Genomic DNA, 72,089 nt, shown 5'->3' with positions numbered 1-72,089 from the left:
GATCCAAGTTCAATCAAGTTTAAAGGGCCAGTCTTATGACAAAGGTATGCAACAGTGTGTACTTTGTAATGGCAGCTCTGGTCTGTCCTGAAAGTTAACAAAAAATGCACTTTGGATTGTAGTCATTGAGCCAAAATAGCTCTCTTAAACTCACTACGCTCAACTCATCTTAAGCTGTCAGATAGTACCTTTTTAACCTCTTAAGCCCCAACGCCCCCTGATACGGGGGCAAAAGCCAGGAGATCGGGTAGGCTTGGGGCTTAAGAGGTTAAAAAATAAATAAATTGAAAATATCTGACTTTTCATAAGGTAAAGTTTTGCATTTGGATTTATATTATTATTATTATTTAATAATTGAACTGTGTCCAGGTTGGAAATAACTGCCCACTAGCAGCAAGATACCAAATCCCTTCAAGCATCTGCAAATCCAAAATGCTAACATAAAGCTAGATGCAAAAACATCCAGGACCCAGAGTGGAGTCCAGATGGAGGGCAAGCTGACCCTGACCAAATAGTCAAAGCTCAATTTTCAACAGTCACCAAAAAGACAGATAAAAAGGTCTGTTGCATCATATGGAGAAGAGGAAATGAAGCCCATTTTAAAAGCAGAATTACTAATGTTACCAGCTGTGAAGTTTTTGTTAGATTTGTGGTAATGGTGAAATAATTTTTGCTTTTGTCTGCCTTATGAGGGTAGAGTTTTGATTTATGGGCATATATACGTTTTAATTTTTATATTGTTAACTACAAGTACGTGACAAGACATCACAGGTGTCCTTTATAATCTAAACAATGAGAAATGTATACATCACAGCACATCTCTACAAGGAGCACAAAAAGTAAAGTAATTTATTACTTTTTAAATAGATAATACAGTTGTTTTTAATGGGAATAATGTATTTATATATATTTTTTACTTGTTACAGTTTATGATTAAATTATGGTCTGACTATAATAATATCATTATTATCTATTTACCACAAATATAACAAAATGTGATGGTCTGGACTATAAAAAGATAAGAATTGACATCATGGTAAAACACAGTTGAAGAAGTGTTCAACTGGCAGTGCGCCCCAGGGTAGCTGTGGCTACAATGTAGCTTGTCATCACCAGTGTGTGAATGTGTGTGTGAATGGGTGAATGACTGAATGTAGTGTGAAGCGCTTTGGGGTCCTTAAGGACTAAGTAAAGCGCTATACAAATACAGGCCATTTACCATTTACCATTATTGGAGGGATTAGAGTTTTTAAATATTTTTGTAATTTAATAAATATCTTAAAATGTTCTTACAGCCTCGCTGCACGGCACCTCATTAGTGCATTTTAAATTTTAACAATAAAATTTGGAGACTTGGTGTTTGTTCTGGTTGAGATTCACTTGTTGGGTGAAGGGTTGTGACTGACTGAAATGGAGGAAGGAGGGAGATTTTGCCCTCAAACGTATGCACTCAACCATAAATGTTCTCAACACCACCCCCCTCTAACTCTCTTTCTTTTTTTTTTCCAAATGCAAGTCACCGTGAAAAATGTGCTGGTCCAATATTTGCACAGAAGTGGTGCTGGGACAGCCAGATAAACTATCAGTATTTGAGTTTGGCTTCCCATGCTCCAAATAGCCATCCTCCGCCTGTTTAGCTTATTGATTGGCTTGGCAAGAAACTAGGTCCCCTCAGTGGTGACCAAGGTCATACAACACATGGACTCTGTGCCACCCCCCCTTCCCAACACCATCACCACTACCACCACCCCTTCTATACCCACTATAATCTCTTCCTCCACTTCATTTCTCTGTCACACACATATTGTGAGCAGATGTATGTGCAAATGCATTTGGATGTATTCACTCGTGCATTCTGTTTATCAGGCATAAACTTTCTCAAAGGGAAAGGCATTGATAATATAATAAAGTCTTAAGTTTGGGAGCTATTGATATCTCTAGAATTGCCGCTGATCACGAAAGCAGTGATGGCTCACTGATACTCTCGGATGGTTCTGTCCACATCAAATTGAAAAATGTATCTAAATAATTCTTTTTAAATTCTTAGGTTTCACACGTATCGAACTACTGTGCATGGATTTAGGTAATTTGCACCAGTACTGTACAGTTTTTTCTTTGCATGTGTGTGGTTGTGTGTGTGATTGTGTGTGTATGTAATGTGACTCAGGGCATGGACCAGAGGCGGCGTCCTCCACTCTTCTGTGGGAATCAATGAGATTGAATTCTGAAGGTTTTCTCAGGGGCATCGGCCCCACTTGTCAATACTGCTTTGTGTCACAAGTGCATTTTGTACACGCAGACACACATGCAGACACACATGCAGACACACAAACACTTCCAGTTCCTGTTCCCAAGCCAGACCTCTCCCTTCTCAACACATCCCTTCTGGTGCTCTTCCAGTCCTCAATTAAACTTGCCCCATTTTCCCCTTTTTTCACATCCTGTCTTTTTATCAGCATCACCCCCTGCGCTCAGGAATGGAATGGAATAAGGCCCCATCTTATCTTAATGACCTTGTAGTACCATATTACCCTATTAGAGCACTTCGCTCCCACTCTGCAGGCCTACTTGTTGTTCCTAGAGTATTTAAAAGTAGAATGGGAGGGAGAGCCTTCAGTTTTCAGGCCCCTCTTCTGTGGAACCAGCTTCCAGTTTGGATTCGGGAGACAGACACTATCTCTACTTTTAAGATTAGGCTTAAAACTTTCCTTTTTGCTAAAGCATATAGTTAGGGCTGGACCAGGTGACCCTGAATCCTCCCTTAGTTATGCTGCAATAGATGTAGGCTGCCAGGTGATTCCCATGATGCATTGAGTTTTTCCTTTCCAGTCACCTTTCTCACTCACTGTGTGTTAATAGACCTCTCTGTATTGAATCATATCTGTTATTAATCTCTGTCTCTCTTCCACAGCATGTCTTTTATCCTGTCTTCCTTCTCTCACCCCAACCGGTCGCAGCAGATGGCCGCCCCTCCCTGAGCCTGGTTCTGCCGGAGGTTTCTTCCTGTTAAAAGGGAGTTTTTCCTTCCCACTGTCGCCAAAGTGCTTGCTCATAGGGGGTCATATGATTGTTGGGCTTTTCTCTGTATCTATGAAGCGCCTTGAGGCGACATTTGTTGTGATTTGGCGCTATATAAATAAAATTGAATTGAATTGAATTGAATTGAATGAAAACTAGATTCCTTTAAAAAAAAAAAAAAAAACTCAGCCCACACTTTTTTCCTCCATTCGTCCTCATTTTCTTTCTCTTTCTACCTTGATTTGTCATTCTGCAGGAGTTCTACAGGAGTGTATCAGCACTGATTAGTTAATGTTTTGCTGTGACTCAGTCACATTAGAGTAATTTCCTTGCAACTAAGAAAAATTCATTGGTTGCTTGGTGATTTGCATTTAATTGTTTTGTTTTCTTGCATTTGTAGACTGATTGTAAGTATTTGAAATCACCAACTGGTCACACAGAGGTTAAAGAGTATAACAAATTCAACATCTGGGTGACCACTTTCATTTGTAAGGCCAACAAGGCAATCACACCGATCACTTGGTGGGAGGCAACCTGCCTCCATACAATCACATTGCACTTCTAACTGACTCCGCTCACTCTCAGTCAAATTGGTGAAGGTTTGCAAATACTTGTTATCTAATTTACAAATGCCGACCGATTGCCAGCTTGTTGCAGTTTTTTGGAGTCAGTCTGTGTCAATGACTGCAGCTCATCTGCCTCTTTGCAAAAGGGGAGTCAACTCAACTGGGTGCCAGCTTACTGTATTCTGGTTAGAGTCCTAAATAAAAGCATTTTGACTGAGCACCTATGTAATTTTGCAGTTAAATCACTGTCCTGCAGCAACTACATCGCTATTTGTGAAGCAATTTCTAAACCTCTGTTTTGAATCTATGAGATTCTGGCTAGATTGAATAGAAGTAGGGCATGTGGATTTCTGTTTAATGTGAACTTCTTTGTAGACAAATTTTTCACAGTTCGTTGCTGTAATATCACAAACGGATTACATGCATCTTTATCAATACAGTTCAATTTAATTCAGTTTCATTTATATCACAACCCAATCCAGTAATACAGAGAAAACCCCAACAGTCAGATGGCCCCCAATGAGCAAGTACACTGGCAACAGTGGGGAGGAAAAACTCCCTTTTAACAGGAAGCAACCTTCAGTAGGAGTGCCCATCTGCCACAACTGGTGGGAGGTAATGCAGTCTAATTAAAGCTTGCTTGTCTAAAAGTGATAATAATGATGCCATTTGAAAGAAGCTGTTTGTAACCTCGTGACCACTGCAAAGAACTGTCATCAGTTTAAAGAACTTTAATATGAAGTTTCAACTTGAGCTCAAGTTTTTGGTCTGAGACAACAGCCTGGAACTTGAACTTGAAGGCCTGCACATTTATGATTTTCCTCCATGATTTTTACAAAACGTATTTATTTAAATCCTATGACAGCTTATAGCTATATAAGAGACACGTTTGAGTACCAGGCATGCTTCATTTTGGCTTGTGGCGTGTTCAGTTCTATTTCAGCACACTTCAAGGAGTCAGTTATTTAATTTCCACAGTAAATAAATGTTATTTTAGGCTTAGTTTTTGGCAGCTCAAATAAGGAGCCCATTAAATATCACAGTGAAGCAGGGATGCATTTTGCTCGTCTAGCTAGCTGTCCTCTACTAGCAAAACTGATCATTCCCCGACTCTACCATCTCATCTAAATGTTACAACTGGTTTAAAAGAACATCCAAAATGTCAAAAGTGTGGTTTCAGAATTCAATCTATGAGATTTTCCATCTTCTACATATTGTCAGAGAATGAACACAAGGGTTTTATTCAGCAGCTAGCTGCTAAACAGCCAGAGTCCCTCAGGGCTAGTAGAGCAACAACAGAGCTAAAAGAGAGTGAATATTTTTATATGCACCAGTTGCCAGGAATGTGACTCCAAATGAATCACATAATCTTGATCAGCAACTGCTGTGTCAGTATGATGCAACTCCGACCACATTAGAATAAAGCCTGATATGCTATTATTATCCTAACAACTTGTTTTGCTGCCCACAAGTGGCAAGAAAAGCAAAAATTAGCAATCAATTAGCTATAGGGGATCTATTTTATTTTATTATATTTTATTTTTTGGCTAAGCAAGCTGGAAACACTGGGCATTTATAAAGTGTCTTTTATAAGTGTCCTCCAGATGGATATCAGTCTGTTACAAAAGAGCATTTCTAGAACTGATAGTGATTCAGAGTCTTGCTTGTAAAACAGAATAGCAGCTATTTGTGACTTAAACTTTAACTGCTTCAGGCTATTCTATTCTATTCTATTCTATTCACAGACAAAGCAACCTGTGGTTGGTGGATGATGATCAGGAGCAGCTGAGTGATTTATGACTGCTGCTGTGATGTTTTACCATGTTCTGCTGTGACAGATATGTGTGATATTCCCTGAGTCCTTGCTCAGAAAGCCACTGGTCTCCTCGGGGAATTGGCTAATCCCCCCATTTCTAATTTGAAAAAGCCCTTGGATACCTGCCGTCTGGAGGCTAAAAGTCACGACCACACAAAATACACAGATAATACACACATAATCACTTACTGTTGCACTTAAATATAGCTCTTGGGAGTTTGAATGTCACTCCGGGAGGAGTGAAGGCCCCTGGGCCACAGCTGTGTGTGTCTGAGTCCGATCTGGTATCCTGCCACACAAAGACAGGCCTCGGAGCCCGAGGCTTGCCTGGAGGCTGCAGCCAGGCCTTGAAGGACGTGAGATACAGAAAGAAGAGAAGCTGCCTCTGACTTTAAGCCAACAGATTTTGTTACAAAATAGACGTGTCTCTTGTCCCTTACTCCCAAAAATCACACAGAGATAGGCTTGGACGCACACACACATACAGGGCGTTAGCCCCCGTTGCTAAACAGCTGTCTGAGATGTGGTGGTGTGGCACGCTGATGTTTTATCATTGTCATCTCCCCATCACCTGCATTCCTTCTCCTCCTTCTCCTCCTGCGCCTCTTCCCCATCCATCAGCATTTTTAGACACAGGGCTCTGACAAGGGCACATCCATTCCCTGGCCATACATCACCTTTTAGGGGGATTATGTGGGGGGTATTGAGACGGGGGGAAGCAGTGATGTCCCAAACTCCTTCACAAATTGGGATAGTGCCAGATTTCTGTTTGTCTCTTTCCCATTTCTTTTGCATCAGAATACTGATTTTCTTTCTTCAGAGACAACTTAAACTTTTCATCTCTCTTTGAGGGCTTCCGGTGTTTCCAGTGAATATCCAGACCAAGACTTCTTGTTCTGTCCGCTGGTCATAGTGTATGAGAAATAGAGATATATTTTAAAACAGTTACAAAAGAAGCTTTCCATGTGAGCTATTATACCTAATTTTATAGTCCAGCAGAAGAAGCGTTTTTGAAGTCAGCTGGCAGTCGGGAGATGGTCTGTCAGCCTGCAGAGAGCTCTGTTGCCAGATGAAGGCAGTGTACAAAGTATGTGGTTACACGGGTCTGTGGGCCACTCTTGCTTGTGAAGTTGTCAATTAATCAGCCTGCCGTGGAGAAAAGCAAAGTTATAACATTGAAAGAGCTGAAGTGAAAAGTGTCCAGAGCAGACACTGTCCATGCTTTTCATCCCATATTGTTCTTTTACATTTGGAGGTGTTTTAGTGGTTCTCCCATTCCCACTGAGCTCCCCTGTTGCTCCCTTCTCTATTCTGACTAACTTATCAACCAATCAGCAGGAATTTCTATGAGACTTTAAAAAAAATAAAAAAAATAAGAGTAGAAATCAAGTGAAATACTAGTGTAGTGGTGAGAAAAGGTCTTGGGCCTGATCCTACGCAGAAACTATGGGATCCACTTCCACAGTCATTTTGCATTCAATTTGCTTTGTGAGTACAAATTTACTTTTTAAGTCATGTCTTATTATCATTGTGCCTATATCTGCCGCTGCATCACTCTATTGATGATGGTGACTGGAACCTCTGGCACACCCATCAGTAAATCCTTCAAACTCAAGAGGTGATGCAAGGCTGCGAAACCAGGTGAAACTGTTTGTGAACGGCAGCCACCACTGTCCCAACTTTCTGGGGTTTTAATGGCCGTCTAAATTATTACCAAGTATATATGTTATCCAGCCTAATGAGACAGTATTTCACAAAGCCACGTGGATGAATTTGTGCCACCTGCTGATAAAATTCACTGAAATCTGGTGCTTGCCTCCTGTTTAGGACATTTCTTTAACTTCTCTTATTGCATGCCGCTCATCATCTACTGATATGATTATGGATTTATGTACAGAAAAAGTGTAAAATATTTTCGGGTTTTCCTTTTGTATTCTTCTCCTCTGATACACAGTTTTAACTCGGATGACCCCGCCTTGCTCCTTCAGTGTTCTCCTCTAAACCGTCCTTTCTATCCCTGCCTCCCACCTGTTTCTTCACTTTTCACACCTGGACTCTATTCTTGGCTTTTTGTTTACTGCTTCTGTTTTTTCCAAAGTCCTGTCCTCCCTCCCTCTTCCTCTGTTCCCCCTCTCCCTCTGCACCATCTATCACTCACTCCCTCCTTCTCACCTCTCCCTCTCTCTGCTACCTTCTCTCCGTCTGTCCTTGCTCTGTTTCTCCTCTGGCTCACCTCTCATTAAGCCCCTTTTGCCTATTGCCACCATGCCCAATGTCCACCCACACGTCTAACACCTCGCTTTCTTTTTTTTTTTTTTGTGTGTCTCTTATCTCTAACCTTCTTCCTCTTTTTTGTATTTTAGTTATGCTCCATGAAATTCATACCTGGACTCAAGGACCTGGACAAGATTTAACTGATGTTTTGTTCTCTCCTCATGCTGCACATCGTCACTGTAGTATAAAATATTGTGACAAGAAAGTAGCAAGAAAAACTGAATCCTTCTTTCCTGGCATTTTATCCTTTGAGCTTTTGCATATAGCTCGGACAAAACAGAGTAAGCATTGCACAACTGTGTGTGTGCATGTGCACAGGGCTTCTCTCATGGTTTACAGACATTATGGGGACGAATGTAACATTACCTGACAGTATCACAAGTGGTCAGTTACTCTTCATTTTATCTTTGAATAACATTTCAAAGTTAATCATAATTTTTGACCCTGATTTGATTATCTCATTGTTTTAGGTTTACAATTAACCCTTCTCCTGTGATGCCACCTGTCTCACAGCGACACTCTTATGGCTTTAATTACTGCTGGATGAACGTAAATCAATCGTCTGTTATGATATACACTCCAAGCAGCAGCTATAAATGCTCTAATGGGAATCCACTTGTACAAGGTCTGCACAAACTGGGGCGAAGGCGGAGGGTAGCCACAACCACCACCCAGAATTGCTGAAGTGTTAGGAGGCTTTAAATACTCATAGAACTGGAGTAATTATTTTTATAGTGCCTTGTAACAGCTGATCTAGAGGAGCAGGTTTACCTAGAAGGTACCTCTGTCATATGTGACCCAGCACTAGAAAGGTCGGCTAGAGACACAAGCTGAGAGTGACACAAAAACAGCAAAGCAATGATGCGATCAAGAAGATCCAAACTTTAAAATATCTTCTTCTGTGTTTGTTGCCTTAACTTTACTGTCTGCCATTATCTCTCAAACTATGTGTGAGAAATGCATTTTATTGAAGTGTTTCACGTGAATAAGCTGCAAATGAGCAATGCATTATTTTCCCATAGCTATATATGAATTTTGCTCAAATTTGTTTTTCATATTGAAAATTTAAGCATAATCATTTGTCTTATTCAAAGTTTTCATTAAATACTACACAGTTTAATACTGTGTGAAGTCTGCACTGTGCTGGATTGATGCAGGACAGCCTCTGGGGTTTGTGGTTACTTTTAGGTTGCATAAAGGATAGCAAACAATTTAAACTAAAGATGATTTCTCTGCTTAAATCCACAAAGACAACAAATCTTTACATGTCTTAGGGACACACCAGGCATTACAGTTCTCTCAAATCCACATTTAACCCGAGGTAATCCTTAGAAAAATGTATTTTACTACAATCAAAGCACTGTAATTCTTTTTAAATGTAGGTTATCCACCAGTCATTCAGGACTACACAGAAAACACCTCATATGAAATGAAGAAAGTGGTAGTTCTTGACAATTTAGAAATTATCTTCTAAACTTTAAAAACAAAAAAAGTAATCTTTTCTTTTTCTTTCTTTCTAAAAAAAAGATTTGATGGTTACAGAAACGCTTAATGAATGAGCCCTCATTATGCATGTATGTATATATGTTATACTGCATATGCAAATGTCAACAGGGGAGTTGGTGACCAAAATAGAAAAGTAACAGTAAGTAACAGTCTCAGCCGATGAAACACAAAGCTAGGGTCACTACAGCTGAGACTGTGGATGAAGTGTTGCCAGTCCAAAAAGTATTGGTGCCAATCAGAACCCAGTATTCTGTGTCATAATCAGCTTTTTGAGTCCAACATATCAAACATCAGTATCTGAGTCAACATAGCCTCCCTCTCCCTCCCATGTATGCATGTGTTTAGATCACACAGCAGCCTTACCTTGACCGTACGGCTCCTCCATTGATTACTGCCTATACTTCTTCACTCAAAAACACAATGTATCAAAAAGACCAAACTGTCCGTGAAGGGCTAAAATAATTGTTTATAATAGACCCTCCACTTGCAATCACAAGAGTGCTATGATGTGTTTTAGGGTGGAGATAAGAGCTCCCGCTTTGTGCTCAGGTAATTTTCTTTCCAGGCGTAAGTGGTCAAGGTCTGGCGTTTTTAAACGAATGCGAGTGATGTGGTGTGGGGGAGCCGCATTGTTTCAGGAGATGCGCCAATGTCCATTTGGAGAGCAGCAACACTCGTCTCCCCACTTGAGGAACAATGGAATACACTTCAGAGATGCTGCATATGAAGTATGTTTATGAGTGCGCTCAGACAATGGGGGACAGTGTTACACAACACAAGAAATGGGTTTGGCTCTGAGAGAAATGAGATGGACCCAGTAGACATCCTTGACATTCACCAATAATTAAAACTCGCTGACATGGTGAGAAAAAGGCTGATTCACTGGCAGTGTTTACAGTAGCATATGACTGCACGGAGAGCTTTGGTCACATTGAGTGCAGGAGAAAGTGGGCTGGAGTCATTTGGGGTGGGGAATTGTTGAGGTATAGTGAGAGAGAACACATTGTATTGGTGTTTTGTTTGACATAATAGCCTGCTAACAACTACTGTAAACCAGGAGCTCTGCCAAGGCTCACAGGTGTCATCGGGGATCTGGCTTCGTGCCACGGAGAGAGAAGATCCAAAGGCCCCGAGGCACACATAAAGGTGTCATCCTGCTGCAAGATGTACCAATACATCAAGGAAAGAAGTCAGGAGGGGATGGAGAAAAGGAGTAGGCACATCTGAAAAAGAAAGAGAGAGTAGATAGCCAATCCCCAAATACAGATTGAAAGTTATCTGCACCTCTCTGTACTGTATATAACGTTTAGAGAGGTGAAGGGAACGCGGCAAGAAATTTTTCATGCTAATTTGTTGGGTGATATAATGACATGTTAATGATCCCAGCATCTGGCCATTCCATCAGAGGTGTATATTTATAAGAAGAAAAGCATTAAAAATATACAGCATGCTGAACAAATGCCTTTGGTTAGGTCAGAGTGTCTTCTAATGACCTCATTTACTGACAACAAACCCTGCAACCAAGCAGGCAAACACACAGCAAAGCAATACCTCTCCCCTTTGTCGCTGTGTGACAGTGGATGGTGAAAAAGAGGGATGGGAAGGGAGGAAAATGAAGACAAAGCAATAAGGAAATTCTAAGAGAAATCAAAGAAAAGCAGTAATGGAGGTAAAAGTTGAGAAAATCTTGGCAAAGAGACAAAAAGGAAAAAAGAAAAAGGTAGATTAAAGAAGAGAAAGGAGCCTAAAGGAGCAATGCAATCAAACAACACAAACACAGTCTCCGTGTGACTGCTCAACCTTGCCAAAGAAAATAGGTTACCTCTGTTTCTCTGGGTGCCCAGGGGAGCCACTAACTGGCAAGAGTTGTGCCCCTGTGTCATCCTGTAAACATTTAGCCGGAAAAAGTAACATAAGCAGAATATGAACTAAGTTCATTTATAAACCGTCTGAAAATTAGACAAGAAGCAGCAACAAAACAGCTGGAGCAAACCAGAAAATATCATGCCATCAAAGGCTGTGGAGGTGGATCTTGTGCAGGTATTCTCTCGTGACAGGCATTACACTAACTTGTCACTTTTGACCTGTGAATCTATCTAATATGACCCTGCGCACCTACTGAAAGGTCATATAAAGAAAATAAGCTAGTGGCAATAAAGACCACTGTGGATTTTCAGCTGGCTGTCTATCTTTTACGTTGTTATGGCAGGTGAAGGTGGACAGCTATCCAAAGCTTCTCCAGTGTTAACGTTTTTCTTTTTTTAATCAGCTACAACCTACCTTTAAAAGACCATTTGTGCTAGAGACAGACAAAATTAAAAGATTCTTGAAAGATGACACATATTTTGTCATTTTACAGCCAAAATTACAAAATAAGTTCAGGTGGCCTGTATGATAATTGGTTGAAACCGTGCTAACCAGTGTTAAGTGGAAAGAGAATCCAGGTTAGATATTGCCTTTTTTCAATGGTATGTTACATGAATAATTAACACAATACAGATATCAACAGAAATAATTAAAAGTTACAATATTAATTGAGCATTTGTTACCTCGGCAGCCTTCAAGACATTCCATGCTTACAGAATGTGCATATACTGGCTAATGCAATATATACATTATCACCTACATGAGTAAAACTTACTGGATTTGTGGGGAATATGGGCATAGATGGGAATCTTCGAAAGCAAACAAACAACAACAACAACAAAAGATTATTTTTTTGGTCAAAAGGCAAAGATTAAATCAGGCATCAACATTAACATGAAGCTCCACACAGCTCAGGCATGGAGCAGATTCAGCTGCACAGGTCCACGTCTTTTCTTGACAGTGAGCACAAGTGCATCCATCCGTCCATCCCTCTTTCCTTCCATTCATCTGAGCATCACTAAAGCTCATCTTAATCTCCCTCTTCCACAATCACGGAACAAAGAGCAGAGTGCTGGCAGATCCTTGTTTTTCTAACTAATGTCGATTACATATTTGATAAACATGCATTTGCATTAGCATTAGCTGAGGTCAGGATTAGCAGCGTTCATCCTCAAACTGTTCTGTCTCTATGCTTCGCCTGTTTGTTGATCTTTTTTTTTTCCTGCACCCACCCCCCCCCCCCCCCCCCGCCTCATTGTTTGTGGCCATCTGAAATCCTAAAGGACACGACTCCACACACAAGCGACGGCACAAATATTTGAAAGGGTGATTAAAAATCGTTTGGGAAAACAGATTATTGACTGTTTCTTTAAAAAAAAGTCAATGTGTAAACACAAATAGGCTGCTTTAAGGAGCCAATAGGAGTCATAGATTTCACCTCAGCTTAGAAGTCTTCTGAATAAAAAGCGATTTTTGGTTGTGTTCAAAGTCTTTGATTTGTTGGATCCGTTGGCTTCGTCGACAATCATCCCTCCATGTGTAACATTTTGCGGCAAAATATTTCAACAAGTGCGGAGCCCCCCAAAAAAGTAGCTTTGCAAGTTTTTCAGAAATGTCCTTCTTCTGTTTACCCCCCTCATCTCTGTACAAAAGCAATAAAAAGAAAGGATAAGCTCCAGACAGCTGGGGCTCACGAAAAGTTTCAAGTGCCTCTGTTGACCGCACACAAAGACACTGATCTGCTTAGCAAGCTTGAAACTGTCTCCCTTCCTCTGCCGCTTCTCTATTTCTTATGTCAGGCTCTCCGTAAAACCCTTCTCATTCCCCCCATACACACACACGGACACACACACACACACTGAGATGCCTAAAACACTGTGGGCCAGATCACTAGTCCTGAATGAGGATCTTAAAGACCTCTCCCAACCACCTATTAAACAGCTTAGAGGCATATAATTGTCAACCAGACGTTTCTCTCCAGAATGGGTTTTTAAAAGCCACATTGTTCGTCTCCGCCACCAAAGGTTGAGTAATCCTGAGGCTTAAGCAGCCGAGAAACGGTCCGTCTCATTCTGTTTTTCTCCAGCTAATAAGATCCTTCCCGTTATGAATGCTCCTGCTTTAATTGTTTGACATTAATGCTAAGCAAGCTTTTGTCTCTCTTTGTAACTTCTCTGCCCGACTTACATATATTTGCCTTGCATTTGCTCTCTGTTCTGCTTGATATTTTTCGTGGCATTTAAAGATTTGTTCAACATTTCTTTGGAAAGCGGAAGGAATTAATAATGGGAACTAATTACAGAATATTTAGGAAAGAATATTAAGATGGAAAACGAATACAGTGGCAATGAAATGCAGAGCTACATGAGTCTAATTATGTCTGTGGAAAACAATATCGGACAAGAATCAATCAAGGAGTCCTGTTGCCACCGCTAATCAGATTTTATTAGTGTCCTTATTGTTCACTCATGAATCACAAACAGAAAGAAATTAGGCAGTGACTTCCTCCGACGGTCCTCTTCTTTTAATTGGAGAAATGACAAAACAGCTGCTCCTGAAGTCTCAACAAAAAAAACTACTCGCTCCTTAATTAAAATTTTTTGGTCTCCTTCCACCCTGACCACACGATTGCCATATTACAGCCCTATTAACCTTGTAAATGCAGGCAGAAGGACTCAGAAGATTCTGTCTCTAATAAAGCGAGATGAGCAATGGAAGACATTTGATTTATTAAACTAAGCAAGTGCAATCATCAGTTCTCTTTTTCTGTGTCTTGGTTTATGCACTCATTAATTTCTATCTATGTAAAATGCATACATGAATGTAAAATGTAAATTTCTGAAGGTTTAGCCCTGTGACAGAGCGGTAACTTGTCCGGGGTTTGCCGTACCTCTCCACTGGGATAGGCTCCAACCCCCAGATCTGAATGGATGGATACAAGTTTTTCAAAGGTATGTATTAATTCAGCCAGATTTAAATCAATAGGTCACTTCTTTTCCAGTTAACTCTGGAAATTGTGTCAGAGTAAGAACAAGATGAATTGTGGTTCCTTTGGTTTTCCCAAGAACCATAACAGTCCATTTGTTCTGGACAACTCAACAGTCATCTCCACACAAAGAGATTTTTTTCCTAACATTTCCATAAAGACAAGTGCACCTCCAACACTGTTATTTCTGTCACCGAGAACTTAAACCAAATAAAATTATTTGAGAGATCAGAATTGTTCAATTAGCTTTCATTGAAGCCAAGTGATTGGTGGAAATGAAATCCCGGCTCTCCCGCTGGATCTCCGGGTCCCTGGGTCGAGGATTTTTAGAGAACGTGATTGGTTGCTCGTCCCTCCGAGAGTCGTCCAATTGCTGGTCCGTATGGACCCCTCTGACCCCTCCAGCCTCCTCATCCTCCCAACTCCATGGCTCCATTTAGCAAACAGAAGCTGCTAAAGGACTGCTAAGTTGTACTTCAGCGGTCCTCCAGTCCAATCACTCATTTACCTGAAGTGATTTTATCACTCTCCAGAGATAATCATGGAGAGTCTGACACAAAGTGCTGGGTTATTGAACTGACAACGAACAATTAACAAAGTTACAAACCTTGTCCGCGTACTGGCTGTGTGTTACGAGTATTTTAATAAGGCATTACCGGGTTGAGTTTGTGGTGTAAAATGTGCTTTATTTAGATGCTATGATGTAAATAAATACCGCTGAGTTAAAACTAGACATTAGTCTCTAAGTAATGGATGGTGGATATCCTCTCCAGATGGATTTCTCTCTGTCAAGTAGCTCTAAAAGGTTTTGGGATTTGTGGAGTGGGCATGGCTGCTGGTTTTTGCATTTTGGGTCCTGCACTTGCAGTCGTTGGTCTGAGGGGGAGATTTTAAGAGGGGAATTATCGCGAATGGAGAGGGTGGAATGAAGGCGATTTGTGTGTGAGTGTGTATGTGAGAGCGAGGGAGAGAACATGCTTCAGTGGTCCCGCTGGTCAGCTTGCAAAAACCCCCACAGAGGAGCCTGAACGCATGGGCCGTTTTTGAGAAGGCTGCCTGCATCAGCTTTGCTCAGATCTCCCCTAATCCTTCCCACTTGAACCTTAGTCCACCACAATCTGCATGCCAACAGATTAACACAATACGCAAAGATAATTCAGCCAGCCCAGGACTGACAGTGATCTCACAAATCTCTGAACGGCCAAGGGAAGATACCTCCCCAAAACCCAGATTAAGTCCACAGATCTGAAGCCTTAGACCCTCTTAGGGCATATATTAGCATTACTGCTGGATGCTTTATTTATATATTTATCTGATTTTAAAAACAGATAATGCTGCCTGGTCAGTTTGAGTGTCACAAAATCTGCCTTGCGTAGGATGGAGAGATGAGACCATATCGCAGATTGAGGGAGAGAGAAAAGAGGCAGAGGGCTCTGTAATCCATATTATATGCTGTGGAGAACGGGGGAATTATTTAAGAAGCTCTTTGTTGTACTCTTTTTCAAAAGTGTTGTTTGGGGAAGGGATGAGGATGGCGAGTCCTATTCTGTGACAGATTATGTGATTTCAATTAAGAGGATGAAGATTGAAGATTGGAGAATTATAATTTCCATTTTAAAAAGATATGAGATGTAGGGGGAGAATCGGAAGAGAATGGCGGAAAGACAACAGTTTAAGGACAAGTCTAGTTACTTTCAAATGTGCTAAAATACTCCAGAATCTTAGTTATCGAAATGTATTTGACAAAGGAGCTCTTTGCCCTGTAGCGTCTGTCCAGAAACAGAGGACTAAATCAAAACATTTCTTTTAAAGCCAAATAAGGTCTAAGTTCATGTGGGCTCATGTGGTCTTCCAAAGAGTGTCTGTTTTTTTGTCTAATTCTATCTTAGCTGCAGTGAAGCAGTAGTTTCTGTAAACCTTTACATTATCACCAGGGGATTAATACTGTTTTGGTTAAGTTTTGGATCAACACAAATATGTGTTTTCTGTCACTCGTCATTTTAAAAAGGACTGTAGAGGGAAACATAATTATGGTGAATAGTCACTCTTTTAATGCATTACGTGTGCACTACCTGAGTACTCAAATCAACTGCTAGACATTGACATTGGACAAGTCTGCAAAATGCACGCCGATGAAATGTTTTATCATGCTTTTGTATTCACATATTCATGCTTTGTACAGTACTATTAACTGTGGCATGGTTTCAAGTGAGAAACATAAAATGAGAATTTCTCATTCACTCACACATATATGCAACTGCATTTTACTGATTATGTTGTAACAGGAGTACTGCACAGAAGATTTTTGAGTATTACAAACCTGGTAATCAAACTGCACTTGATCCATATTTGCTATGAAATCCTAATAGCAAACAACTCACCACCACTAACATAAGTCCTTGTTGATATTGTGCCAATGCTATATTTTTTCTTCATGAAGATCTAAATGACTGAACTTTGTCATCAGAGTGTGTGTGGGATGTTTTGTGCAGATGCTCTCTCACCACCCTCCATACTTCTCATTTCAAGACACGCAAAAGCGCGTCTCGGGCTCATTCACACAAGTGCAGAAATATTAGGTAAACAGACAGCATCCAACTTGAAAAGCCACCAATTCGAATCTCCGCCACACACTCAACTCAAAACTTTTTTTTTGAGTGGGGGGGTGGGAGTGGGGTAGCTCTGGTGGAAGGTGGGGAGAGGGTGTTGCCAAACTTCTTCCCCATTGTGTTTTTCCCAGTGCAGTGCTGGGATAGTTTGGAGAGGTTGCTCTGTTCCCGCGGCGACAGACTGCGGCCCCTCTCTGCCGCGCTCAAGGGCCCTTGAGGCGGCCATTATCTGGACGCCCGCCTCGCCGAGGCATATGGGTAATTACTGAGCTAATAGAGTGATGGAGGGAGAGGCAGAGGCAGGAGCCTAGGCCAATTAGATGATGCATTAGTGCTCTGTCTTTTGTAAGCACCTAATGTGTGGGGAAAGGATGGGGTAGATAGAGAAAACGTGTCATTTCTGAAGGGTCAGGATCCTTGAGCAAATGCAAACAGTCTCTCCCTCTCTCGCTCTTGCACACACACACAAACACACGGGACTGCGCACACATACAGGCATGTGTGCACGAACACACGCACTGCATTTGCACTCCGAATGTAGCAAACTGTGCACGCATGTACACACACACACACATGCACACACTGATTACTGGGCTTTGTTTTGCTCTTTTCTCTAAGTGTCTGAAGAGTGTGAAGTTGTAATTATAGCACACTCTGGCTTTACCTCATGCCTGCATGCACACATACACACATAAACACATAAACACACGCACGCACACCAAATGCAGATGAGTCCAAATAAACGAGGAGACCCTGCCCAGTCTATTGAGGTCTGCTATGAGAATCCACTCCATCAATTACATTAAAGAGGCTGCCTAATGACGGCCACAGCTGTAATCACGCTCAGCTGAAGCATTTTACACCCCGCTTCTTTGTTTTCACCTATTATCATCCATCCCACAAAGGAGAGAAATTCTATCTCAAGCATCGGCACAGTGTTTTGAGTTAAGAATGTGCTTTTTTGTCATCATCCAGTTTTGTCAGATTGTGAATCAGTGTTTTGGCAGTTGCAGCTGGAGTCATTGAAGTTGGCAGGAAGCAGGAGCAGCGGAAAGTTGTCAGTTTGTCGCAGTTTTCATCTTTCAGTTTTTCGCTCTCACAGGTTGCAGCAAAAAAAAAAAAAAAAAGCAAGCAAAACAAAAGAGATTAAACCCCCACCAAAAAAACAAGACAACTGGTTACGCTTCAACCATAGATGGATTTTGGATGTAAAACTGTGATTTCGCTTTGGGGTTTTTGCATGAGAATTTTTGCACATGCCGTACAGAGATCCAGCTATATTGACTCTTCTTCACAATGTGCACTGTAATTATCGCAGGGAATTACGATCTCGACTTCTCCAACTTTTGTAAACAGCCGGGCCTGAGTCACTTATTATGCGTGCCAAGCATTCCCAGTACCACAAACATACTCCCTTAATTCGCAGGTAAAGAGCTCCGCGCTATTAACTTAATTATTAGCCCGCTGTACAATTAGCATCAAAACAATCTCATAGCAGGGTGAAGAAAGCCAGGACGAAAGCGCATGACAATAAAACTCCAAATCGTCTACATTGTTACACAGGCAACAATAACTTCAAGGACCTTTGCTTTCCTCCCTGTGTTGCTGGACTGAGGTGGCCGGCCACTTTAATATCAACCCCTCAATTACAGACACACAGAATATGTGTGCTTTAGTGTGATGCTTAATATTGCACCAAGCATTGTTATTCATTCAATCCCAACAGATGAAACTATAATAGCTATGTATTATTATTTCCTATCAGAAATAGCAGCTCTCATTATCAAACAAAAGACTCTATTACTGATATCATTATCAAAAGGGGAAATGGAGGAGGGGATCTGTAGCTTTCAGTGTTTAAATGACTTTGTTTCAGAGCCCCTTAGTCGAATTTTACTGTTTTAGTGATTGGCGTGTACCTTTTTTTTTTTTTAAACAGGTCAGCTTCACATCTTTGACCTTGTTGCTGCTGAGAGACAATGTGTGAAGTTAGTGGGCGATTATTGTTAATAGTGAAGCCGCAGCTCTGCTGTCATGCGGTTTTTGTTTTATGGTGGCTGTGGAAATACCTTAATTGCACCTAATTCAAGCTTATCTTTGATGAGAAGAAGGGGGGCGAGGGGTAAACTCAACTGCGCTCGCAGTTTCGCAGACGCATTGATCTTTTGTGCAGGCAGGAGTGGCTTCGGGGAGCTTCAAAGACATTCCCAGACTGAATCACCTTGAGGATCTTGCTTCTGGTGGTCTTAGCATATTAAAAAAAAGTGTCACATGAATGAAATGAAATATGTTTTAAAGAACCTTTAAAAGATATTGTGACCACTCAGCACAACTCTAGTACAGAGGCACTGTGTCATTCATCAGCATCAAATCTATGTAGGGATTTGCATGTGGAGAACAAAGCGTTGAGGTTCATTTTGAAAGACATTGGTGGCTGCGCTGACCAGACCCAAGTAATGGGTGAGCATGGATAAATATTAAAGGAAACCTACCTTAATTAATAGTCAAGACCATTAAAAGGTTTTGGCATATTTGTTCTTTTTAAACAGGACATTATAATAGAACCCTGATCTGGGTAACAAGACATTTTATCTGCAGTTAAAATGACCTGGTGAAATCAGGTGCACATCTTAGCTTATTCAGTTCTCTTGGTGTAAGCTGAAAGGACTGAATATGTCCTTGTCTTTAATATTTCCTTTTGGTTTCAACGCAGCTTCTCTACAACACTGCCTATCATCATTGCAGTGTCCAAGCAGTGTCCACAAGGAATGTAAAAATTATGCACCAAATTATACCTGAAACAGCTTGATCTTATAGGTAGCTAGTTATATATATACACTAGATTGGTCGGAATACAAAGCTTGATGGTTTTATCATGACAGTCATTAAACTATCTTTTACAGTTTTATCAGAACTATATTAAATAAGGTGGCAGTTTAGAATTCACAGCTACAAAAGTGCTACAAAGAGACAAAGCTTGACAGCATACACTATATTTATACGTAGCGACATTAAACCAGTCTTTTGGCTGTGTGCTGTAAATGTGTGTTCTAAAGATTTCCATAAGCCTAACACGCTGTGTAAATACGGCTCTACAAACAAGACGGCTTTACCCTGCTCTACATCCCCCTGTTCGTCAGTGATACAACCGAGTAACGGACTCTGGGACGGTCGAGCCGAAAACAAAACACATGCTAATGCGTGACCTGGCTCTCGAGTCTCACCTCCTGCGATAGAGCACCATAGTTCTCAAGTACAGCCAACCTGGTCCTTAATCTATCAATGGGAGGCCCTCCTCTCCCAACATTCAGACACTGAACCATCCTTCCCTCCTCCAGACAGAAAGCTCTCTCCTCTCCTCCTGTGCCACCCCTCCACACACACTTTGGCCCCTGCCCTGGTAAGACCAGTCCCCATCTCCTCTGGACTGAAGAGCCCTTCAGACGTCTACTGAGAAAGAGCAGAGGGGTGGGAAAGAGAAGGACAGGAGCTGAGCAAAGAACAGAAGAGAGAGAGGGGTGAAAATGTTCTTTAAAAAAAAAGAAAAGAGATGTGAAGAGAGAGAAAGAAAGAATGAAGGAGGAGATAGAGGAGATGCATATTGGATCGGGCCCCTGAGGGTTATGGCTATAGTTCATGTTGTGTATTAATGTGTGAAGCGCTGGTATTCTCTGTCATGCTAATCTCACTGCTTTTCTTTGTTGTGTTGGCTGGTGTCTGCTAGTGTCACATACACTCATTGCTCCTCTCTTCCTTTGCTTTCTTCTCTTTATGCGCTTCCCTTTTGGAGTGGACGATCAGAGGGTGTAATAGGGGGTAAACAGTTCTGTTGTCTAAAAGGATTACATTTGAATAACTAATACATCGTTAGCATTAGCATACATTAATTATTCAACCCTGCAAAGGTGCTAACCATTTTCCAAATAAGCCTCAGTTGTTGTTGTTGTTGTTGTTGGGAGGGTTTTTCAGATGCTGTTTACAGAAAGAATGCTTCCAGGAATCAGGACACATAAAACAAAAAAACAAAAAGGAGAATGTTAAAAGCACCTCAGCTTGCTATCATCAGGTCTGTCAACCCTGGGGCTTAACAGTGCTTCATCCAACCTTGTTGCGTTTTTTTTTTTTTGTTTTTTTTTTTAATAGCAAGCTGTTTTTCACTTTCCTCCTGATTACTTTATCGTTTTGAAATCTTGGATAAGAAGAGTAATTGCGAGAGCAGGTCGAGCCAGAATTTCCTGGAGGTAGCGTATCTCTCAAGTCTCAGTTGGTGTGGATAGAAGAGAGGAGGGGATGTGTGTGTGTGTGTGTGTGTGTGTGGGGGGGGGGATCTCCTCCTGCGTGTTTATCCACAGTAATCAGGAGTCTGTGGAGCAGGAGCGGAGGCTTGGCAGTAGGGGGACACTGCCACATTAGACAGGAATGAATAGCAATGTGCCAAGCCTGGCACACAAGACACTGTAGACACAGCATCCTTTTTGATTTGGTCAAAACTTTAGGAGGGAGGGAGAACGAATGAGAGAGAGAGAGATGCTGAGACTGTTGAGCTGGAGCAAACTGGACCAATGTTTCAGTTTTGTTGTGTTGTTTTTTTTTTTTCCTCCTTCTCTCTGCCCATGAACTTTTGCAGCAAAGCAATGGGGAGGAACAAAAGAAGCCGTTCTGGGTTGACAAAGAGGAGAATAGATGGTATGCGAACGACAAGCCACCATCTGCTCTGGAGGACGACCAAAATCTTGACACACTTCAGCAATCCCACAATCCCCTGCTCCAGGAGCGTTCCAGGCACCCCATTCATACTCTCCCCTCCGCTCCCAGAGTCTGTGTGATTTCCCCCTTTTTCTCTCCTCCTCAATTAAGTCATTAATGCCTTTCTTCGCCCCCCTCTTAATGACCGCAGAGGCACAAACAAGCCCTGGTTGCTTCCTATTGAGGCCCTGTGATTGGGCATAATTGCTGCGAGGGCCTAAGTATGGAGAGACGAGAATGAGGGAGGAGGGATGCATTGTTTTTTTTTTCTTTTTGGTTTTTTTTGCCAGTAGCAAAGAAGAGAGCATAGAAGGAGATGCACATTATGTAGAACCCTCCCTATGTTGACCTGCATGACAGTAGTGTCACTGACCACTGCAAGTCTTCAGTGGACAGGCAGTGAAAATTAACTTGAGCTGGAAGGCGATAAATAAATAAATTAATGCTCAAATTTAGCTTCACAGAAAGCGCAGGGGACTGCATAAATTTCCATGTTAAACAGCAGGTCCTTTGTCCACCTTCTAATTATTATGAAACAACATGTCTTCATCATGCAAGTTTCAAGACCACCGTATGTTTTAGTGCTTCGGGCGAGGGAAAGGTGCATTTGTTCGCAGTGTTAGATGCAGAGGAAGAAAACCTACCAAGCAAGCAGAATGTCCATTGAAACACCAAAGACTAATTAGCATGAGCTATGCAAGAAATCATCTGCTACATGCATGGCGCTCAGCACGTTATTCCTGCGGTCCAGCTACACTAACTCAAGCAGGCGAGCTCTTCTTCGCTCCAGTTTTTGGACTGCAGCTTGTTCCAGTTACAAGAAGATTCAGGATTGGTTGTGACTGCTGCTGGCTCACTGCATATGGCTAGCATCTAATGGCTTCTAGCTAGCAATGTCCACCAAGGATGCCCTCCAAAGGAGAGGGAGTCCAACTTTCCACCCGAAAATCAGCCGTCTTGTTTGGCTGATTGTGCATTATGTGACCATCTGCAAAAAACTGCGAGAATGTGCATGCATGTGTGAGTGTGTGTGTTTTGCTGGGCCTTGGGGGGTGGGGCTGAAGTAGCTGAGAGATGCGCGAGGAATTAGACGGTCTTTAATAACACATTTTGCGGATAAATGCATTTTTGAAATACTCACAGATTGCTCCATTTATAGATGTAGAGGAGTAGGAACAGAGAGAGGAAGAGAAACAGTGGGAGAGGGGAACAGATAGACTAAATCTCCAGATTAGAGATTAGCCATAGTAGCAGATTTAAAGGGTTGTCTGGTCCTCTGCCAGCCTGCTCAGGCATCTATCTGGCTTCTGCTGCCCAGGCCTGCCATGGCCCTTCTAAGTAGATCACTCAACCCTTATTGGAGATGCCATGCTACTGCTGTTGTCTCCTATAGTCTTGCTTCCTTCTCCCTGTCAGCTCTCAGAAAGGGCTACAAAAGGTTCTGCCTGAATAAGTCCTAGAGAGGGGAAAGGCTTGAGGCAAAGCATTTTGTCCATGCTAGTACCTTTCATGTGATTTATTCCCTACTCAGAATAAAACTCCAAAGCTCCTGCGCTAATGTCCAGATCAGAGGAGCAGTTAAGCACCACCACTGACGGCTCAGATTGCTGCTTTCTGAAGGGGTGGGGGGTCTGGAAAAAAAAGGTGCTGTGGGGATATTTACTCCTTTTTAACATGTAATAGTGAGGATGTGTGATTGCGTGATGCGATGAGTGATGCTCCCCTTGGCCTAATGATTATCTTTAATGTTTTTAGGCCCTTTAAGCATGCCTTATTGGGAACTAATTCCTGTTTTTCCACGGGTGTAAGTAATCTGCTGTAATCGGCAAATTCACCCAGACACACTCACATATGTATGCACAGAAAAGCTGTCGGTCAAATAACCATTGCACAAACTTGTGCAAATCCCATTGAGGCTAAGCTGCACAGCTTGGGTTCGGGGGTGGCTCCAAAGGTAAGAGGTTAAATATGAACTGCTGGAACTTTTACCGCCTCAGTCATTTAACCCCTTTATGTATTTATAATCGGTTTTGGGAAATGTCGAGTGCATTGTCAACAGCTGGACGGCTGCAAGTGCACTGATCCATTGACTTCACACAAGCACTGTGTTTTAAAATGATCAAGAACATATGTGTGACAATAAGCGCAGATGCAAATGTGATTAAGTTGAAACTTTTATGGTGAGACGTCAGCGATAAATAGATTGAAATAATGTGAAATAAGACTTTGTACTGCAGTTTTTGACAGCGCTTTAAACAAAGACTGAGCAGCTACATCTTGCCCTGCATTATTCTTCTCTAAGCTGCTTACAACCCAGTTGTGGTCTGATACAGAGATGAAATCTTGGAGAGGCGTGTCTCTGGATCCAGGAAGCGGTGGCCACTGATTTGAGAATAGGCTCTTGGATGGAGGATGTGCTCTGGGGGTATCACACACACCCCAAAAGACAGTGGGACACAATGAGAAATCACAGCTCTTTCACTTTTCGTCCATCTGCCCGCCATGGAGCGTGCTCACTGTGTGCCACTTGGCTTAATTCTGTCCCATCAGCCACCACAAAAGCCCCCCGATCCAATCACAGGGATCAGACCCGGGCCAAGACCATGAGATGGGGAGCCAAGGAACAGACCAGAATCAACAGCCCATTCTCTCAAGATCACACACACACACACGGAAAATATGGGGGCAAGAAGAGACGCCGGGAAGAATATGGAGAGAGGAATGGCGTAGAAAGCATGGACAGAAAAGCGAGCAATGGTTCCAGCTACTTTCTTTCTTTCTTTTTTTTTCTAAGTTCAGTGAACTCCAGCTTTGCCTTTTGGGGATGAATGATGAGATGACAAAAGTCAAACAAAAATGAGAGCCAAAAAGTTACCATATGTTCCATCTGTAATGCCATTTTTTTTAAAGGCCAGAAGATCAGGCTAGAAAGACGAGCACAGAAAAATGCTTTTCCCAAATACCACAAATTCCCTCTCTCTCTCTCTCTCTCTCTCTCTCTCTCTCTCTCTGCTTCTGCCTCTCACTCGCTGATTGTTAATTGTGTGAGAGCAGGTCATCAGTAGCAGTGCATTAGAATAATGGAAATAGATGGCAGAGACCTACGGATGGCAACACAAGCCATCTTCCCTATTTGCATGGCTGTGTACTCTGGGACAATTATGTCATTATCACAGACCTCTGTGAGTGTGTGTGTGTGTGTGCGTGTGTGTGTGTGCTGGGTGACAGGTGGGCAAACGAAGCTAAGTGCCAAGGAAATCTGAACTCACTCTCTTTCACTTTCTCTGTTGCCTGTTAAAATCTCTTAATAGCATGTTCTCAGTTTGTTTCAGCAGGTTTTTCTTTTAACTCGGAAATCTTTTCTCACTAATTTCATTCATTCAGTAAATGGAATTCCTGCAGTGAGTGCTCCTGCTAAGCTAAAAGTAAGCGTCAAATGTATTTGGGCCCTCTTTCTGAATGTTAGGTGGCGCACAGACAGGAAGAGATTAGCAGCGATGCGGCAGCCAGGACTACACACTGTAAACCTGAATGTTCAAAGCTATATAGTTTAAGCTGTGCAAACTTTAATATTTACAATTCTACTTACTCAAAATTTTGAGTTTTCTTGACTCTTTTTGAATTAATTAAATAGATTGGTATTGAATAAGTAGGCAGCACTTGGAAGTATTTAATTGTGTGTGTGTGTCGTCGTGTCATCATGTTAATGCATGTGGCCATGCATTATAGGAAAGTACTAGTGTTAGCCTTTGTCAGGAGAGTATTAGCATGCAATTATAGATTATGCTATGATCCAGAAAGACAGGAGAGAGGTGAGGAAAAGTAAAGACCCACCAACACCATGTTTACCAGCTTGTCATTAATGCGGTAGTGCAGACTGGGTGGGTCTGGAAAGTTCCGGATTTGCAAGTTCCAAGTAGCAAAGCTTGTACGTGTTAGCTAAAATAGTTTGCATGTAGCGCCACATTATAGTGTGTAAGTACAATCCCCAAAAAGTGCTCACGGGTTTGGTTAGTTTAATAGGTGATTTACAAAAGTTGCACCGTTTTCTAAGCATTAAATATCAGAGCAATTAGCAGTATACTCTCCAACATATATTTTGCAACAGGGTCAGTCACAAGGGTTTCTACCTCTTACACACAATCCTGTCACTGCGCTCTGTTTGTAAAAACCAGTGATTTTGAAAAAATTTTTAAAGCCAGAGATACATTAGTAAATCTGGCCCTAGTTTTTTTTTTATGTTTGTTAGATCATTGTTAAGGTTTTTCAGGTTTGTTTCATTTGGCTTCCTGCTAGAAGCTGCTGAGAGTGTGCAGAGAGATTCAAACAGTGAACTTCAAGCTTCTCTGCTCAAGCTTTGGAAAGAAACGCAGGTCCTGTTAGAACCGAATGAAAAATAATTCAACTGAACATACACTGTGTGAGTTGATTTTACTTTAACTGTAATCTAAAGGTGTGTGTAGACACAGAAAATAAAACTGCAGTGAAAACAAAACTAGAGAATAAGAATAATGTCCACGCCACATTGTTTTAAACATTGTTAAAAAATTGTGTCTATTCGAGCTATAGGGGCTTTGTTTAGCAAGAAGACCAAAAGTAGGTAACAATTTCATCATGTGATACCCAGTAAAAACATGATGTATAATTTTTAAACCTATTCTTAATGCATTTATTACATTTACATACATACATATATATATATATATATATATATATATATATATATATATATATATATATATATATATATATATATATATATATATATATATATAATGGGCTAATTAGCGATTCGTCCTGCGGACACAACAAACCTTCTTGTCTTCATGTTATGCTAGTGCTGATTGTTTTTATGAAAAGTGGTATCTTTCTTTGACATTCTTGACAAGAAAACACAAAATGTCAAGCTACTTCCTGGACCTTGAATCATGATTTCATACCAGAAAGTATATATTCAACAGAGAGCATACATCTTCTGCCAGCATGGAAAGTCCCTCTTTTTTTTAAAAAAAAAAAAACAATATACCATTAACTAAACCTGACTACAAGGGAATCCCCAACTTAGCACCCACTGCCTATCACCCTGTGACCTTTTCTAAGCTATATTAGGATGCACCCCTCATTTCCAGTCTGCTGGTGAAAAAATACAGGAAAGACTAAAGAAAATAGTCAAAACTCAATGATAACATCTGTCCTCCTTCCTCCTGTTCCTCCTATACATCTGAAATAAGTGAAGGGTGTCAAAAGTGCCGGGACCTCTTCCGATAGAGACTTTAGAAGCCAATGCAAAATATCAAAGAGGGTTGCCCTTTGACTCAAACAAGTGTCCGCTGCCTCTCCTGTACAAGGCTAACACTTCCTGGACTCATTAAGACAGGGAAGAGGAGGCCACAAAGGATGCACTGTGTGTTTGTGTGTCTGTCTGCTCTGCACCTACTTAGATTTGATCTCACTAAAATAAGTAATAACCTATTGAAATCACCACCAGCCGGGCGCTTTTCACTCCACTTTCAAAACAGCCGTAAACACACAAAGTACTGTACATGTTTTGATGGTGGCAGCTGGATCACAGTGCTGTCTGAATTTAAAAAATTAGTATTGACATGACAAATCTGAGCAGTTATGAACATGAACAACAAGAGGCCATTAAATCCATCAGCAGAGTCTTCAGGCTGTTTCAGTAGCGTCAGAGATGTTGGACAACATGCATTTATCTCACTAGCAGCAGGCATTGTGGAGAAAAGGTGTGAGGTCTTTTTTTCTGTGAAACCTCTTAGCGTCCCATAATCAGGAGTGATAATGTGTCTCATTCTATGCTAATGTGTGTGTTTTACAGCTATCAGGCGACAGGTGATGATAGCACACGCTCAGAGATGTTCTGCTGTGTGCATGCGCGGTGGGTGTGTGTGCTAGCGTGCAAGTGTGGACGCAAGGCACCATTAGTGACTTCCCAGGTCCTCTTCAGGAATACAATGGGCGTCGAAATTGCTTTAATGGAAAAAGGCTAATGTGAGATGCACACACACATGTACACGTACACACACATGAACACACCGCCTTAGCAAATCACTCAAGCCGTTGAGAGGTAGAAAAAAGGGAGGATATTATCACTTACACTTGAAAAAACTAGAGATGGAGGAGAGAAAATAGACAGCGAGGAGTGAGTTGGCGCTGCTCTTCTTCCACTTACTTTGTGCTTCCACCCACTAGAGTCAGTAGTTTTCCAAAACAGAGGCATAGAGTCTGTAGTTAAGATATTTTTTTTCTAACTCATCTGCCTTCCTTAAACATGCAGGTGTGATTTGCGAAGGGAGTCAAGAATGGTTAGGACTAATATATGTTATAAATCCTCTGACAGCACTGACAATTTTTTTTGTTTTGTTAATAGAGGTTATTTCAAAAGTAGGCTCAAAGAGTTAGATTTGACAAAGGGAAAAAACTGAAAACTGATATGAATTAACTGATTAATCTCTATAAATCAAAATCAGCATATAAATATACTTAAAGAGTGATATGCTTTTTAGTAGCAGACTCCTATTGGGTTCTTGAAGTCCAAGTTCCAAGATGACCAATCATGTTCAAGCAAAAGAGGGACTTGCCAGCATCCACTCTCTAAACCACTGGCTGTCATCCAACATAATTTTTTTTATTTATTACAATTTTATCTACATTTGTAAAAACTGACTAAACCCATCCTCCTGGGTCTGGTCCCAAGGCCGGATAAATGGGTAGAGTTGTGTCAAAAAAGGTCATAAAATCATTGCCTAATCGAACTTTTGGATTATCAATAAGATTTTGATACTACATCGGTTGGGGTTGTGGGATTATAATATTATCTTATGCCATGTTATAGCCCTAATTAAAGATTGTGAAATTATTATGCAGTTTTAGTTTGCATTATTCTCCTGAATTACAAGAAGGTGATAACTATTACATTTGTTAAACTGAGTTGTATTACATTAGACTGCTGATTTATTGTGAATGGATGATATCGAAAGATCGAAAGAATTGGGAGAATTTAACAGGGTCCGTGTTAATAACAACCACCTATGGTGCTGTTGGACAATAGTGTGTTGGTGGAAACTGCTACTGTTGGCCGAAGACAAAGGAAAGGGGAGGGGGAAGACGTATTCGGAGGAAAAGAGAAAAACCACAGAGAAGATTGGTGGGTATATCTTGATGCATACTCAATCATCCAGGAAAGGAACTAAGTTAATTCTGTTCATCTGGACGTAGCGTTTTCAGTGAGACTAAAGAAGACACCAAAAGTTTCTTCCACTGAAAATGCTACGTCCAGATGAACAGAATCAACCTTTTGAGATTGGTGGATGTAGTGAAGGAGGACATCCAGAGGGTTGGTCTGATAAAACTGGATGCTAGGGGTAGGGTGAGATGGAGGCAGATGAAGAGACTAGCTGAAGAACAAGTGGTTTGCCCCGCACATCTGCTGAAACTCAGTAATACTGTAGGATTTGCAGGATTAATGAAGAACACACACAGGTCCATGTGAAAATCTTCTAACAAGAGTGAGGAGAAAGACGATGAAAAAGTACTGCCATGCTGTAAGATCTGACCAAACTGACCAAGAGAATTCCTTTGTGGAACAGTAGAGGGAAAGTGACACTAAGAAGTCAGCGGAAACGATGATTTGACAAGAATTCCGCAAATACTCGAGCCTTTGGCCACTAGTAGCATGGCATACTGCCAGTTTAATGATTCCATCAGAAAAGTTTCCAGATGCTAATCCAGCATTTTTGCATTTCACGTAACACTTTGGCTAGGAAGAAGGGGATTTTGCGGATTTATGTTAAACAGAAGCTAGGGTGACACAATTGCGTGTAGTGTTTCCAAAGGCCGACAATGAAGTTCACCACCGAGTAAGCAAAGCTCACTTCACAGTACCAACTATAAATACTGATGCACAACCATGCAGGACGCTTAAGCTAGCACACAGCTAACCGTAACAGTGGTGATGTCTGTTTTTCTCAGACATGATAAAGGTTCAGCCTTTAGTTTGCACTCCTGGTGACCTGCAAATGGGTAATGATGTGTTATGTTGTCACTTTAAAAGAACTCAGTACAGCAGAATAATTTTATCCTGTTCTTTTCTGCTGACTTACCCACCCCAAAGCAGAAGACATGCATAAGATAAATGTGCCAATTTAAACATATAACAGCACAATATTAATATGTGTACCTAGTGAACTGGAACCTTCTATGAAAACTAGTTCCTGTTAGCAGTTCACTGCGAGGACAGCATGGAATAAAGCCGCTAAATGTACAAGTGAAGAAAAGTGGGCTCATTAGCATAACATCAGCAAACAGCTCACGCTCTTTTTTTTAGACAGGTCCACACTCACAGACACGCTCCTGCACTGCTCGGTAAGACAAGGCACGTTCCTCCTTTGCTACTAATGGTCTCATTTGTGCCCTGCTCAAGGCTGGCAAGGCCTGCAGCATCTGTTTGACTGGAGGCCATGCCATAAGGTGCCAGGACTCCAAGGATCCTCCGCACTCCCTCAAGACCACTGCTCTATGTCCTGCTAACCTCACCCCTTTATCACCCTTTTTACACTTCACCCTCAGATGTTGCTCTCGTCCCCAACTTTCGCATCATGATGTCCAGTTAACTCTAAATCCTCTGCTCAGTGCTTCATAAAATTAGCTCTCCTCTCCCCTCTTAGATGTTACTCATCACTATAGTCTTACATCTTCTTCACAGCCTCTGGCACATCAAAGTAAAACCTCCCACCTGGTTTCTTCTTTTTTTCCCCCTTCTTTAATCGCTTCTGCCCCCTCCCTTTTCCTTTCCATCTCCCTCAGATCCCTTCCCCTTGTTTCTGCCCCCCTTGTCCCAAGATGTGTGAGATGTCATCTACCTCCCTTAACCCCCCCCCCCCCCCCTCCTCTAAATCTCCTCCTTTGCTCTTTCCTCTCTCCCCCGAGGGGGAGCGAGACATCATCTGGCCAGGACTCTAACTTCGACTGCGTGTGTGTGTGGTAGCAAAATGTGTCTCATCGCCAGAAAGACTTGCGCCTTGGAGGAACAGACAGATTAGCGAGAAGAGTCTTGCTCCCAGCGTGCCATTCAAGCTACATTCCCAGGAACGTCTCCTCCTTAACAAGCATCAAATTCCCCTCCAGGTGGCCTGTGGCAATCCCCTCCACCCCAAATACAAGGAGCGCAGAAAGTGATCTGATGGCACTCTCCTGCTTATTTTTCGTTATCTCTTTTTTCTTTGCTGGATAGTCAAACAAATTCCGCCCCCCTGACACGGTACATCCTTAAGATGCTTTTGCATGCGTTTGTGCATGTTTGTACGCCACTAACAGGAGCCCCTGCTGAGGCCTCTTTACCCCGTGAGAGAGAGAGCGATAGTGGAGAGAATGAAAGGCAAAAAAAGAAAGAGTATTAAAGGCCTAGGAGGAGACATGGTCAGGGGGAGGGGGAGAGAGGAGGGTGGTCTTATGACAGAGGGGGTCTGTGGCTAACAAGCAGCGTGGAGCCACAGAAGGTGTGTGTAGTCGAGCGTGAGGAAACATTTGAGACAGCGCAGGCCCACTGAGATGACCGTAGAGCTAATGCTATGTTAGTGAGCTGCTAACGGCATGCCTGGGCCCTGGCACGGTGCCCTTCCACACAGATCACAGAGGCCCAAAGCACAACGAAAAGAGACACCTCGGGTCTCGAGGGGAAGTATTACTAGTGACACATCTTTTGGGCACCGGTTGGGACTCCTTTACCATCTGAGCCTCCCGTACCGTGACTCACATGCAGGCATGTGGGTTAGATAAAGAGACCCCTAAATCTAATGTGGCGGCGAAGGTGAGGTAGAACAATGCTCAGAGCGGTAAAACTAACTGGCACTTCAAGTCGAGGTATACAGAAAAGGCTTTATGCAGCAAGACACTCTGAGTAATTTGACTTGAAGCGAGATCAGACATTTCCCAGGGCTGTACTTGCTCTCTTACCCAGCTGAGTGTATCCTGTCTTGATATAAGACAAAACGTACAAGTCCGATGTTGCTTTCATGCCATATTGTTCAAATCGTTAACTATGAGTGACATAGGTAGAACAAACTTTTCCTGTCATGTTTCAGCTTGTAAGTCAGAGATACTTACTGGAAATTGCTGGCATCCCATTAATGAAAAGAACTGGGGACATGTTACCAGACTCTGAATTTCAGTGGGTAACAACCAGCTACAACAATATGCCACACAGTAAAAGAACGAAATGTATCTACTTTAACTTGTTAGTTAGCATTAGCCCTAAAGGTTAGCCTTAATGCTAACCACTTTGGAGAAATATGTGAATAAGGAATGGGTTTTTTCTGTTCTCGCCATTAAACCCACAGTGTACGAACAGTAAGGACCTAACAGTCTTTGTTCTTCCATAGAATTTGAAAATGCCTCCATCCTAATCAAACAAGCCTGAATGCCCAAAAACAAAAAAAGAAAAAAACATAAAACTTGATTTCATGATGTAACAGTTTTTTTTTCTTTTTAGGTTTTGTAGTACCTAATTACCCACCTTTCAATTCATCATATTTTGCTATGAAAACAGTAAATAGGTGCAATGATTTATTGAAACATGACAGTCAATATTTGGTATTTGGACCAACTTTATTCTTCAGCACAACCTGAACTCTTTGGCAAGCTTTCTTGTCATTTCTTTAAGTAGTCTGCAGGAATAGTTCTCCGGGCTTCTTGAAGGACATTCAAAGATCTTCTTTGGAAGTTGGCTGACTTTTGTTGTGTTCTCTGTCGAGATGATCCAACCCAACACTGCTTCAATATCGTTGAGTTTCAGGCTCTGAGAAGGCCTACCCATGACTGATAGTGCTTCATTTTGTGTTTTTTCTATCCAGGGATGTTTTTATCGTATTGACAATGTGTTTGGGATTATTGTTGTGCTGAGACATTAAACTTTTGCCTATCAGATACTTTCTAGATGATATCAATATATATCTGATGGTACTTTTTGCATTTATAATTCCATCAGTTTTGACAACATCACAATTTTACAGATGGTTGTAGACACTTGTGTTGTTCCTTCCTCCTGATGACCTCTGTACTTTGAGGATGGTTTCAACCAAAAATTCCATCACTCCATAAGACCTGTTGCTACTGATTTTTAGTCCAGTTTCTGTGTAATTACATACTTTAGCCCTGTTCTCCTTCCTTAAGAAGAATTGTGAACAGTAGGTTGATCAAATAAAGGGCCAGATGCATCTCCGGTCCTATCTCTGGAAGTCTTACTATTGACAGAAATACTTGCAACTTTCCATACATTTTCAATCCTGTGTAGTAATGTTGACATGACAGTAATAATAGAAATTTTGTTAAAAGGGTAGAATCTTTAATTGTTTCTCTGCAGTTTTCACATTTTATAAATTCATCCAGTCCACAGAACTATGGGACCTATGCTTGACACCCACAGTTTATGTCTTATGTTTATGTTATTTATGTCTTCTCTTCTTTAGGGTAAATGTTTTATTTCTTACAGCTATTTGGGATTATCTTTGAAAATCTTTTATCTTATCTTTAAAAAAAAAAAAGGATCTCAGGAGTCAAAAGTCAAAGGATGCAATATTTCAAGGTGGCGTCTGATGACCTGATGACCAGACCTACAGTGTTTCCAGTGGCCTCTCACTGACCCTGGTCATTATCTTAAGGCAGAAACCAGATCATTCAAATCTGCAGCAATACAGCTAATGAAGGACCACTGCAGGTGGAGGGAGTGGTGGTGGTGGTGCACACAGTGGGTCAATGATCTGTTTCCAAAAGCCTTAAGGCCAATTGGTGGTTAATCTCGTGGCTGTGGCTACACTGAACTGAAATCGTGATTGTGTGCAGGCGCAGGAAATGTTTTGTACAGTTACGGCGCTGCTACTGCAGAGCTTCTTTTTCTCAGGCTAGTGAAGGAGCTAGGGTAAGAGACAGAGCTGCTTTGTGCTATCTGATCAGATTAAAGTGTGAGACAGCCCAAGGCAGAAGGGCAGTGACCCCGCTTTAACAAGTAGTATTACAGCAGTTAATTAAAGTCAGACCAGGAGCAGATTAAGTTAGACCTTTTTATTTTTATCTTTAGTGGACCACTTTTGCCTTTTTTGAACTCGTTAAAATCAGAGTTCACCTTCTGTGTTATCTGAGATAACCTCATTAAAAGCCACCCAGCTACTGTAAACTACCGCAGACGGTACAAAGTTGAAATATCTTTTTCTTAGATATAAAATCCTGTTCTTATGATTACACATCTGTATAATTTTTATAGAACTTTGAAAGGAAAAAACAATTATTCTGCTGGTAACTGAATGATAGCTGTGCACACCTCTGTTTGTTTGGCCCTTTGCTTTTATTGGTGACGGCCTCCCCAAGGACGACACTAGAGACCATCGTAGTTTACTCTTTATTACAAGGCGCCTCGAAGCTATATTCACTTCTCCATAGATAAAAAGCAATAGACATACTTTGTTGATGTATGAAACATTTCTGTTATTTAGATCTAAATATAATAAAAACTAAACCTGTGATGCATCATCCAACAGATGCAGTACCATCAGATAATAAAGCTAATTTGAGAATGCACATCAGAGAACACAGACTTGCCGTCTGCATTTTAAATATTGTTTTTAATCCTAGAAAACACAAATTCTTAAAATTGAATAAATTATTAGTTTTTACCACCTGTACCTGTTTTCACCCGCACCTTGGCTTCTATAGCTACTGACCACGTAGTGTATGTGTGTCTGTGCAATGTTGAGGGTGTGTGTGTGTGTTTGGGGGTGGGGGGGGGGGGGATAATGAAGAGGCATTGTGTCTCCTCATAATGACATCATGGCTCTGACAGAAGCTGGAGAAGATGCCTGAGGTCTCGGAGCGGAACTCTTCAGCTCGGTGTAAGTGTATGTGTGAGAGAGTGTGAGCGTGTGTGTGTCCATCCCCGGGCGATCTGAGTCCTCCTGGGCTTTGTGAACGAAAGTCAAACCGTCAAAGACAAAAACAAAACCTGACCACCAGCAATATGAAGCAGAGGGCAGGCCATTTGGCTGCTGCCCGCACACTGGTGCCTCTGTGTGGAAGCCATGGGTGCGAGAGCTGAAGGGAGGTACATTTAAGGAAAGAGAGAGGTGGGAAAAGACAAGAGAGAGAGAGAGAAAGAGAGAGAGGGAGGTGCAGGAAGTTGCAGAATGGGTTCAGGGGTCAATTCAGCCTGCAGGCCTGGGTGATGCTTTCGGGGCTCAGAAAAAGAGGCCTCTGTTGCATCACGGGAGTCCTTGGTGTGTCCTCTTAATCTTGCCTCTGACCAGACGGGTCTCTCCCTGTGGCTTTGCACACACACAGAGACACAGATACACATATAAAGCACATGCACCTTGGTTCTTTGTATGTTGGGAGCAACACAGAGAGAGCAGAATAGTCAAAGTATCAGTACAACAATTTTAAAATACTGTGTACTTAAGGTGTAATAAGCAACTGGAGGTGTGAGGCCCTCCTTAACTAGGTCACAGATCAATCTGAAGGACTGAAAAATGATTAATGAGGTGGGAAAGAAGACACAAACCTCTCCTAGATAAATCATTTGGAGTTTTCTTTAATCTTTCAGTTTTTATGAAATATTGGGTTATTTTATCAGCTACAAGCTTCTGTCTGAAAAGTATTTTTTCCTTCTTGTGATTTTTAAAGTGGTCTTGTTCTCCAGGCTTTCTGAAGGTCTTTCAAAGTTTTTCTTTGGACATTGGCTGCGTTTCTTCTCACTTTCAATCTACTCCTAGTATCTGACCATTTGTGGATAACGTTTTTTTTTTGTTAAGACACTTAACACAAGCATAAAAGAACATGAACGAGCATTGTGTCTACACATAAAAGTGAAGTAAAAATAAACACTAAGTGAAAGTTCTGAACCAATAAGGAAAAACAATTACGCCCTGCTGGATCCACTGAAGACTCATGGGAAATTTTCTCAGTGAAAAAGTGACATATGCCAAATTACACAAGAACCAGACTGAAAATCAGTGGCAATAGGTCGTACACAGTGAGCGTCAAAAGCGGTCTGTAAAACACAAAAACTGCACTCCTCTCACATTTTTCTACAAATAAAGTACAAATAAATAATGGGCGGCTCAGGACTTTTGCACAGTACTATCGTTGATTTTGTAAAACAGCTGGGTAAATCCTGAGACAAAAAGAAGTTGAAAAGGTACAGGAAATGACAAAAGACCCGGTGGACCAGCGAGCCCTTTAAGACTGCTCAAGGATGTTCTCCAAGACGTAGGCGTACATGTTTCCTTGTCAACAACCCAGGAAAGACTTCATGACCAGAACCTGAGGGAATTCACCACAAGATGCAACCCCCCCGGTGAGCCTTAAAAACAGAAAGGCCAGGTCGCAGCTTGCAGAAAACACAGAAAAATAAACTGGTTGAGTTTTGGAACAAAGTTCTACAATGAAAAAAAAAAATCTTCCTTTTATATCAAACAGGATGGAAATCAAAAAGCATGGCGACAACAAAAAAGAATCATCCTTTTATCTGTCAAACATGGTGGTGCTTATGTTAAGGCTTGGACACGCATGCCTGCTAATGAAACTGGCACGCCAGCATTTGCTGATGGTTTCACTGCTGACGGAAGCAACAGCATGAATGCAGACGTATACAGGCACTTTCTGCGTGCTCAGATTTAGACAGCCGAGTCGAAACTAACTGGACAGCAACTCTAAAGAGCTTTTAAATAGACAAGCAGGTAGACTAACGTGTCAGTCCAATCACCAGAACCAAACATAAACTCTAATGATCAGACTAAACCACCAAGAACTTAAGAAAGCTTTGAAGCTGAAACTTCAACTACACTAAAACTTTACATTTGTAAGTGAAAGTGTCTCACTGCAAACAGGAGTCATTTCTGAGCTGTAGCAGTTGTTAACGCCGATCACACAATCTGATGAAAATGTAACCAGGAACTAGAGAAATCATAAAAATATGCTTGGAGGGATCCTGCAGCTATTGCGAACCCACTGAAGGCATAACTCACATCTGCACTGAATAAGATTGACAGGCTTCTTCTCTGAACTGAAGTGAACCTCTTGCCCTGAGTGTGTGTGTAATGTGAGACAGGTCTTATGACAAGCACTAATAAGCCCAGACTCTTGACCCCGTGGCGGCTAAGCTGACACAGAGGAATGCACTACGACACTGCTAACAAACTCCTGCGACCTGTGCGTGGATGAGCGAGTGGCACGTCAGGTAATGGAGACAAAGCGGGAAATACTTCACATTCAGGTCACTGCGCTTAGACTGTAATTTATTTCCTCAACATGGAAAAAGCCAGAATATTGATCTCTAAGAGAATTCGCTTTGATTTAAGATGTTTAATAAAAGCATCCCTTTGAGCACACAAATGTAACTTCAACTCACATTTTAAACTAAACATGATTTATTACAGTTTTTTTTCTCCACCTTTCAGGTCAAGGCACGTTAAGGACACTGATGTTGCTCTCATTTGTTTTGGCTAGAGTTTATTATGTAGCTAAATTACTTCCTTCTTTCATCACAGTCCTTATGGGCCTTTTGAAAATAATCCAATCATTAACTGCATGAGGTATGTTTATAGTAATTATGTACAATACTGTGCAAAAACCTAGAGCCACCCATCAAGTCTTTCAGTTTTTCTTTGGACATTGGCTTTTGTATTACTCATTTTTAGTTCCATCCTTGTACCTGAACATTTTCAGAGCTTTGTTTTCTTTCTTAGTTTTTTTTTTTAAAAAGCCAAGTAATACTGACCTATGAATCATCCAAGCATAAAAAGGTACCTACCTCGAGGGATGAACCCCAATTATGCCTACAGATAACAGACAACTTAGCAAACAACCAATTTTAGCAGCCAGTCACAAAAATGTACAATTTGTTTCCATTTATTTAGTTCTGCACCAACAAGGTGATTCCCAAAGTGCTATTAGTCAAAAAACTTGGCATATCTCAACACGGGGTCAAGTCTGTAAAGAGAAGGCAATGTGAAAGTACCTTAAACCTGTACTCTTTCTTTTAGCAAGGGATGAGTCTGTGGGAAAAGAAACTTAAGCTTTCACCGTGCATGTGATCTTAGTGACAATTTTCCTTATGATTTAATGCTTTTGATATACATCCCCAAAGTTGAGCCTTAACAGTTTATATGGATAACTTAATCAAACTAATAATTCCCATGCACTTATGAAGAAGAAAATTATTCATTTATGTTGTAGTGTTAGCAGTTTAAAATATCTGTGCTGAGTCTGTGAGGATTGTCATGCAAATTCAACGTTAAGGGGCCATTCAAGAAACTGCAGCTTTTTGGCTCTATGTTTTTGTTGTGTTTTAGCCCTGGAGCCTGATTTCCACACAGGTGCAACCTCAGTAGTTTGCCTTTTTACTGTGAAAACTGCTCATTGCGGTCCCGAGTGTACCTCTATGTACTCTCCTACTTTACAAAGACTCTGATATTAATTTTATTGGAAAAATTGTAGTGACAGTTTGAAATAGCCGTAGAAGCAAAATGAGGGCAGAAAAATAGTAACTGGACCAAAAAAAAGGTCCCTTGTGCATTAGTGACTGCTGGGTATTTACCATACTGTGTGTGTGTGTGTGTGTGTGTGTGTTGGCATGTTTGTGTGCCGTCTCATATTGCGCTCAACATGACACTCAGCAGGCGTGACATCAGCTTTCTAGGAGTATCATGCGTCCAGCAGATAAGACAGGTTGTAGCCTCAGAACAGGAAAAAACAAATTAAATACACACACAGCTGCTTGCACTTAATCACTGTGTACACACACAAACACACAAAGCATCACTACTGTACATGTGCTCATCCAGGTATGTTTATTGTTTTCCAGAGTGCACTGATACGACACTGACCACAGACAAGAGTGAGCATTAGAAAAACAAAAAAAACCCTCATGTCACATTTATGTTTATGTCTCATCAAAATGGTTAATAGATGGATGAATACTGCAAAAACAGAGTGCAGCATCTAACAGCTGAGTGATTATCCGAATATTGATTAGACAAATGTATTAAATGTATCGAAATTGCTCCAATAAAGCCTTTTATGATTATATCTGATACATGGCATGTGACCATAAAAACGTAAACCTGTCAACGTAGGCAGCGCTAACGTATCTGCGGCAAGTTAGTAGACGTGTTGCTCCACCACAAAACGCACACAAAGAAAAAGGATTTAACTGAGCCAAAATGATTGACAGGTTGAACGTAATCACAACTTTGACACCTGGTGTCCTTTTGTTTATCCTTAAAAATGTATATTTACATGATACGCATTATTTATATATTTTTTTATAGTATTAAATATCCTAATCCTACATGCACAAAATGCAGTGTTGTACAACACAGAGAGAATTTTCTCTGATAATCATAAAAACAACCTTCTGCAAAAGGGCTGGTTTTAAATGTGTAGCTCACGCCTCACCCTTTTTCATTCTTCACTGAAAGCGTTACTGACCACACAGGGAGGAGGCTCAAGCCAACCGGCCCTTACAGAGTTACAGTCTATCAAATAATTTAATCTCATGGTAACTAAATTCTCCATATAACAGTACCACTCAACTCATATCACTTAACTATTTTGTTCATTCGCCTTGCATAGTGTCAGTCTATTTTACATTTACTGTTCTTGGGCTGGTCTTCAATAAAAGGATTTCACACACACACTGCAAAAAAGTAGGTAATCATATATTATACAACACACAGCCTCATGTCAGCTAATCTCAGTGGGCTCCATGAGGAATGATGTAAGTGTCATCTATGGAAACAAACCGAGCGTATTGCACATAGGTCTTTAAGAAAGCTGACTCAAGTGACTGAATAGCTTACAGTACTTAATGAGGGAACAGAAATGTCACCTCTCACTCTCAGTTAGATCATTTTGGCTACAGCTACTATGCGCAGAGTGGAAATGCAACAGTGTTGCAGTGATCATCGCTCTGTACAAACACTTACTGCGTAAATTATTGCACCACACGTGTTGAGTGTTCCCTGCACCAAACGTTACACAGTAAATGAGATAAAGAAATAAGCACTGAGCAAACTCCCACTTGGCAAAACTCAGACATGGGGGCTGCGTGGCTGTAGTGAGAGGAAAAAAAAAGGGGGATCAAAGTTCAGTTTACTGTATTTGTGTGTTCGGTCAGAAGGAAGTTAACTGAGAACAGCCAGTTTTTTTTTTTTGACGACAAGCGACTCTGCTTTCCACAATGGGGTGAGTCTATTTGGGCCACTCCACTGTGGCAAAAAAGGGGTGGGATTTGATATCGTCCACACCTCCCACACCTGCCCCCAGTCTCTCTGTCGGGTTGTACTGGAGCAGCTGCACAGGAGCACAAGACAGAAATTGAAGAGAAAAAAAAAACATTAATGAAACTAATAATTTAAATGACACAAATAAACCATATTATTTCGAAAACCTTTCTCAACTTCTGAGTTAAAAACAGTACATCTGACAGTTTCAAACAAGCGTATTGCAACGATGCACCCAAAAATACCAAAATCAAGACATCAGGCAGATCCAATAAATACGGTATACAGTCTGTATATGCTGTCACCTTGTAGGCATAGCCACACTGGATTACTGTTAGCTTTATGCTACATTAAGAGAGAACAGAGAAATCCAGGCTGACCACATTAATATATATCCAAAGATTACCAATTCTGAGGATTTGCAATTAGCTCTAAGATATTAGCACAGTGCCAGCTGTGTTATTAAGGACATGTCCATCATCAGTAGTGTATGTTCATCTGCCATAATCTGTCTGACAAATGCATACTGTATATTCCTTATCATTTAATGACGTTACAGTGAAGCTTGGCTTTTTTAAAAATATATTTGGAGATTTCACTGTTGTCTCATTGCACATCTCAGAGATTAATAACATGTCTGGTGGAAAACATCAGTGAATGTCAACCCATTTCTTCCACTGTATTTGTTGCATACTAATCACTACTATAAGAAAGTATTAGTTGTTCTTCCTTTGTTCCTGGGAAAGCCCTACTCAATATCTGTTTAGGAGGGAAACCTAATTCTGTGTACAGCATTTAAGTTAGTAGTAATCACACTAGACTCTCACCTGCTCTAGCAGAGATCTGGCCTCATCCGAAACAGACTCGGGGATGTTGAGCGCCGTGTGACGACCGATTCCTGCTGGATGGCAGCGCAGCAGAGACTGTGCAGAGGGAAGGAGGAGTGGAAAGAAGAGAGGTAGATAACCATCATGTAAACACAGAATATACGGACACCCGCAGAGCACAAGTCAATGTTAAAGCACCAGGACTGGACAAATAGGGAGGAGATCAGAGAGCGAGAGCACCTGAAACAACACTGATCACACCAACTGCAACAAGCTAATGATTTCAGCACTGTTGCTCTTTCTTGGAGCCGTCCCTCTGTGTGTGTCACATGAAGTGAAAATCACAGGAAAAAGAAAGAATGACAAAAACATTATTGTGTTTGGTTCGTTTGTTCTTCGCTTACACAGAGAAAGCTTCCTGGAAGGGACAGCAGCTCATCACCGGTAAATGCAAAATGTTTTTTTTATGTTTTGATAGGTAAAACCTGATCAGGTCAAATTATCAGTTCACTCAGAGGAAAATAAAGCAAACCTAATCCTGGAAGTGAGAAAAAGTAAGCAGTAAGACCTCCAAATGCTTTCCTAACCACAGTATATAGCCCAATTGTTGAAATAATTGACAATAATGAGTGTAATCACCGCTTGTTGTAAAAGCACTTTTCTCAGTGCATCTTCACTGACAGGCTGGAAATGCTAGAGCAAAATCTGTGCACCAAGCAAAAGCCTTAAACTGTGTGTGTTTGTATTGTGGGGGGGGGACCCTGTGTGTTTTTTCCATCAGTTAGGTCGGTTGGCTCTCTCTCTCTCTCCTGATACGTGCTGCAGGAGTTCTGGCTGCGTTCCTGGCCGCAGTCAAGACTGCTCCAGGCAAGATCTTATCCTGCAAGGATCAAGAGACACTATGTGTGCCTGTGTGAGTGTATCCTTGCCAGGACTGTACCAAGACATAATCATCAAAGGAGACATCTGTGTCACTCAGTTTGCTTTTTGTTTATTTATTTGTTTTGGGATTTTTTTTTCTTTTTTTTACCCAGGTAAGTAGTTGTTTATTGTTTCAACACAATGGCCTTAACCTAACACCCCGACTCATGTCTGAGCCACTGAAAAGAAGCGATGATGGCTGATATGAAAATGTGCCCACTGGCAATCAGTTAGAATTTATTCAAATTTAATAGACAATGAAAAATTGAAGGGACGCTCTGCACCTGCACTGGCCGTTTGTGCTTGCATCCGTGTGCGAATTTGTCCTTCAAGAGAGCAGCAAGTTATAATTAGCATGTGTTTGTGTACATGCATGACAGCTATAAATGTATCCGTTATCTTCAAAACAAAAGGCTCTGAGATTCTCCCCTTTCTCCCAAGCCGGTCTTAAAAGATGGTCCCCTCTGATCCTGGACCAGCCGAGCTGCAGCACCTTGAGAGCTGCCCTGGTCTTCACCTTCCACGGCGATCTAAGGTCGGTGTGCTCCAAGCCCAGCGCTGCTCTAGGAGCCAGCAAAGAGGCCCGGTGAGAGCTGACCCCATGGCCCAGCAGATGGAGCTCAGGCTGGGGGAGAAAGTCACACCGACACCCCTGGCACTCCCTGAGAACCAGAGTAAGAGACTGCAGCCAAGACGCACCTCACACAAACACGCACACACCAAAACAACAACCTCCACCTACTCAAACACATACAGACACGCGCGCAGAATCACACACAACCTGGCACGACCATAAAGAGTGTGAGAGAGTTGAAAGCCAAGACACCTACAGACATCCCACAACACCTTCGCAACAAAGATAAAAAAAACAAAACAAAACAGTTTTTGTACTTTTTGACTCACCATGCCTGTCAGGAGTTCAAACAGGATGGCGCCCAAACTCCACCAATCACACGATGCCGTCTCCTCACCAATACCTCCCACCTCTGAAGCGAGAGCGAGAGGAGAGAGACAGAAATGATCAATAAATTAAAAAGCAGAGAAATCATCTGTGTGTGGGAGAGGAACCCAGGTAGCAATAATAAACTAGTGACAAATGTGAAGTCGGGATATGATCAAGCATACAGACGTGGAGTCGTTGATCTTAAGCTTACGATAAACTTTAAGGATCTTGCTTTTGTGCGACCGTTTCAGAGTAACAACTTGGATTAATATTTTGCTTAATTGTTGCAATCAATTCGAAATGAGCACAAAAACGTGGCCACACTTGCACACAAAGTGTGTGTCTCATAAAAGGGTGATTTGCATAATAAAAAGCAGTTAAATTGAGGAAACCGTCTGTGCTGCAACTTCACGCCATCTGCATGACCTGACCTCAAACACAAACACACACACTCATGCAACACACAGACACTCAGGCAGCACATACACACACACAAATCAAGAAAGATAGAGCAGGAACACTTGAGGGAAAAAAAAAAGAGAGTAAAATATGTTGTTCATTTTTCTTTACTCCCACATTTTCTTTTAGTTGAGCTCAGGGCTAAAACTAATGACATCAGCTTGTTTGAAGAAAAAATTCTTCATTCAAGTATTTTTTTGCTCCGTAAAGTGTCAGAAACTAGTTTCCTATTTTACTTACATCCCAAAATTATGTATTTTGTTCAAAAACGTGACAGAAATAACTCTGATCTACAACCCATCTGGCAGGCTCCGCAGCACAAGTCTAACTAAGACACAGAGAACAAGAGTGACACTTGTTTGCAAAAGTCAAGCGCGTACGGCAGCTCCATTGGGTACCAGATGGCCTCTTGTGCCGCTTAGTGTCCCTCTCCTCTCCTGTCCACAGGGAGGGGGTCTGGTCGCCCACTGGGCCGGGACCCAGGGTCATGGTTGTGTGCGCCCAGGGACCTGGCTCCTCAGCTGGAGGAGCATATTAGACAAAGACCCCTCGTCTCCTGGAGGCTGCTGAGAACTCCAGGGGACTATGCAGCTCTCTTGCAGCCAAGGTTAGAGAGGGCTATGATACGACTTGCATGTTTCATATACTCACAAACACACACACACGCGCACGGCCAACTGAGCAACCAGTCTTCAGGGCTCCCCAGGACTACTGTTTTGACAGCCAAGGAGAGAAGATCGTCATTGAATGGACCAGTGATACCTGTGTAGTTATGAGCTGGAGGGAAAATACTGGACACACACACACACGTACGTCTCAGAGCAAGGTCGATGTCATCACAATGGATTAATGTCTAAGGAGCTGCAGGGAGAGTACAGTGGAGCTGGCTACACTTACCGCTCTGTCAGAGCGAGGCAGGAGAAAGGGAGATGCAGAAAGAGAGGAGAGGATGGGAGAATTAACTGCATCCACAGGCCATGGGTCGTGCAAAGCCCAGTGTTACAGTGTGCTACACGATGTGCACATTTTCCACACTGAGCATACTTAAACTAACTTTGCATTGTATTTCTTCAACAGCTCAAAGAAAAAAAAACAAAACACGAGAATTCTAAGACAACAAAGGGATACAGACAAGTTCGGCTCCAACGCAACAACAATACAGTGTGTTCACCTCATGGCCTCTTCTTCTTCCCTTTCCCCTCAACAATGAAGTTCCCTCCTACTTTGTATCTTAATCACACTTCATCTCCTCCCTCCTGGGGGCCATAAGGAACTTTCTCTCTTCTCCTCTTGGTCTGACTTCCCTAAAAACTTAACCGACAGTCATTACCAAAAGAGGAAGTCAAGTATATGCAGGTAGGAAGTAAGGAAGGATTGATGTTTGCTGTTCCAAGGCAAGGCAAGGCAAGGCGGGCACTGTGTGTAAAGGATCTCTCGACAATTTAAAACAAAGAGATTTACACAAGACATACAAGGTATAAATACATTTGTATAAAACGATTCCATTATAAAAACGATACGATGAAACCACAAAGAGACTGTGAATAAACTTCAAGTTTATGTGCAAAACTAAAGAAAAGAAAAAGCCAAGACCCTACACCGTGCATGAATGGAATCTCTGGATTAAGAAGGAACTTTAGATCAACACGAACATCTACAAATATACACACACTTGTGAACTTTTGACCAGTGTCCAGTTTTGCCTGCAATCTCAATGATAAACTAATTGAAAACTCCTAATCACGTGTAAGTTGGGCCAAGCAGATAAAATCCTTTAACTAATCTGACTAACAAGCAAACAAATCTTAGGATGTCTTTCTGGGAGTTCCTTTCTCAAGGTATCATCGCACAAACTGATCTACTAACGTTTGCAACTACCATTAATTCATTTAACATAGGAAAAAAAGGATATCTTATTTTTTGCGCTTGATAATGAAATAAACTGACTGCGCCATTTAGTAAATCTGACCCTTAATTTTATGATGACACGGGTCCAAAGCCCTGACCAACATTTGGAACCAGTAGCTGTGAAGTCCAAACAACTTTGAATTGATTTGTAGTGAAGGTTTCTTCTAATTAGACAAGATGACTCAAATGTTGCCAGTAAAATGACCCCATATCACAACAAAGACACCAGATCACCTCCACTCTAGGGGGCAGGGGGTGAATTTTCTTTCCATCTGCATGTACATGTATAGCCTCTCAGCCTGGGGAAACATTAGCAGCTGAATTATTTGACATACATAAAAAATGTGAGCAATGACAGTGTCACTCAGAATCTGGTCTTTCATCTGACTTGTTAGAGTGACATACCAAGATAAGGTAAATCATGATATAATCTAGAGGTGACTGGTCGATAAATTTGCAGTTGCCTTAATGTAGCTCAGAGTTCATGTCCACATCAAGATTCCTGGCATATTTACAAGCAGAGTAAACACACTGAAATAGTAAAGCAGAAGTACTTTAAGGCTTCAGGGTACATGTTCTTCTTTGTATAACCTTTCAAAAAATAATGAGATGATGGCTCTGTGTCAAAAGGAGAACTAAACTGTAACTTCAATCAGATCAGGCGTGGCTGAGCAGGTAAAAGGACTTAAAAAAACCAAACCAAACAAAAACAATAAAACAAACAGTGGTTATGATGATCGTGTCCTCAGGAACTGCCTTGTCACCTCAGAGAGGAAGAATATTTAATTTCCCTTTTCTTAGAAATCGAAGACAATCGGTTTTGGCTGTGCTTCCTTCTCAGCAGAACAATAAACAATTCCCATTTCTGCTCAAATCAGGTCGTGTTCGCGCAAAGGCGTTTTTTTTTTTTTTTTTCTTACCAGGAACAAAACATTAGCCATCTGATGTTTATCAGTAAAGAAAAAAATGGTGAGAAAATAAATAAGCAGAAGTGCTGGACAAATGGATTAATGCCCTGCTGCCGATGCATTTTCCAAGAACACTCCTGTGTTTTTTTGGGTGTGAATATGTGTTATTTAAAAACATGTTTCTCTCCTTCTGACACACACACACACACGCACACACAGTAGGCCCCCTGCTAGCTTTCTGGCAAACATTCATAAATCTGTCATCAGGAATGAAGCCATTGCATGAGTTGACCCTGTCTGGATAAACAGCAATGCATAACAAGGGCAGGACACACACACACACACACACACACACACACACACACACACACACACACACACACACACACACACACACACACACACACACACACACACACACACACACACACACACACACACACACACACACACACACACACACACGTAACTGTGTGTTCACATACATCTAAAGACATATGCATGTCCATGATGTAGAAGTCATCTGGTGTGACATAAATAAATAAACAAAGTGTGTGACAGCTTCTACATTTTAATGTGTCTTTATGGATGAATTTTAAATAAAGATGAGGCAGAACGAGACGCTAGAAAGAGAGAGAAAGTTGCCAGCCTTTGAGTAGGACAGTCGATATATGTCGAAGCGGTCTTTTCATTTAACAGCAGCTTAACACACCCCCTGTTGGCAGCTAACATGCATTACATCCTTAAATTCACATGGGATCAACTTGTTTGACTAACTAGACCTTTCACACTTAGGCCGAGGTGGGTTCAGTTTCAGCTCAGTTCACAGGTCATCTGCCTTTTATCACAGAACCACATTTTCTTCCCGGTCACATATTGTCATAAAATGTTTTTGATGCTATGGCATGAATTACACTAATGTGAGCCAAACACATTATTTTTTCAGGAGGAACTGCAGATGGTTTAGATAAAGGTGTCATTTTGTTGCTGTCTCCTGCTCCTCTTACCATTGACAGACGCTGTCAAGGATGACTTCCATTAAATTAAAAACTGTAAATTTTGGTTTAACTGAAACATTTTTATATCATTTTAAATGAAATATATTTATGGTTCTGACCAAATATGATACATGAGGATAGAACTTAAAAAGCTTGCATAAAATACAATGCATTAAAAAAAATCTTTTAATGAGGTTGTATTTACTGGATAAGCATCATCCGCATATTACAGTTTACTCATCAACCACGCATTTGAGACTAGTGTAAAAATTACCACTGCTTACAATAACTGAAGAAAAATAAACAAGTGGGATGTCTTTGCTCACCATTTAAGAGTTTAAGCTAGCTTCCACATCACTCACAACACATGTCTCAAAATGTATGCACTTCTATTAGTAAGCTGTTAAACAAGCTGCTGCCGAGGGAATAAAAATGAACACTTTGGATATTAAAGAGAGCATTTGTTCCTTTCAGATTTATTACAAAAGTGAGACACTGTACGTTCTAGACAAAAGGAGGATTTAAATCTGAAGTGACCTTCCTGACTTGAGCGAGAGGATGAATATGAAAGAATAGCTAAATATAAGTGTGTGGGAGAGTGAATGGGTGTGAGGGTCATTGTGAGTGTCTCAGAATGCATCCAGTGTTTTCAACTAGCCGCTAAAACATTTTGAGAAGATTAAACACATCACGCACACTCTGCCTGACAGCCTTAGTGTGAAGCCACCTGCTTAAAGGACCAATACATTAGACGGCACACATACATGTACAAATGCCCAACCACGCATGCTGAAGGGCTAAGTAGGGACTCGGTGCTGTAGTCTAGCACCAGTTTGTTTTAGGCAGCTTTTAAACAGCATGCCAGAGCTGCCACAAGCAGGCCCGCCGTGCTACCAGTTGACTGCTGCACAACAGCGCACTCTACAGGACATCAGAACAACTACAACGAGATTCAGCCACTCACATTTGTGGAGGAAGAGTTAAAAATGAATGGTGTTTCTTATTTATCCTTAATATACTGACCAATTAGAAAGGTAAATAAAATGTATAAGAAGTATTTTTAACCCCATAAAAGATTTGTGTACATTTATTTTATTTTGTTAGTTTTTCAATACTTCATATTTCATTAGTTTATATAAAAAGGAGCTTTTCTTTGCAAGCCCCTTTGAGTATTATGGTGGTGGGAATTAACAAAAGTCAGCATATAATTAACTGCAAATATACCCGCTAACTGATAAAACGAAAGAAATCAATAGAAAAATGTACTGAAATCATTGCATATGTCTCACCTGGTGCACAGTACATATTGGCAATGGCCTGTTTGTCACAGGATTCCTCCACATCACTCCAGCTGCAGAAGTAGGTAAGCTGAACGTGACCTAAGATGAGAACAAAAGACAAAGCGTTCAGCTTGGAGTTAAACATCAATCTGTTGCTCTGCCTCTCATCAAACCAACACAGTCTAGTGTCACCCAGACACTCAACTTTTCAAACTGTACACCCCACCTTTAAAGCACTTCCTTCCTCCATTCCTTTCTGCCGCTCTACATCCCTCTGAACTTTTCAAGCACACAGCCCCAGCGATTACTCCTGTTTAGCGGGTACCCGTTAACGCTATCATTAGAACTAATGGTGTCATTAGGTAGCCGTGGCCATTAGCCTGGGCTAGCCAGACTGATGCACCACACTAGGCCGTTGATGGGCCCTTTAGAACAATAATTACCACCAGGGAGACGAAAACAGCCACTCAGCTAATTAGATGCTTGTTGATAACGAGGTGGAGAGAGATGATTGTAGGACGACAAAAGAAGAAGTTGAGGGGGAATCTGTGACCTCATGGTAAAACAACGCTTTCGCTTCTCAGAGAGACTTCATTCTGCTAAACAGATTAGATCATGGCTGACTGATGAAGGCTGTGGACTGTATCTTTACAATGCAAGTTATCCAGTTTGGGGAGGGAAAAAAGGGCAAATTAAACATGACAACTGTTATATACAGTAGCTGCTTCATGGTGATTTATTTATCTCTTTTTAAACCTGGTTTTGTCCAGCTTCTGGTAGATTTAATCAAGATTAGATTCATCAAGTGCGCATTTAATTTTCATACTGACTGTTAAAGGTTTAAATTGCTTCCCTGGTTTCTTGTTTTAGTGCATTTTATCATTTCATGTAGGGCTGTGCAATATGACCAAAATCTCATATCCCGATATGAAACATCTATCGTCCCGATAATGATATAAATCACATTTTCTGTAAATTCTGTGAATCTCGGGTAGCTGAAGTGTTTCTTGCTGGGCGTGTACCTGGAGTCGACTGTTTCAACTGATGCAAGAAACTACACATTTTTAGACATAGGTTGTAACGGCCGCCGTTTTCTTTGTGAGTATTTATTACACGCCGTGCTGCGGGGAAAAGCCTGCTCTAACGTTTGAGTCTAAGGTTTATTTTTTAGCACCTGACGACTCTTTTTTGCTTCTCATCCGTAAATACTCTGCATACTTTTTCACGTGATTCAGTTTATTTTGAAAAGTCTCAACAGGATCTTGAGCTTTATTGTGAAGGATTTATGTGGAAAATAAACAAGCGGACATGCGATGGTTTTACCGTCGTTGTTGCCAACGACAACGCATAAAAACAGGCGCTTGTCCGTCCGTAGTGTGGTAATATAAAATATAAGAGAAAGAGAGAACTTTAAGAAATTAATATAGCCACTACAGTGACCATCAAAACGATGAAAAAATATTGCCGTAAACAGTTTATTTTGCAACATCACGAAACAAACGATAGCGTAAAATGAAACGATAGATGTTTTTATATCATCATCCGATATATATATCGTTATATCGAACAGCCCTAGTTTCATGTGTAAACGGCCTTAACATACATGTTACCCATGTACCCAGTAATCCACCAAGAAGTGACGGGAATGATGACTTGGGGTAGCTATTGCCAAGGTTGGACCAGAGTGGTAAACTAGACTAATTATTAACATTCTGTCATTAAACTGCATATCCTTCTTTCTTTCCTTATCAAACATAACTAAATATTAATTTTGATCTTATTCCCTAGATTTTTCAGGACTGATTAAATGCCCGACAGAATAAAAACAAAACCCTTAACACAATTATTAAAAAAAAAAGTCTAACCTTGGTGGTCAAGCAGGATGTTATTGGGATTTAGGTCCCGGCAGATGATCCCTTCTTGGTGTAGAGAATCCAAGGCTGTCACCATCTCTACTGCCCAGCACCGTACAAACTCCTCCGGGATATGAGCTTGGGAAGCAGCCAACAACAGCTTGTCCAGCTCGGCAAACAGCCGGGATACTTCTTTATCAAATTCGCTACCACCTGTATTACTAATAACTCTTGATGATTCGTCATCAAGTCCTAATAAATTCTCAACCGCTCCACAGGCCTCTGTGCCATTTGTGGCCGAGTCAGAGCCTGTGCTGTTTGGAACCAAGTCTGTGTTTACTCTTGCACTGGGCTCTAGTTTCTCACTATGAGAGTCAGTGTCTGGAATGCCTGTGTCAAGAGGGAGGTCATTATTTTGGCGTTCAGGGTGGATAAACATTTTGTCAGAAGCCTCTTGTCCCAATGCCAGACTGTAGTCATCCAAAAGCGAGTTGAATGGAGATGGAGATGCAACACTCGTGTCACAAGTTGCAGAGGCTGTACATAAAGATGAAAGGTCCTGCTCCAGTAGCTGTTCCTCCTCTTCCTCAGGCTGAGTATGAAGCTGTAAGACATCTGGCTGGATGAACTTTTGAGGAGAGGCTGTGACCTCGAGGCCCAGACACACTCCTGAAGTCTCCAATTCCTCCTGTAAAGAGTCTGCAGTCCCGCTCACTACAGGGAGGTTCACCAAAAGGTCTGGTGGATGCCCCTCATCCTCCACTACTGCTTCTTTAAATGAGATCACTGGCACTGACTCATTGGAGGCTTTATCACTACAGTCCAAACCCCAAAGATCCAACCCGGGACCTTTGACCTCCTGAGCCAGCTCTGGAAGATCCTCAGTTACACCTGAGTCCAGGTCGGACGTAGAAAAGAAAGGGACTTGTTTATGAGAGGGACGCTGCTCTCCTAGTTCAAGGCACATAACCTCGCTTGCACTGTCTTTGCTATCAATACGAAAAAACTCCATTGGCGTGTTCTTGGACTCATCTAAAGACAGAGGCACAGCGGGGGAACGTAAAGGACTAAAGACTTCATTGTGATCCTGTCCCTCACCACGGTTTTGATCGCTGTCTTGGGCATTACCGCTTTTATCAGACAACTCACTGAAGAAGCCAAGCTCCTGAGAACTGATTGGTGAAGAAAGGCTTTCATTGCTGAGAAGTGAGCGGCTACGTGACGATGTGGTGGTCGTTGCATTAGGTACCTCTAATGAGAGCATTTCCTGCTCGCTCTTCTCTTCCTCCTCCTGCAGTGCATCCGGTTCTACTTTTTCCTGTTCGTACTCATTGCAAAGGGTCAAATAGCTGTTGGTGCACTCTTCTTCAGAAGTGGCTCCAGAGTCAGTTTGCTCCACAAGCCTGGGAGGAAGAACGCTTTTAAGAGGAGAAAAGAGGCTCTCGGGTTCCTTCTGTAGCCCAGAGACAGACTCTGAATCAGCAACAGGCACCGAACCACAGCTGGCAGAATCTACATCCAGCTGTGGCATGGTATGTTGAGGAGAGCGCACGGCGGTTGTGTGGCTCTTCTGGATGAAAGGGATGTCAAAGCTGTCCTCTGGGCTGGAGTTATGCATGTATTTTCCAACGTGAGACCACAGTTTCCCACCTGAAAGAAGCAGAGCATTAAAAAGAAAACAGTGCACAATATGGGGAGAACCAGAGGTATCAGAAGTAGAACTTAGGGAGCAGACAGAAACAAATGAGACAATATTAGCTAGATAGTCACTTTCCTGTTTTTCTTTGTGATTATTATCATGAACACATAATCTTGTTCTTAGGAAACAATTTTCTTTATCTAAAACATTTCTGCTCCAGTGTTAACAATAACAACTTATCTTCCTGTAGACCAGAGGTCCCCAACCATTGGCCTGAGGACCGCTACCAGGCCGCAAAGACAGAAGAAAATTGCTTAAAATTGTATGTATTTTATTTTTTATCAGTTTTCCAGACATTTTTACTTTTCAAAACAATGCCACTTTCGAGTTGGACTTAACCCCTGCACTTAACTTAGTTCTGAGGGTTTTTTTTGCCCCCCATGCATCAGTAACTCTGAAAGCTAACCCTCACAAAAAGCTGAGGACAATGGAAAGAAAACTGTATTTAAAAGAAAATGTCAAGAATTCCATTTAAATTGCAGCTTCAGGTGCAACTTTCGCAACAGGTGATTCACACGCTCCACATCTACTCTGTATGATATTGCCCAGCTAGCTAATGAAGCCATGAAACAAGCTCTGGGCTCTCACTGATTCTGCATTATGGCGAGTTGGTATTGATGTGATAATCATGTAATAATTATTGACAGTGCATAATATAAAGTGCAATAGTTATATTTACATTACAAGCTGCCACCCTCTAGTTCATGATAAAACAGGGGCCCACTGCTCTAGAGAACACATTACAGATCGTCTATGTGGAGAGGTCAGGTGACTAAGGTAACCTTAACATCAAATTTTACATAGGATGTGCCTCTACACTCTTCTTCCATTCTTCACTTAAAATTTACTGGTACTTGTTAACTGACTTAAGTACAACAAAGTATTGGCACACAGATGAGTTTGAGGATTCCTATGCAGGTAGAAATCCCCATTTTTTTGATACCATTTTCCAGATGTGCTTCTCACTTTTCTGAATCTGAAAATGCTACATCAAAAAAAAGTGGCTACATACACACAGACATACATACGTATCACACGCAGCTGTAGTGTAAGTAATTGGGAGCTAGCATCTGCTGTGTGCAATTAGAATGAATACGAAGTTCACAGTGATGATAATGATAGCGGGGCAGCTCGATGGCTTAGAAAGTAAAACCATCCACATGTTGTTTTGTCCAATGTCACTCAGGTCACTGCCTCTTTCCGTCTGCCCGACTATCCTTATTCAGCCTATCAACTACCTCCATGTTAATACTATAAAAGCAGGACTACTACGGGATGTTTTCGTGTAACAGGAGTGAGTCATAATGAGTGAAACGGTTTCTGATTGGCTTTATCAAATCCTGCTGAACATCCCCTTATGAAATTCAATACTGTCCACTAATATTAGCACAGGATGGTTATGGAGTACACCAGATTGAATAGGTTACAGGGCGTTAAAAAATATGGCTGCCATTCATAGTATGCACTCACCCACGCACACACATCCTAGAGTGAGTGGGATGTAAGGATGCCCAGGTGTTGGCATAGCTAATGAAGCATGGTGCCACCTGGTATTCAGAATAATGACCTGTGACACACACCCATCTCTATCAAACATCTGTCTGGAACAAGGGCACAGAGAGGGGCAGGAGACCGGAGAGTCAGGAGAAGGAGGGGAAAAGAGAGGTGGAGGTAAAGAAGACAAATGAGGGAAGATGAAACAGATGAGACTGAAATGTGTCTCTTACCTTCGGCATACTGCAGCAGAAGAAAAACGGTGTCTTCGGAGACAACAAACTTTCTCAGCTGCACCATGTGGGGCACAGAGCGAGGCATGATGTTCGTCTTTGTCCGCCCACAGTCACTGCTTTTCCTCAAACCCTGCAATAAAAAAAGATGAGAGGTGAGTCATTAAAGGGAACATATGCACTGATTCAAATACCAAGCATTTAAGTAGAAGATAAGAAAAGAGTGTGCATGAATAGGAGGAAAAAAATGTGGCAAAGGAGAAACTTCCCATTAACCAAGTGCTAGTTATGCCCTGTGGCAACCCAAAGTCACCGGATTCATCAAGCTACATACAGCACAAGAGCCGCACAAATCTATCAGCGCTACATGTAAAGTTCACATCGGGTGCGAGAGTGTGTATGCATGCATGCACGTGTGCGCACGCGTGTGTGTAGTCATTTATGCCTGTGCGGTGCGTTGGCATCTGGCACACGTCTCACACCTGAGAGCAGAGGAGCTGACAGGGACAGGCCCATTAGAATCAATTACACCAGTCACACACAGGGGCTTCTGGCACACTTCACACTTACAGTCAGGACGACGAGGATGCAGGGCAAAAAACCCACACCAAAACATAACGCGCGCACACACACACACACACACACTAGACTTACTTTCAGGATGAAAGTCTCTTGTGTTCTCTTGTCCATGACCAGAAGAACCTGCGATAGAAGAGTACCATTAATTGCAGGACACGAAGAGACATATGCAGACTAAGATGATGTAGTGGTTATGTCCTCCAAAGCAGTTTTTTTTTTTTTTTTAAATGACCGGGTCAGGACACACATAAGGTTTACTGAGAGATTAATGCAGGCCCCTAAATTACACTAAATTGACACTACTATGTCAGATCCTGTTGTGCCAACCAAACTGCAGTCCCAGCGATATTATACAGAAAAACAAGAATCAACAGGGCTTTAAAGGATATAAAAGACCTAAATATTCTTGGAAATATTCTAGCAAATCTGGCCATTCCTTGGTCCTTAAAAAACATTCAAAACAAAGTGAGAGTCATTTATAACTCTGTTTATATACAAGACTGAGCATCAATTTTAGAGAACATGTGCTGTCTAAAACATGTCACCACAGAGCTATGCAATTTGTCATGACAGAGGCAGTAATTACTAGCAGTGTCATCACTAAACTGTCAGATGTCAACAGAAAGGGAAAGCAAATCCTTTTTCCCCCCATTTAATTTCCCTGTTCTTTTTCACTCTTTCCCCCTTTTTCCTTCCTGAGATCTTCATTTTCTCCCTTCTTCCTCATTTCTCCCTTCCTCTCTGACATCTCCATCGCTCGTTTACTCCCTCCCTGTCTCAGGGGAGAGCTTGAGCATATGTGTGCGACCCAGTGTGTGTGTGTGTGTAGTGCATGTGTATGTTTTGAGAGTGCGTTCTCTCCATGTGACCCTGACTGGGACCAAACAGGTGCAGGCTAAATGGATATGAATGGAGCAGTGAGTAAACAGAGTGGCGGTGCTAGCCAGGGTGCTAATATAATTAAGAAACAAACATCAGGGAAGGGGGGAGATAGATAGGAGGGGTGGGTGAGGCGGTGCTGGTGGGGGCAGCAGGGCGAGGACCTCTCTCCATCTGTCCCCGCTGTCCCCATTTAAAGTAAAAGGAGGAAGGAGGAGGGGGTGGAAATAGATAAGAGGAAAGAAAACACCACTGCTGGATAACTTCATCTTTGATTGAGTTTTTTTGTTTTGTTTTAACGCCTCAAAGACTTCTGACATATTGTGTATTTTGAGTGCACCTCAGTGGAGTTATACATGTTGGTATTGTGTCAACGTTTTCCTTAGGGTTTGTTGTTGTGTGTGCGTGCGTGTGTCTGAGTGAGTGTGTAGGATGAGCATCATTGATTCAGTGTTGTGTGTCGCTCTCTGAGCTGCTTGCCAAGTCATTTCATGGCTGAGTGGAGAAGTTGCTTCGCCGGCAGCTGGTTGAGAGGACCAGCAACCCAAACTGACCTTGTGGTAGTCATAACTGATGCTAAACATACACACACTCAGCCCTTACCATACATCCAGTAAATCTACTGTGTTTTATTACCCCTGATAAAAGAGATGGTCAAAGAAGTAAAGGACACACAAGGAAGAGAAATCTGGAGTTGGATAACATCCATACTCTGGGTCGAAGTCATCATTAAATTAACGAATGTCTGCTAGCCCTGAGTGTAATTATTTTGTGAGAATTCTGCTATCAAAAATGAAATGTGTTTTCATTGAAAAATTACTTGGTAGAAAAAAGGCAAACTGGTGATTGGGTGAATGAAACAACATTTAAATGAAGTCATATAGTCAGCTTGGAAGATGCAACACTTGTAAATTGGAAGCATACCTTATCTATGACCCCTAACACCCTGTAAGCTCTCAGCTCCTCAGATGGACTCTGCTGCCCTCCTCTGTTCAAAGAAGAGCAGCACTGTACCCCAAAGGCCTTGAAAAGAAAAACCTTTCAGTGTTTCATACATATGCAATTAAATCATTCATTCAAAAAGATAAACTTATTTCCTTTAATCATTTAATCAATTCATTCACAAACTTATGTTTTCACTGCAGTGCATGTGAGGAACCTGGTAGATGCATGCATATAAAGAACATTTGTGTAATACAATACAGAAAGCCTATGAACCAGCATTTCACTCCCACTCACCACTGTTTGTGTTGACCCTTGACCCATGTTGCTTCTCAGATACTGACTAGATATTTGCTCTGCACGCATCAGATATTCGGCAGTCTTCTTTTTCACAGCCTCTCGCCGTGTAGCACTTGGCTCACCTAAAGAAAAAAAATGTAATGAATATTTTTTTAACAAAGTAGATCGAATAGAGTGGAGTCTAAAGTTAAAAACATGGAATTTAAATGGCTTACAAAGCAAAAATGATGCATTTATGCTTAATAGATCCTTTATAAGGTACATTTGTAGTGAAATTTTAACAAATTGGACTTCACTGTTTCTGGACAATACTGTTTCTACATTTCAATAACTGCCAGTCTACAACATCAAAGCAAGTTTTCTAGGTAAGTTCCTGAGCCCAAGTGTCACTCAACTTAAAACTACTATGAGACCATATAGAAATGTATTGAGCTCTTGGTCAAACTAACCTTGCACGCCTTGCAGCAGCAAGTCAACTCCACTGCGATAGTATGAAAAAGCTGCCTGGTAGTCCTGTTCCTTCTCCTTTTGGACAGCAAAACAAATGAGCTCACTGGCTTTGTCCAAGTAGTCTGAATTAACGTCCTTAAGGTTGCCGCCAGTGGATTTTTTCAGACTGCTGGGGAAGAGCGGTGCTCGACCTGGCCAGCTAACCTCTGGGTTAGGGGCTGAGGAAGCAGGGACCGGGGCAGGTGATGGAGTGCGACGTACATGCAGGGAGGGCAAGCGAGGGCTGCAGCTGCTGCTAATGTTGGTGGCTCCCCCTTGTGGCTGGTTTGGGGAGGTGTGACCTGAGGCCATGCCATCATCCAACTCAGCCAAAGAGTCTGTGTCCACCGCAAGGGAGGTCAAGTCGCTGTCACTGGATGGGCCTAGGAATAACAGGAATCCCGCGGTCATAACGGACAGCTACAAACATAAACCTTTAACAAAACTACATCATCATCATCTTCCTCTGTTTAGGGGTAGCCACAGTAGATCACCTGTCTCCATCTCACCCCATCCCTAGTATCCTCCTCTGCATGTCCTTCTTCACTACATCCACTAACCTTCTTTGTGGTCTTCCTGTTTTCCTCCTGCCTGGCAGCCCTATATTGATTGTCCAAAGTTTCCACTATTCCTTCTCTGCACATGTTCAAACCATCTCAGCTCTTCCTCTCACGTACTCATTTCGAATCCTGTCTCTTCTGGTCGCTACCATCTTATAAATCTTTAGTTTCACTCTTCTGTCACAAATCACCCATGCTCACCCTCTCCATCCTGTCTTGACTCTTTTTTGCACTCACCATTTATTAGATCCATATACATCCCAAAATATTTAAAGTGTGCATGTTTATTGTACATACCTCCATACTCTGATGTGAGAGTCAAATCTTCTGCCCCACTGATATCTCTCTGAACTGAAAAACATATCCAGACATCGCAAAGCAAATTTGAATTAGCACCTACTAATCAGCACCTAAGCTGAAAGGAAGACTAATAACAGGAAAGACATTCTGTGTGCAACCCTACCATCAGAGCTACAGTCTGATAGAGTGTCAGCCAGGAAGTCAGAAAAGGGCTCCGCTGGTCCAATGAGCTCTGAGCCGTCATGGACCTCACCACCCTGGACAATAAAAAATACTTCAGTCAAAGGTTTTTTGCGAGTATTCTTGTGTTTCGGTCAATGTGTACTAGAATACCTTGAAGAAATCTTGGATATGCTGGCTATTGTAAAGAGCAGGGATATTAGCTGAGAACTGCAGGAGATCCTCAGAGCACTGTCTTCTTTCCTCAATCACTGAGTCATCAAAACGACCTACGACAGGCACATACGGATGCAAAAAACATACATAAGTGATGCTTCCATTAAGCAAGTGATTATACTGTATTTATTATAACTAGTGCCTGCTTACAGTATAATAAGACCAAGCTATCTGAAGTGGACAAATCCATCTCTACAAAGCAGGGCTGCAACAATGCGTCGATATAATTGATGACTTCAACTATGAAAATTTGTCACTGTGGAATTTTATTCTCAACGTTTTAGAACATTTATTGTCATGTTCTAAAACCATGCACTAAAGACATTACATATAAAACACATGGAAAAATCTGGAAATCAGTTTTTGACACAACACCGGCACCCTGGAGCTGTGACGTCGACTCTGAATGGGTCAGTTTTAAGCAGTCAAGTTAGTGCATTGCGTTAATGCCTTGTTTGTGTTCATGTTTGCACAGTAATGTTTATATTAGCTTACCTGTTGGAAACTTTTCATGGATGACGCTTGCTAAGCAAACACTGTTTCAGTTTTGTCGGCTAGTAAGTGAAATGCGATAGAAAACCATTAAACAGCAGTAGCTACACTGTCTCCTAGTTTGTTTCTCAAATTAATATCAGGATTAAACAGTGTAATTGGCATTGATCGCTACACCCTCTGAGAAACTAGGAAATAAAACCAAATTTGGGATTAGTAACGGTCTTTTCTAATTCTGTTTTGTTCAGCTTTCCTAGTATTAAGCAAAGGCGTATAGATGAGTTTGTCCTGAGAAGAGGCTCTTGCACCTTTCAAATGACTGAAGTCATGACAGAGAGGATCCTCAGCATGATTATCACCAGCTGGGGACATCATCTCAAAGATAACAGTCCAGAGCATTTTCACTGCAATCGTGCATTCATGAATTAAATCATCTGTGAACTTTGGAATTTTTTTTTTATTTTAGACTGGAAAAAAAATCTTTATGATTTAATTTTAAGCTTTATTTAAACTTATGGACAGAAGCCATTTTTCGTTTCCTATTTGCACATAACTTTTTTTTGCCAAAATACTACTGACACTTTAATTTGTATTACCCAATTTTTTATCTATTTAATTTTTATTCTCACGGAGTTCCTCTTGAGTAATGTTTAAACACATTTGATTATTTTCAAAATCCTTTGTTTCCTGTGTCATTATTTTAATTTGCTGTGGGACGAGACAACAGGGTAACAGCGGGAATAAGAGTTATTGAAATAATTGTTGACCGATTAACTAATCAAAGAAAAATTGGCAGATTAGTCGACTAACAAAATAATCTTTAGTTGCACGCCTACTACAGAGTCTAACATTCGCATTTTTCTTTGTTCAAAATCTCAACAACTCAAAGATGAGGTACTGTAGGATCGAAAGAAATCTCACAGAAGAACAAAACTGTAGAGGAGTAATTCTGTCAATCAAGACAAGCTTTCGCTCTGGATAATTTTAGGGCAAATGTGTGACACAGGGGAATAGAGAAAGTCATCTTCTTACCAAAGACCTTGGCCTTAGCAAAGGGAGGAAACAGCTCTGATTGGCCACATGCATTCTTGTGCAGCTGCCAGAGATTCTGGTGGAGTTTCCGGAAATCACTGTATCTCTTCCACACCGTTATCTACAGAAAGACAGACACAGAAGACACAGATAAATCAATCATTTGGGGTTTAAAGATCCATCTACCTTTAATTGAATGGATTATGATTATTATCGTTGACTGAACAAAAGCAGCTGATTTTCTACTTGTTTGTAAATGCAATCTCATTGTCACCAATAATGCTATCAAATCACTGCTATCTTGTTAAACTCAAAAATAGCTAACATAACAACCAGAGTACTCCACAGCCATAAACTCCAGAGACTTTTCCCTCATGTGACTGCTACTAGGCCAAAACATAAATCAATGTAGTCCACATTTTGCTGTCATCTTGTGTTTCGAAACTTTAAATACAAGCCACAACAACCAGAATGAAGCAGTTACTTAGTGGAATAAAGAAAAGCATAATGGCCACATATTGAGATGCTACTGTGGTGTGCGGAAATTTTAGGCTGCTGGATGGTGTGGGGAAAAGCTAGGCCAACATCCTCCAAACAGGAAGATTACTCAGTAATGGAGGTATGTGTGTTTCTGGCAAAACATCTCTCTGTCTCTTAGAAACACATACAGTAATTGACATCATGCCTGTTGCATTAGCACTGGTTGTGGGCTTAACTGCATTCCTCAGTGTGTTTGAAATGTAAGACAGCATGCACGCACAACACAGACAAGTATGGTTGGTTAAATGCTCTGTAAAACCGTGTAAAATGAGCAAAACAATTGATGAGTAACTTCGGTGGATTTCTGTCCATACCAAGGCATATATAGATAGTAAGCATTTAGATTAAAATAAATAGTGCAAAAGTTAGATATGAACAAGTTTCCAGGTGTAGGCCTAATTATCTGTAAACTACATTTCACAATGTTTCTGGTTAAAAGAGCTAAGCTTCGGTTTCAGGATATAATGTGTAAAGAAGCCATAAAGCCAGATTCTGAAATTCATGAATTAAAACGAGTAAAACTAAATATCTGAAACTGAAATATCTCCTTGCCATTATTTTTGGATGAGAAACACAGTAGCCCCTGTCTTGGTATTTCTCAGTTGTCAAAGGTAAAGAAGCATTGACCACTCAAAAAATGGATTGAAAAAAAGCTGCATGTCTTACCTCTTGGACATCCTCTGGGTTCTTCCTGGAGATTATCTGTGTGAAAGAGGGAGAGGAGAAAATCCATGTGAGTAATCCCTATCTCTTGCTAGAGCAACTTCCTTGCAGGGCTGTCACAAGTATGAGCAGGGACAATGCTCTGAGTGTCACAATGATGGCATTATGTACAGTGACGGAAGTCTCGAGTGTTAGAACGAGACATCACCCAGAGTCAGGACAGCAGCCAGACAAAGACACTCAGCCTGCCCCAGTCCAGTTTTTACAATGCGAATGTAGCAATGTGATCGCATAAGTGCTGATTAATAATCAGATAAATTCAATCATCAGTAGGCACGCTGCTCTACGCATCTCACCCTATTCCTAGCATCTTCCTGTCACACTAACCCTCTGCATGTCCTCCTTCACTACACCCATTAATTTTTCTGTGGTTTTCCTATTTTATTCCTGCCTGGCAGTTCTAAATTAAGCACCCTTTGCCCAATATATCCACTATCCTTCCTCTGCATAAGTACAAACCATTTCAGCCTTGCCTCTAAACAACCCAAGCTAGTCAGTCCCCGTGATATAATCATTTCTAATCTTGTCCATCCTGGTCACTACCAATGAAAATGTTAACATCTTCAGCTCTGCCACCTCCAGCTCTGCCTTCTCTCTTTTTGTCAGTTCCACTGTCTCTAAACCTAAACCTAATCTCCAACTTTCTAAACCTTCCCTTTGACTTTTACTGCTATCCTCCTGTCAGAAATCTCCACTGGCACTCTCCACCCACTCCACCCAGCCTGCACTCAGATGCTTTAGATGGTTGACCCCAGGTATTTAAACTCATCCACCTTTACGAACTCAGCACCTTGCAGCTTCACTGTTACACTTGCCTCCTCCTCATTCGTACACACGTATTGTGTTTCGGTTCTGCTCAACATGCGGATCATAAAGTACTTTATCTTTAACACAGAAGTGTTAAATAGTTTTATTAGCTGAAAATGTAGCGAAAAAAAAAGAACGAGTTGCCACCTCCTGAATATCTGTGTATCACAACACTAGACATTACATTAACTTAGTTGCTTAGCATCAAACCATTAACACCCGGGTTAACTCTGGGTCACATTCAATTCGCCTCAAATCGACAGTGTAAGTTAGCAAATAGAAAGCATGTATTTTGAAACAAGAGAGGGTATGAATGTGCCCATTAGCTATACATATGTTCTCAAAAGCTGTCGCCACTTTTAATTCACCGCCACACGGTTAACCTGACGTTTTTATTTGGGTCCCTTTATAATCATAACAGCTTGGCTAACACTGCTAGCTATTGACACCTAGCATTAGCCTAGCCTTCCCAGTGCTCATCGTCTATTTACTTACCCTTGCAGTGACTTTGTACACAGTGTAGCCTTTCTGGTGCTTCTTGGGATCTGTAACAGTATAAAACCGAGCAAGTTCTCCTCTGTCCCGCTGTGATATCATTCTGATATTGACAACATTGCCGAAGCTACCAGCCGGCTAGCCGTACACATTCATTCTCTGACTGCACAGTCAGTAACATGCAGACAAATAAATCAGAGCGCCCCCTTTAGGAAAGCAACTGAACTGTAATCTTTGTCTACGGGAATGGCAGTTCAATTTGCTACCGGTGCATTTCTTTATCACGTGAGTGATCAGATTTCTTTTAAACGCAGAAATTAACAATTAGACATTAAATCAATAGAATAAATGTCACCAAACAGAAAGTAATTTTTTGTGCAACATGGGAAGCATATTATGTCATGTACACTTGATCTGTAATTAACTGTTAATCTTAACAACCAACATTTGGATGTAATAATACAGAAAGTTATGATCTACTCAATTAGCAAATAGTAATGCAATAAAGGAAAAATAAATAAACTGCATTCATACTGAAAATCATGCAAACTTTTATTATTGCCATTTCAGAAACAATAAATGTTTTTATTGCTGCTGTGGTAGAGACAGTATCCCAGCTTACAAACTGAAGTTGTGCTTCAGTATTAATGGCTTAATATGTGTAATGTAAATATCCCTGTCCCTGTGCTTTGTATGAAAATCAATCAGGTGCTAAAGAAAATGACTGTGATTAACATTTAACAAGAAAGATAAATGATATCATAAAAAGAGAAACCAAAAGCTTGGAAAATCTGATGTAATGTCGATACAGTAAAGATTTGAACAACTCTGTCTTCCTTTATAGGGATTGCAACTGGCTCTATGGCCAATGCCTGGGCTACATTAATATAATCCAGAGTAGCACAAGTATGATTCCTGCAAGATTCACAATCCAGGATGTGCTAAATCTGTTTGAAGTGTTTCTAATCTGGCAAGCAGCAGGTGTCTTCATCAGATCCCTTACAGTGCCATTTGGGAAAAGGCTGGCATTGTGCTGCAAATAAAAAAAAAGATAATCACAATAACACTTTTTTTCTGCAGTTAAAAAACAATGAAATATCTTGCTTTTTTGTCAGTGACTTCCACTTAAATGCCACATACTGTAGAGAAAGACAAATAAAAGCTCCAACTTTGTGATTATCCTATGTTTATCATATTTTGATCATAAACCATAAGAACCATACGCATGCATAGATGTGTGTGACAGTATAGAAACCTGGCTTACTGGCCAGTCAAATTGTATTATAAAAATTAACACTCCAAAGATGCTTAGCATAAATGCAAAATGGCAACAATACAGAACAGATGTAGAGGAGGAAACAATGGATTGTTAGATAAAAATAAATACATGTAAAAAACAAAAACAATAGGTCAAATGTTAATGATGGGATCACGTTCACATTCATATTATTTCCTGTACTTTAATAACCCAGCCACTATATGTCTGAAGTTGTAAAGAAACAAGCTTATTGATATAAACATTTTATATAACCTATAAATAATAAAATATAACGTGTTGTCGGTGCCAGTATCTGTCTTTTAATCTTCAAAAACATTTGATTAAATCCCACAAGAAAAAAAGGACAGTATCAAATAACTAAGACTGATACTTACATTGCTGTTTACGATTGCTTGATATTGCGGCGCCTTCTTTAACATCATTTCATACTCAGTGATCTTATCCATGGGTATTCTGTCAAAAATCAGTATATAGCTAGTTTACTCAAATGCATATGTATGGGGGAAAAAATCAAAAGGGTGGCTGAAGCATTGCATCAGAGCTTACTTCTCTGCGTCTATCAGCACTCCTTTGGTATCTGGAATGCTAACACATGAGACGATGTTGATCGCAGGGTAGTAGAACAGGAAAGCAAGGCACATCTCACTGGTAGTTGCTAACCCCATCTGAAAGGAGCATGCATTGGAGATTCAATGCAGTCTAACTTGCTTTCATGGTGTAAAATGATTGCGAGATCTTCTTCTTTCAACTGCTCCCTTTAGGAGGCATCACAGTGGATCATTCTGTCACACCAACCCTCTGCATCTCTTCTCTCTTCTGAGGTCTTTCTCTTGTTCTCCTTCCTGGCAGCTCCATCTTCAGCATCCTTTGTCTGAAAAATCAACTGTCCCTCCTTTGCACATGTCCAAACCATCTCAGCCTTGTCTCCAAACTGTTCAACCTGAGCTGCCTCTCTGATATACTTATTTCTAATCTTGTCCAGTGTGGTTCCCGATGAAAATATTAGAATCTTCAGCTCCAGCTCTTTTCTTTTTGTCAGAGCCACGATCTCCAAACCATACATCACAACAGGCCTCATTATGATGTATGGTTTGAAGATTGTGGTTTTCAAGGGTTACCATCTTGTAAACTTTCCCTTTCACTGTTGCTTCAATCACAAATCATTCCTGACACTCATCTCCAACCCACTTGCCCTCTATTCCTGGTTAACCCCAGGTGTTTAAGCTAGTTCATTTTCACTACCTCTACTCCCTGCAGTTTCACATGTTACAAATGTCTCCCTCTCATTTACAGATATTTTTTACTTTTATTCATCTTCGCTCCAGAGCACACCTCCAGGTCTCCACTTGACTCCCTATCCTCACTACAGATCACAGTGTCATATCTTTTGATATTATTATAATGAATAGGAAGGAACATTGTGTTCATATCTATATCCTTCTTGATACAAGGATTTTGCTGCTATGGGAAGCAGTACATATTTAACAGTCATAATCACAGCTGAACATTGTGCATTACATGTCATTTCCAAGATATGGATGCAAAAACTAGTAAACCACTTGTTTGTTTAAGGTTACTTGTGCTACATTTTTTTCTGGTTTCACTCAGGCAGTCCTGATTTCATTCAAGCCATACGATGACACAAGGTCATACAATACTAACCCACCTTAGTGACTGAAGCACGATTGGTAGTATTGTAGGTGCACTCCACTACAATTTCATCACCCTGTAGTGGAAGGAAAAAGCCATAGACAGCTAATTGTTTTCCATTTTTCTCTATCGTGTTCATAAATGTGCATGGAAGTAATGAACCCTTACCTGCTTGATTGTCTTTATGCTTCCCAAACTGACAGCCTGTTGTAGATCAAAGTTGTAGTTTTCATCTATGCCCAAAAAATCTATCTGTCGTTCATTTCTGCAGTGGGATGCACCGGGAAAACCAATCAACTCTAAATTCATGCAGACGACATTGATTGCTGTTGAGCTGCATACAGTCTGCCTTTTTTTGTTTTTTTACCTGAAGTGGCCAACTCTGACTTTCGTCCCAGCCAAGTGAGTGTGCAAGAGCACAGCAAACACTTGAAGATCAGGCACAGGGTTCAAAAACTATGGGAAGGAGAAAGAAAACTTTTACAGACTTTTTAAATGCATCGTGGAATCCATATTGCAGAGGTGCATACCTTTGAAAAGTAAGCAGTGTTGCATATGCCGTAGGTGTGGAACTGGTTAGCTTTTGGAGGGATATCGTACTTCACTCTTCCTGGTAAGACACCTGTAGTCAGAATGCCCATATCATGCTGCCGTAGCTTTGCAGTATAGTGTAATCTTAATCCCGAGCTGTCTTTAATGCCTGTAGAGAGAAAAAGAACAGTCAAATACTACTACTACTACTACTACTACTAATAATAATAATAATATTAAAGGTAAGTAAATAAATTCAAGATTATAGGAAGCATATTCAATTTTTGACAAACATAGTTGGATACTGGGTATCAAAGTGCCTCAACACTTTAACTAGATCGCCAATCTAACTGGGTGTTTTGGTGTTTTGGAAAGCACAGCATAACACATCTGTGCCGCAGTATTTAAACATGGTTCCCCAGGTGCCCTCCACTCCAGCTGGGAGCCGGTTTTCTCCCAGCGTTGGTATGTAAGATTAAGATTAATGCTACCCGTTTTAGTCTGAGGCATCTATCCATCCATTTGCTTCTGCTTATCCTTTTCAGGGTCGCGGGGGGTGCTGGAGCCTATCCCAGCTTTCATGGGGCGAGAGGCGGGGTACACCCTGGACAGATCGCCAGTCTGTCGCAGGGCTAACACACAGGGACAGACAACCAGTCACATTCACACCTATGGGCATTATTATAGATTTTTCAATTAACCAATCCCCACAAAGTGGATGTCTTTGGACTGTGGGAGGAAGCCAGAGTACCCATGCAAACTTGTCCTTAGTTTTAATGAATTCGCTATTTACCTTCTTTCCTCTCTGGGTTATTGTAATGGATTTCCAGCCTATAGAATGCATCGCTCTTCTCTCCTCCAATGGGAATTCCCACATTTTCCGGAAGCTCGTACACCTGAAGATTTAGAGATGAATTGTAGGAGAACTGATGTAACACTGGCACAGAAACAACACACACAAGAAAAAATGATGTGATGTAAACTTAATTTTTTTTAAAAAAAACAGTCCTACAAACTCAAGTTAATCTAATATTTTCTCCCATTTTAGTCAGTTCAACTTATTATTTTTGATGATATTAAGTACCTGCTACATATAAAAATATAAATAAACTTTACATTTTGTCTGACTTGTTTTTGAGTTTTCAAAGTTGATGTTTGACTTTTGTTTATTTAAAAAACAATTACAAAAGTGAACAATAAATATTGAGTTTTGCTAAACTGAAACAGTGACTCTGTTGTACTCGTTCCTCGTAAGTTATGTCAGCTTATTCACACGGGAGTCATAAACGAAAACTAAGTTCTTGTTACTAAATATTTATGAATTCAATTATTAAACAATTTTACTTTTATTTTAGACAAAAGGTACATGTCAAATGAAATCAAAATATTGGAGTTCTGAGAAGGTCCAACTGTTAAGTTAATAAACTTCTGCTAACTTCTCTGGGTTTACAGTGTACAGTCTCTCTCACCCCGCCTCCCACTCCCCAAGAAGCCACTATTCCAAAGCAGCTGTCTCCTATGTCTCCCATGTAGCATGGCTTGTCATAAGGCTCTGTCACTTTGGGGGGACAATGGTACAGCAGCATATGATGAATGAGGTCAAGGTGCTCGATCACGGGCTCGATCTGAGGTAAATTAGGAGAACGAGGTTGAAATAAACATAAAAATCACAATGACAGCATATAAATTCATGAAGTCTATTTGGTTGTGACACTTTTTATTAGTTTATTTATGCTTACACATACATTAATGTGGGTGTGCTTTTATATGCATTTTAATTACCCAATCAGACACAAATGAAAGAACAGTGGCGACAGAAACATAAAGAAATAATGCTTACCTGGTAAATATGATGTTTTGTATTTAACTTTGGGAACTGCATAACTTTGCAGTGATAGTAGGTAGTGTTGGAAGGGACTATGATCTGTAAACAACAAATATAAAGGTAAATAAACAACAAACAATACGATATTTCTGATCTGACTGTTATTGTCAGTAATTCTTACGTTGTCCACCGTAGCACTAAGATAGCTGGAGTTGGTTGGGATGGACTTTGGCATATACTTCAGTAGATTTACTTCTTTGGTGCCTCGTCTGGACCCGTGGTAAGAGATCTCATCTTTTTCCCCATAGGCAAAGATGAGTTTGATTGGCTGAGCCTGAGAGAGAGAGATGGTAATTTAGGTCAGGCAATATGATCCCTTACACAGTATAGAAGCAATACAGTAATATATACATTCATGTGGAAGGTGATATTGTGACAGGTTTCTGATTATTAATATCTTTTTATACCTTGTAAAATAACATGTTACATAAAGTGATTTAATGCTCTGACTGTGCAGATTTCTGTGCCACTGCAAAGGTGTTCAAAACTAAATCATGCCTGTATTCTTCTGGAAACCCAGGGCAATGTGTGGAGGAAAAAAAGCCCGGGGAGCCTAACAAAAGAACTGGAATAGCAGATTGTAGACTGTGAAACTTGAGCATTAGACAGAGAATTACATCTATGGCAACAAAGAAGGAAAACAGAGAAAAGGGTACAACAAAGAGACTTAACTTGTGTTTCAGGCCTAGACAACAAAGTCTAATTGTGGTGTCATATGAGACCTAAAGATGTGGTATGAAGAGAGAAACGTTACACCTCTTCTCAGCACGATTCACTTGTTTGTTTTTATGTTTTTATGGGAACTACTTTGTAAAACAAAACAAAACAAAACAAAAAAAACCTTCATTAGACAAAATTTAAAAAAAAAATTGTGATGGCTGTGTCACACTAATCCTACACATGCAGACTGTGATAAGGGGAAAGAAAAAAAAAGAAAAGAAACAAGCAACAAAATAGTTACAGTGATCTGGAAGTCTTTATCATCACACGTTTTAATAGGCCTCTTAAAGGTCATGACGGTTTGCCCCTCATTTTCCCGCATAGAGAGGAGAGTGTAGCTCTGCTGTGCATCCTCTAGAGGCATGGAGTTGCCCGTGGCGTATCGATCCTAATGGAAAAAAACAGCAGCAGAAAGCCAGACATTAATCTCTGCAACTGTTAGGTGTGTCCTTTTGAAAGATCACTTACAAAAGTTGTGTGGTGTGAAAAAGGGTTTGCCCACTTCTTGATTTCTTATTTGTTTTGTATGTTTGTCACACTTAATTGTTTCAGATCATCAGACAAAGTTAAATATTAGAAAAAGATAACACAAGTAAACACAAATGCAGTTTCTAAATGAAGCTGTTTACTAGTAAGGGGAAAATCAAAACCTGCATGGTGATTCCTCTCTATAAACCTAACAACTGGTTGGGCCACCCTTAGCAGCAACAACTGCAATCAAGAGTTTGCAATAAATGTCCATGAGACTTCTACAGCGCTGTGGAGGAATTTTGGCCCACTCATCTTTGCAGTATTGTTGTAATTCAGCCACACTGGAGGGTTTTCAAGTATGAAATGCCTTATTAAGGTCATGCCACAGCATCTCAATCGGATTCAGGTCAGGACTTTGACTGGACCATTCTAAAGTCTTCATTTTGTTTTTCCTAAGCCATTCAGAGGTGGACTTGCTGGTGTGTTTTGGGTCACTGTCCTGCTGCAAAACTCAAGTGTGCTTCAGCTTGAGGTCACAAGCAGATGACTGTAATTCATGGTTCCATTTACCACAGCAAGTCTTCCAGGCACTTAGGTAGCAACACAACCCCAGACCATCACACTACTACCACAAAATACCACCATAGTTCACTGGAGTCCCAGAGCCTTAGAAATTCCTTTATATCCCTTTCCAGACTGATAGATGTCAGTGGCTTTGTTTCTCAGCTTTTTCTTTGGATCATGAAATGTTTTGTTGAGATCTCGTAGCCCGCTTCAGTTTGTCAGACAGGTTCCATTTAAGTGATTTCTTGATTCAGCAGGTCTGGCAGTAATCATTCCTGGGTGTGGCAGTGACACTGAACTCAGCTTTGTATAAAATGTGGTTAATCACAGTTAATTTGTGATTTAACAAGGTGTGGGCCATCACTTTTTCACACAGGGCCATGTAATAATAATAAATCAGGAAGGTGACAAGTACTTTTTCACACCGCTGTATCTATTTTTTCTATTTCTGTCCTTGACAAATACCGAACATGACACAGTAACACTAAAAATTAAAACTATGCAAATCTAAAAACGAAACAAAAATTAATAATTTTCAATAGAATCCAAACTAAAACAACTGATATGAAACTGAAAAGAAAACCAAAACACAAAATTAAATTAAACAGGATGAATGAGGATGAAAGCTTCTAGCTGTTTATACTAAATAAGTAAAAATACAACAGCTGCTCATTTATAATTATTTTATAACTAACCGAGAAGTAGCTTCCACCGGATCCAACTCCTCCTATGACGATGTCTGATCCTTTCATGTCTCCGTTCGGGCTCAAACCAAAACCCACCCAGCCTGTGGTGTTGACCGCCAGCTGGAATGTAATGTCACCTGCTAGACTGTCAAAGCCCCACTTCAGGCACACCAGTTGCTCCTGGTCCAGGTACTCCATAAAGGGCATTGTGACATCCATCGCCCATGACCCTGTTGTGCAGATCAGTAGCAGGGAGAAAAAGGGAAGCAGAGAGCACATGATGTCTCTGCAAAGCTGAAAATCTTCAAACTGAGCTGAATACTAGCGGGGCTGCCAAACTCCCTCCCACCATCCAAAGACACACCTGTGTTTCGAGATCAGCTCAAGTGATAGTGGGGAGAAAAAAAAGTGCTCAGGCATTTACTGTTTGCCCTTGCTGAACAATAAAAACTGGGCTTTCTGGGCTCTCTGTCACATTCTCATCCTTGTAAAAACTCACAAAAGAGTTTCCAACTCAACTTCTTTAAAGCCTTAGTATTAAATCCGTAATTGAATCTTTTATGTACTAGCAGTCTCCAGCCACAGTGCTTTTCATACAGCACTAAAATGTCCACAGATAGGCTGAAGATTTCACCTACACTTTGTTTTGTTTTATAACTGGCAGGCTCAGGTAATTGATATATGAATGGGTGCTAAGGAGAAGTGAAATGTATAATACTTTCTTCTCACCTACTGTCACGTTCTCATATATCAAAGGCTTGAGTCGAGCCAAAAGAATTTCATGGCGCAGGAATGTGAATTGTGTAGTTAGTCTCTGAGTGCTGCATTCAGATCCTAAGATACAAAAGTTTTAGGTTTATTTCCTTGTTCATGTGTTATTTTTTACAGTGTGCAATCTTTAACCGTCTCATATTCTTTAGCGAACATTTCAGAGAGATTCTTCTTCTATGCAGTGGCTGAACAAATATCTAATATTTTAAGGAAAAGCACTTCACTTCAAGTAGAGTTACAACTTACATAACAACTGACTTGAGTGCGCTTACACATGACACTTCTTTGGTCATTTTACTGTGCAACTCATCCTGTTCACAGGTTCAGTCACACAGTCTAGGTTTTGTTTTTGTTTTTTTACCAACATATGCAATGTTTTCTTAACTTGAGCGAGCGAGCGACTTGGTGTTCGCTCGCTCGCTCTGTGGTATAGTATCGCTTCCTGTTCCTGCTCAAACACAGTGGTGTTTCTGAGTAGCTTATTTGCTTAGCAGTTTAATTAACAACTTTTAAATACATTCTTTTTTCACAGTATAATCTTCACGTGCTTCATCCGAAGCACACTTTCTGTGTACTCACTACCTAATTTATAGTATTCACTCACTGTCTCTGTACTGTTTCGCTAGCTTAGCTCGTAGCCGACCCGTTAGCACCATGGCTACTTCACCTGTCCCTTCTCCACTTTCTTGCTCATTGTGTCAGATGTTTAGTTACTCCTCGGCCTCCTTTAGCAGTAATGATATCTGTAACAAATGTAGCATATTTGCAGCTCTGGAGGCCAGGATTACTGAATTGGAGACTCGGCTTTGCACCCTGCTCTCACCCTTAGCTAGCCAGGCCCCTGTAGCTGGTGCAGCCGAAGATAGCGTAGGCCCCGCTAGCTGTTCCCCGGCAGACCCCAAGCAGCTGGGGAAAGGCTGGGTAACGGTGAGAAGGAAGCGTAGTCCTAAACAGAAGCCCCAGGTACACCACCAACCCGTTCATGTGTCTAACCGTTTTTCCCCACTCGGTGACACACCCGCCGGGGGTCAAACTCTGGTAATTGGTGATTCTGTTCTCAGACATGTGAAGCTAGAGACACCGGCAACCATAGTCAATTGTCTTCCAGGGGCCAGAGCAGGCGACATTGAAGGAAATTTAAAACTGCTGGCTAAGGGTAAACGTAAATTCAATAAAATCATAATTCACGTCGGCAGTAATGACACCCGGTTACGCCAATCGGAGGTCACTAAAATCAATATTGAATCGGTGTGTAACTTTGCCAAAACAATGTCGGACTCTGTAGTTTTCTCTGGTCCCCTCCCCAATCAGACCAGGAGTGACATGTTTAGCCGCATGTTCTCCTTAAATTGCTGGCTGTCTGAGTGGTGTCCCAGAAACGATGTGGGCTTCATAGATAATTGGCAAACCTTCTGGAGGAAACCTGGTCTTGTTAGGAGAGATGGCATCCATCCCACTTTGGATGGAGCAGCTCTCATTTCTAGAAATATCGACAAATTTATTAAACCCCTCAAAACATGACTATCCAGAGTTGGGACCAGGAAGCAGAGTTGCAGTCTTACACGCCTCTCTGCAGCTTCTCTCCTCCTGCTACCCCCCCAAAAACCCATCTCCATAGAGACTGTGTCTGCTTCCAAAAAGACAAAAAAAAACTAAAAACCAGCAACAAACAACTTAAACAATCACAAAGAAAGAACAATACAGTATCCACATCTGAACCAAAGAGTAAAACAGTGAAATGTGGATTATTAAATATTAGGTCTCTCTCCTCCAAGTCTCTGTTAGTACATGACTTAATAAT

At 41.1% G+C, this 72,089-nt stretch overlaps 2 protein-coding genes across 4 annotated transcripts; both read right to left on the bottom strand.

Annotated features, from left to right (window-relative positions):
- Positions 1-36,098: 36,098 nt before the first annotated feature.
- rps6kc1 (ribosomal protein S6 kinase B1) lies at positions 36,099-61,927 on the bottom strand. Of its 3 annotated transcripts, none has more exons than XM_085133218.1 (16): positions 61,732-61,927; positions 60,373-60,408; positions 59,167-59,287; positions 57,580-57,695; positions 57,410-57,503; positions 57,244-57,297; positions 56,347-56,769; positions 55,895-56,019; positions 55,580-55,678; positions 53,852-53,899; positions 53,198-53,330; positions 49,784-51,421; positions 47,928-48,017; positions 42,326-42,408; positions 40,502-40,597; positions 36,110-39,744 (listed from the first exon to the last, which is right to left on the bottom strand). In XM_085133218.1, exons 1-16 carry the CDS (start codon positions 61,831-61,833, stop codon positions 39,643-39,645), a joined length of 3,360 nt encoding a protein of 1,119 aa, XP_084989344.1. In that variant the 5' UTR covers positions 61,834-61,927; the 3' UTR covers positions 36,110-39,642. The 3 variants fall into 3 exon arrangements, 2 of the variants coding, with proteins under 2 accessions (XP_084989345.1, XP_084989344.1); XR_014869398.1 differs by having other exon boundaries at positions 39,695-39,744; positions 40,502-42,084; XM_085133219.1 differs by lacking the exon at positions 56,347-56,769 and having other exon boundaries at positions 36,099-39,744.
- A 316-nt stretch (positions 61,928-62,243) lies between these two features.
- Positions 62,244-70,677, bottom strand: moxd1l (monooxygenase, DBH-like 1, like). Its single transcript, XM_085133220.1, has 13 exons — positions 69,527-70,677; positions 68,038-68,184; positions 67,198-67,350; positions 67,032-67,115; positions 66,661-66,816; positions 65,985-66,087; positions 65,191-65,360; positions 65,028-65,116; positions 64,829-64,925; positions 64,677-64,736; positions 63,557-63,675; positions 63,385-63,463; positions 62,244-62,764 (listed from the first exon to the last, which is right to left on the bottom strand). The coding sequence occupies exons 1-13, from the start codon at positions 69,794-69,796 to the stop codon at positions 62,609-62,611; spliced, it is 1,683 nt and encodes a 560-aa protein (XP_084989346.1). The 5' UTR covers positions 69,797-70,677; the 3' UTR covers positions 62,244-62,608.
- Positions 70,678-72,089: the final 1,412 nt, after the last annotated feature.

The sequence above is a fragment of the Neolamprologus multifasciatus genome, chromosome 15, assembly GCF_963576455.1.
Source record: "Neolamprologus multifasciatus chromosome 15, fNeoMul1.2, whole genome shotgun sequence".
NCBI lineage: Eukaryota > Metazoa > Chordata > Actinopteri > Cichliformes > Cichlidae > Neolamprologus > Neolamprologus multifasciatus.
The sequence above is the reverse complement of the archived record's forward strand: the minus strand, read 5'-3'. Positions and strand labels throughout refer to the sequence as shown.

Bases quoted from the DNA above. Each gene is read 5' to 3' on its own strand.
- rps6kc1 (XM_085133218.1), bottom strand. From the start codon at position 61,833: ATGATATCACAGCGGGACAGAGGAGAACTTGCTCGGTTTTATACTGTT. The intron at 57,504-57,579 runs GTATTCTAGTAC...TTTATTGTCCAG, and splicing joins ATATCCAAGATTTCTTCAAG to GGTGGTGAGGTCCATGACGG. The intron at 53,331-53,851 runs GTAAGTCTAGTG...TTTTTATTGCAG, and splicing joins AAGAGACTTTCATCCTGAAA to GGTTTGAGGAAAAGCAGTGA.
- moxd1l (XM_085133220.1), bottom strand. From the start codon at position 69,796: ATGTGCTCTCTGCTTCCCTTTTTCTCCCTGCTACTGATCTGCACAACA. The intron at 68,185-69,526 runs GTTAGTTATAAA...TTTTTCCATTAG, and splicing joins CCGGTGGAAGCTACTTCTCG to GATCGATACGCCACGGGCAA. The intron at 63,464-63,556 runs GTAAGCTCTGAT...GATTTTTGACAG, and splicing joins GTGCTGATAGACGCAGAGAA to AATACCCATGGATAAGATCA.